Below are 60,948 nucleotides of genomic sequence, written 5' to 3' on the forward strand. Positions count from 1 at the left end.
AGAAGTTTGATAAGACACTAGGTGGAGTTGTTCTTGTGAATATTGAAATTTTTGAGAAAATTTATCAAAACCCAATTAAAGAAATGGAGTAAGTCTGAAAGCAAATTTTCTCTTAAATACCATATTTTCTATAAACAATTTGCTTTCTATGAAGAGTTCCTACCACAGGGCATGTAGTATTTATCAAAATAAAGTCATGAGGATGCAGAACAGCTTAATGGCTTTAATAAACTGAATGATGAAGAGAAAGATGGTCAAGAACAAGTTCAGGAAGAAGCAGGGGGAGAGGGAATAACCATTCAGTCTTTGCATCTTGAGATGTCTAACTATGGGCCTCAGGTAAAGTATGAGACAAAAGAATCAACACAGAGATCCTGGGGTTGGGGTGAAGGAAAATGAGTCATCTTACAACAAAGTCTCATAGTGTTCCTGGAAATTAGGAAATCTGCAAGGACTTGCCCTAGTTTGCAATAGTGGGAGAATTTTGGCATCATGAAGCTAAGAGATTCGATTCATAAGTCTATTCAATTGGTTCAATATGTCACAATGAGGCAGTAGCAAAACGAGACTGGAACCCAGGACTCTGGCTGGTAGACAGGCTCTGCCCACATCACTGTATTGACGGGCTCACTCTCAGTCTCTCTCACATGCTCTGTGTGTCTCTCTCTCCTCTCCTTCCCTCTCACATACCATCAATGACCCTTGTATGTGTCCTCCATAAATCACTCTATAATGGTGCCCCTTTGTTGTTTTCTTCTCTAAGTACCTAAAGAAAGATCATGGCAAGAGAACCAGGGCTCAACATTAAGGGAGATAGTTGAAGGTCATTCAGCTGAAAATAATTCATATTTATCCATAGCTTCCTTTACCAGAGCATCTGGATTCCATTAACCAGCATGGTGTCCTCTGATTCAGACTGTGGTGGCCTGCAGTAACCACATTTTTGCTCAAACAGAAGACTAGTACTTTCTTACATCTGTTCCCGAGATGTTGGAGACTCTTCCTTGTACCACGCTGTGCTCTGCACTTAGATCCATGCAGGCTAAAACTGCATGGTGTTAGGTACTGGCGACTTTGACACTCTCCCGGGTGGTGTTCTCCATCTGTTGAGATCAGTCATAGAGTCACAAGTTAGGAAGGCTGAAGTCAACTGCTTCATCTCACCCACTCCTGCCAGGATTCCACATGTCGGTGCAGGTTTAGATTCCTTCTATTTGTAGAGATATTTTCTGCTCTTGTCCCCAGGAGGGAGAATATATTAACTCCCTAAACCATTAGAGGCTGAAGCATGCCTGTCCGCTGTAGGCACGCTTTTTCATTTTGACTCTCGTGGATGTGTGGCGTTGTATTTTATTAGCAATGGGAACTCATGCCTGGGTTTTAAGCATAATCTCTCTGGGCCTGCTTTTAAATAAATGCTCCTCTAGTCTTACTTTCCAGTCATTTTTAAAGAAACTTATTGGTTATTTAAATGACAAGACATGAGTGAGAAAAGAATGAGCCTAATGTGGAAAAAGTTTGGCTTATGTAAGTGTTGGAAAAGCAGAATTCTGAAACATAATCAGCAGTGGGTGAATTTTGAACCCATTTTTAAATGAATGACATTGTTATTCATGACAATTGCAGGAGCTCATCAAGTGCTTTCTGTGCACTCTGCCTCTGGCTTTAGGTCCGTTATCTCGTTCAATCCTCACAGTGAATCTCTGAAGCAGATAATATTCTTATGTCTATTTTTTTAAAGCACTCTTTTTTTAACCTTTATTTTATTTTTTTTAATTTTTATGAGGATCAAACCCAGCGCCTCCCATGTGCTAGGCAAGCGCTCTACCAGTGAGCCACAACCCCAGCCCCTCTTATGCCTATTTTACAGAAAAGGAAACTGAGTCTTATAAAGATGCATTTGTGGGGTTCCAACAGGAAACAGATGGCTCACTCAAAATGGATTGCGTAGAGGAGGATTTACTAAAAGGACCATTTACCAAAGTGTGGGCAGGGTGTAAAAAACATCATAAGGAATGGAGCAATACCCTGATGCTGGAACATTCAGCCATGACCACCCCTGCACCTGGTATTAGGGGATGATTACCAGAATCCAGAAGAAGAGCTCAGTGAGGAGGACCATGCACCAGGATCCCCCTTTGCAACCAGATGTAGCCACCGAGACAAAGCCCAAGGGAGAAGCTGGGGAGCGGGCACTCCCCCTTCACTTTCTTTTCTTCCCATGCTTTGTTCCCTGCTGAAGTTCCCTATTAGTTAAAATCAGCCAGAAGCCCCCAGTCAAAGGAGCCTGTGGATGAAAATCCAGACAGGTCAGACAGAGAGCAAGATGGGAAGAACAGAGGGTGGATCTGGAGGGCAGAACCTTTTTCCAAGGTCGTGGTGATAGGGCAGGTTACTAAGTGATCAAAGCCACTCCTTGATGAGGTAGAAATTCAAATCTGCATTGCCCAACTTGAGGGCCAGGCTCTCACCAGCATGCCCTGTGGCCAGTGGCTTTGACTTGGCAGAGAGGAAGTTTATTCCAGAGAGCATCAGCAGTATGAGGAGAGGTGGGGCGGGGACGGGATGGGGGGACAGGCAATGACGTCTCCTAGATGTGCAGCCTCTGGCAGTACTGCCCTGAGTGTGCTCACTCCTCGAGGAGTGACCCTACCAAGAGATGTGGCCCTTTCTCTTGAGTCTCCTAATGATGTTGACTTTACAATTTTCCTGATTCCATCTTAATAGAAGCCGTCCAACCTTACATTCAGAGACACTGACCTCAGCTTCAGCAGTTTGCTACGTTGTGAAGAGCTGCCGGCTTCCTAAGCCACTCATTGCTAGCCCAGGGCAGAAAGATGCTGTGAAATTCTCTATGATAATTTTCTTACTGTTTTCAGGTCACCAAACAAGAGTCAAGGAAATCAGTTTTTATAACAAAACAAAAGTTAGGGAAGGTGTTTGATTTACAACAGAGTTCTTCACTCTGTAAAAGGAGTCACTTTAATACAAAAACCAATAGCCATAATATGACTGCTTTTGAAATTCTTCCATGCTGTGATCTGCTGAGAACAAATGTACATCATCTTACCAGTGGGTATGGAAGATCACACGGTGCCAAGTCCCCATGAGTCCAAAGAGATGTCTCACAGTAGCTTACAAAACAGTCAGGAATCTTCTGTGCAAAAAGCAAAGGTGATAAATGGAACTGTAAATTGGAGAGGAAGCCAAGAGAGCAGGAGCCAAGTAGAAAATGCAGAACTGAAGACATTAGGAAAGAAGTCAGGGTTATAAGAGGACGCTCGGCTTCACTGACATATAATGCAAGAGAGCATCAGACAGAGTTACAAATTAAATTTCAAAACGAAGTTTCAATAGACGGACAGGAAGACGTGATCTAGTTTGTTTCCTGGAAATTAGCAGGGGGAGGGAGGGAAAGGACAACTTGGGAAAAGACAAAATAAGAGATGAAGGCAGAAGATGCAATTTCCAACCAACAGTTTTAGGGAGAGAATTAGGAAAATCAAGAAATAATCAGAAAAAATAAAATTTTTAAAAAAATTGCCCAAACTGAGGGGCAAATTCAGAATGGATAATCCTGCCAAATGAAAAGTAATCAAGTAAGACCCGTATGGGAAAATCATTATAAACATTTATGACGTAAAAAATAAGAAGAATAGATCATAAAGGCCTCTAGGGAGAAAACCAACCTCTTCCAGGTTAAAAAAAAATCATGTGGCAGAAAACAATATCTTCAAGTTCAAGGATTCATTTATTTTAGTTGGAATTTTATAACTAGCCAAAGTATCAATATGAAGGCAGAATGCATACATTCTAAGACAGAATAAATGTATTTTAATACCCTAAAATTGTATCTCACTTTCACCTTTTCATAGATTGTCACATACTTAAGTAAACCAAGAAAGAAGAAGACCTGGGATTCAGATAATTATGGATCCAAAGCAGGAAGAAATATAAGGAATTCCTAGAAGATAGGGAGGTAACTACTGCAAGCATTTAAACAAAAATCTCTGGGGGAAGATTCTGTGGGGGGAATAAAAGAATAAATGGAATTTATTTATTGCTTATTTTAAAAGATACAGAAAATTAAATAAGATAGATATTAAAATGTAGCTATCAGAAAAACATAATAATATAAATATAAAACAAAAACATACAAAGAAAATAAGGAAGACAAATGTTTAAGGAAAAACTTTATAGGTAGAGCGTAGATACAAATAGGAACACGATTAAATATTGACATAATTTTCATCTAGAGGGAGGGGTCAGGGAAGACCTGGAGACAGGAAAAGCAGTTAGAAGTATTTCAGTTCCCCAATGAGAGAGAAGAATGGTTCAGTCCAAAATCATGGCAGTGGGACAGAGATACATGGTTAAATTTTAGAACTATTTAGACAGCTTGACAGTTCAATATCAGAGAAAAAAGTCCCAAAGAATACCCTGTAGTTTTGATTTAGAAATCTGGCCATGAAATATTATTATTCACTGAGACAGGGGCCATTAAAAGAAAAAAAAAACAGTTTTGGAAAGTATGATGGTGAGATAATTTGATTCCGAGATGCTGGAAGGACATTCAAAAGAAAATGGGCAGTTAGCTGGGTGTATTGTGTAGGGTGCTGCAGAACACTTTTTTAACATGAGACATTTTAAGCAATAGGAAAGGGTGAGTTAATACTTCAAGATTGAATGTCCCCGGGGCCAAGTGTCTGCGGAAAATAACTTAGAACGATAAGCAATAAACTGTATGGAATCTTCCTAAAACTACGTTCCATGTTGTTTTGATCCAGACCAGTACTTGATCTAAAAGAACACATTCCAGTACTTTCAGAATAATGAGTATTTTACTTGTGTTTCCAGTGATTTCAGTGTAGGAACTATTTTCTTGTGTTTCCTCAAACTCCACAAAGTTGATACATCGTCCTTCAAGCTACCTATTATTTATTCCCCAATCCTCACTGAGAGTCTCACAGGAGGGTGCTGTCTTTCAGTCTAATCAGACGGCTCCTTCCTCTACTTATCTTGGGAGAGGCTTCTCCCAGGGTCTAGAACCATCATGGTTCCCCATTCCAGGCACCACCTTCTCAGGAGACCAGTTCATAATGAAAATGATACTTATTAGCAGAGAATTAAATGCAAGGAAGTATGACCTTCAGTGAAGGAATTTCAAGTTCATGCCAGGAGGGATGTAGTGGGTGTGTTATTGCCCCATGTCACCCCAAAGAGCATGGCGCCTTTGTGTCCCCCTGTCCCTGTCTAGACTGCCCAGTCGCAGCTCCCTTTGCTAGTTACCCACACTCTCCTCCACTCCTCCATATAAAGTACAATGCAGTTGGGTTCCAATTACTAAATTAAAGTCACATTCTAGCACTGCCTACATGAAATTACACCCAGGCAACCTAACTGGAGTTGTGTGTGTTCCCAAAGACTTCAGGCACATATTTCCAGACGTCTCTGGGCTTACTCCCACAGATGGCAGACCTTATTTCCATCTCACAGCTGTCCCCACTGCATTGCTATTATTCAACAGAATAATAAAATTCTATCAGTGTCTCTCCGGCATGTTGACTCAATTCCCCCCACCCCCAACACACACTCTCTCTCTTTCCCTCTCTCTCTCCCTCCCTCCCCCTCTCCTCCTCTCTCTTCCTTCCTCCCACCCCCTCAAATCCACCTCCTCTAGTTGCCCCAATTCCATGGGAATGTGAAAACAAAGAAGGTCTCATTTTCAGGTGTCAGAGTCCCCAGACAAGGCAGATACTAGTTAAAATGTTTGGAGGTGGACAAAATCTGATTCAGGTTTTACTTGACAGTTTTCATAGATTTTACCCCCTTTATCCTTTCAAAATTTTCATCTTGTCAAATACCTTGCAAATTTTACTTTGATATATAGCACAAATAGAAGTTGTTTGCCAATTCACATAGCTGACTTGTTTCATGTTCCCTCATGATTCCAGCTGTTATTTTATCTTTCGTCCCCTCTATGGCAGTGTTAGACTATCCTTTGGGGGCACAGAGGAGGAGTGGAGCCATGTTAGAAGGCGGTGGTTGGCATGAAGCTGCCCTGGTGATTCAGTGGCCCCCTGCACTCTGTGGAGACGCGGGTCCTGCAGTCTTCTCCAGGTCTCTCTGCTCTTCCCCACATTTTTTAGAGGCAGAAACATGGAAATAATCATTCAATTTGGTGGCATGCAGGCAGAATGAAAGAAAATTGACCCGAACAGTGAAAGATGAGACAGAAATAAGGAAGAGAATTGTAAGACTGGGAGAGAAGAGGAAAAGCTATACACTGGGTTGTCTGTTCCATTTTCTTGCTCTTCCCTGCTTTCCAGTTAAGATGCAGCCTTCTGTCGTGATTTTCACTTAAGAATCTTGGGTCCTGGGTGGAAGTCTGGGGAAGCTATTTGGAACTTAGCTCTTCCTCCAGCACACCCACGTGAACACAGAGACCCATACACAGACTGGGCTGGCACACCCCGGAGAAGCCACATGTGCACCTAGGAACACAGGGACAGGCAGTGAAGACGCTCCATTGCCACAGAAGCACTCCAGCCCAGATTCCTTCTGCAGGCCGCACATGTGCCTGCATCTCACTCCCCCTGACACACCCACAGGCATGTCATAGCCACGGCATGGGAACACAGGTGGCCTCTAATTAGAGCTCCCCAGATCTGCCTTGGTCTGACTAATTGAACTTCCCTTTGTGCAGCCTCATGAAAACTCGACTTCTGAATTGCTCGAAATAATTGAGCAGAAGAGAAATAAGGCTCGGCTCGGTAGACACCTGAGGGAGCTGAAATTTGGGGAGAAGATGGAAAAGCTATAGTCCCCCTCAGACATCTGGGTGGCGGACTCCCGGGAAGATCTGGAAATAGCACAATGCTGTAGTCCTAAGAGGTGGCCGCTGACACTCAATGGAGCCCACCACAGAAAGAGAATGAATTAGGAACCAGACAGATTAGACCCACAGCTAGTAATGCCATTTACTAACCATTAACTTGGGCAAGTTGTTTAATCTCTGAGCATCAATTTGGTCAACAATAAAGTCTACTTTCCAATATTCTTGTAAGGATGGAGTGTAAATATATAGACATACATATTTGAAAGTGTTTCCCAAATTGTTTCCTGTGAGCTCTCTAGGCAACAGACAGTGGTATTCGTTTTCAGATTTTCTAAACCAAATTACAAAAGGCCACCAGCTCACTCTTTCCCCAGGAGAAGAGTATTATTAGTAGCTAATATTTGATGTAGGAACAATTGATTGAACAGATGGGTGAATAGGTAGTGTAACTTTGTCATACTCTGCTGTCCTTAAAGCCACCAACATGGAATGCTCAATTTAGCATATTGACCTAGTCCTAGAGTAATAACTTTAATAAAATAAGAGAAGTATTACAAGATTTTATTACAGCAGAGTAAAAACAAGTGACTTATGGGAAATAAGAGAGTGATGGGGAAAGTTCTTCAGAGCTGTGAGATGCGATGTAGGTATCCAAAGATAAGTTTGTGGGACGGCAAAAGGTGATAAGGGCATTTGAGAAAGAAGAAAGGGCATGGGATAGGTCTAGAAGCATGAAAGGTGCTCACCTTGCCTAGGTGTGTGGGCTGAAGTGGTGGAATGCAGAGGGCATGGGGTTCCCAGCCAAGTGACCAAGTGGGAAAGGTTGTCTAGGGAGCGAGTTCTGGAGTCCCTTGCATAAAGAGCATCTTTGCATAAGAAGACATTGAGTGCAGAGAGTGGCAGGCAGGGAGGGACACGTCCCCATCCTGTCAGTGCAAGGACGGGTTCCAGCAGGAAGAGACAGAGGCCTGCTCATCAGTCTTCTCATCGCCTTTCCTACGCATGATTGCGATGGTTTTCCACAAGGCAGGGAAATGTTATACGAAGAAGGGATACACGCAACAAAAATTTATGAGGTTCCATTGGCAAGAGTTGGAGGCTTGATTAAATTTGTGGGGGAGTTAGAAGGGAAGAACCACAGATGACTAAGAATTCAAACATATGTGACTTGATAAATGTTATTCCACTTACCAAAATGGAAAACAGTTCCAGTTATCTATTGTTGCATCATGATTTACACCAAAATTTAATGACTTCAAATGACACAATCATTCTTATCATCATCGTTTATGGTCTTGGCGGCCGAGATCGGGGGTGTTGCTCAAGTGTCTTCATGCGTTGCAGTCAGCTGCGGCTGAGGCTGGCATCCCGCAAGCCTTCCTCACTCACGTTCTTGAGAAGCTGTTGAGCAATTTCCAAATGTCACATTCTGAGCACCTACCTGGGACTTCCCCGGGTGGCCTACACTTTCTCAGAGAACAGTGGCTGGATTCCAATTTCTGGTGTGACAAGAGGGACCAGGGGAAGAGAATCGTTTTTATCATCGAGGTCTGGAGGTCACATTAGTCACTTCACTTCACTGGTCATGACAGTCTCAAAGGCCCACCCAGCTCCTCGGAGGGACACAGACCCCCGTCTCCATGGGAGAAGTCATGATGTCACATTTACAAAAGGATGAGATGTATCACGGCAGTCAGGAGACACGATCACTACAGAACATAGAAAGAGGAGCGAGTTGAGTTCGGCTGGGTACGTGGCGTTTCTGGCACCTGCAGGACCCCACGCTGAAGAAGAGAAGTGGGGAGCGATGAGTCTGGAGATCTGAGCGTGGTCGGGGAACTGTGGTAATGGCTGTCACCGAGTAGACTTTATAGTTCTCCAGAAAATAGACGGGGAAAGTGAAAATATTGGAGGGAAGGAATTAGAAAGCCAGGGGAGAAGAAAGGTGGGGAAGTTAACAGGAAGGAGAGGAAGAGGAGATGGGCGTAGAGAGGCGAGGGGCGTTAGCTTCTTAGGGGGAACAAAACTAAAGCTGGGGCTAAGGCAAGGAAACACGCTGTCTCCAGTTGTGTGGGCTGGACGCCTGGCATCCGGGCGTCCTTCTGTAGGGCCATGATTGCTCCAAAGCCTCTGGCAGGGGAAGCTTCCTTCTGCGATCCCAGCGCTCCTTGTCTCTCTTTCTCTGTCTTCATGTGGCCTCCCCTCTGGGTGTGTCTGTGTCCAAGTTCTCCCTGTCTTTTCAGGACACCAGTCACATTTGATGTCGGGCCCACCCCACTCCAGGATGACCCCGTTCTAACTTAGCTAATGATCTCTGCAACAACCCAATTTCCAAATGTCCCATTCTGAGGTACTCTGGCAGGGGAAGGACACAATTCAACTCATAATAGGAGGGAGGAGATGACAGGGCCAGAACCCAGGGACACCACAATGTTGGGATGAGACAAAAGAAGAGACCTGTGGGAAAAAATGAAAAGATACAGAGAGGAAGACATGGAACTAGGACATAGGGATGGAAAAAGAAAGATGTGGTTCAAAAGTATTCATTTAGCGAGAGGTTATAGCGGTGTCCACTTGAGCCATGAAACCTGTGGGACCGTACTTCAGAGAACGGCAGGGGTGGAAGAAAATTTGCGGAACACTTACCAGTGCCAGGGAGGCGACGAATGAGACGATAAGCAGGCCACTTCACAGATGGGAGGGATTGCACAGTAGATCCTTTAAGGATGTGGCCCCAAAGTTAGCTCCAGGAACCTGGTCTTCCTGTTAGCCAAATTCTATATACAAGACCAGAAGGAAATTTTGAATGGGAGAGAAAAAGAACACAATTGTGGAGAGCGAGTTGGGGCTGCCATTTTAGGGGCTCTCTTGGGGTTTCTCTCAAACTGGAGAAGCGGCTTCCCGGGAAAGCTGCTTGCAGGAGTGAGAGCTGTCTGCAGATGCCGGGTGGGAGCTGCAAAGGAAAAGGAGGAGGGACCTAAGGAACTATATCAAAGGTTTGCAGGATGCAGAGAGGGTGCCGATGCCAGGAGAAGAAGCATGAGGCCAGGGTGAGGCTGAGTTCAGTGCCCTGGTGCTGGAGGAGCACCAACCCGAGGAGCTCAGCACAGCTTCTCCCAACCCTGCAGTTTCCACAAGTGGGTGAAGCCCTTCCTTGTGTGAGGTCAGATCTCATTGTCGTTTTTGATTTGCATTTCCCTGGTGTTTAGAGAACCTCATCACTTTGTCATATGCTTTGGGGGCATTTGTATGTCTTCTTTGTTGGGGAAATGTAAATTCAGGACCTTTGCCCCCTTTTTAATTGGGTTGTTTTCTGTTATTGTTCCTTATATAGTTTGCATATTTGCTCCTTATCAGATGCATTGTTTGCAAGTAGTTTCTCCCCCTTGGTGGTCTTTCCTGCACTCTGTTGACACTTTGCTCCTCCGAGTTTGAGTTTGGTGTGTGCATTCTATTTGTCTAGTTTCACTTTTGTTGCTTTTGCTTTTGGGATCATACCCACCAAAAATATCATTGCCCAAACCAAAGTCATGGAGTGTTTCCTGTTTTCTTTTAGTAGGTTCACGTTTGGGGTCTCGAATTTAACTTTTAAATCCATTCCAAGTTGATTTTTGTGTATGAGGTGAGATGGGTCTGATTTCCTCTTCTGCGTGTGGATACGCAATTTATAAAACAACATTTTCTGAAGAGACTCTTCTTCCCATTGTGTATTCTCAGCACCTTAGTCAAAAATCACTTGGCTGTGAATGTGTACGTCTATCTCTGGGCTCTGTATTCTGTTGTATTGGTCTGTGTGTCTGCTTTCAAGCGAGCACAGTGCTGTTTGGGGTATCAGGGCTTGGTAGTATGTTTTAAAGATAGGGAATATGATCTTTCTGCTCAAGACTGGTTGGGCAATTGGGGTTTGTGTGTGTGTGTGGTTCCATTTGAATTTTTTTAAAAAATACTCTTTAGTTTAACACTATTATTTTAAAATTTTATGGCCTTTAAGAATATATTTCATATAGCATAACATATTTTATATAGTACATAGTACAATAAAATATTTTAATAGAAGTATCAGTTTTTTAATCTTTCTTATATACACTTTAAAATTTCAAGATTTAAAATGTGCTTTTTAAATGTAACTCTTTGTAAATGCTATTTAGTTTTTACTCAAATATTCAAAAATATAAACAGAACATGTTTGGTTTTTATAAAAGGAAATAAAATGAGGTTAACATTCAAAATGAAAAGCAGATTTATTTTCAAACTTGGCTTTTGATAAATACACATGCTATTCTTTTCCACAATAAAATTTAGCCAGTATTTTGGAAGGACTGGTATCCTAAGCATCAGATTTAATTGATGAAATTAAAAACCCAGGTCCCTAACCTTTACCACGCTTACAGTGTGACCTTACATAAATTGGCAATCCATCCCTGCTTTTACTTGGTAAATATCCAGGTAATGTTGAACTAGCTAAGTTTGGGCAGAAGTAATATATAGCTTGCGGCCATCATCTTTAAGTGTTCTGTTGGCTAAGCTCACGCACACTCTCTCTCTCTCTCTCTCTCTCTCTCTCTCTCTCTCTCTCTCACACACACACACACACACACACACTCACAAGCACAATACACACACACTCACACACACAATGCATGTGCACATACACAAACACACACACACACTCTCTGTCTCACTCTCTCTCTCTCTCTCTCTCTCTCACACACACACACACACACACACACACACAGTGTACTTCCCATCAGTTTCATCATCTAGATTAGATCATAAGACCACCTGTAGTTGCAAAGAAAGCTGGGACAATGGGAAACAGGTTCTCACAATTGTCTTAGGTCAAGCATGACCTGTCATGAGACCTATGCGTTACCACCTGAACAAAACCAGGGCTCTGAGGTCAAGGGAAAAGTGTAGCTGCAGCGTGGGAAATAAACAGTGTCTACCACCTAAACCGAGCCCTTGCTGTACACCAGTTATGTGGAAAGGAGCAGGTCTAGTCATTCACATCACTTGGTCTTTATAATACTGTAAAGTAGTTGTTTGTAAATGTTGTCTGTCCCCTATTCCTTAGAAATAAGGAAGTAAACCTCACTAAAGTTGTGAGTACCTCCCCCAAGGTCACAGAGCTAATGAGTGGCAGATTAGAATTTGCACTAATTCTTGATTTCAAGTTCACACTCTTCCTACAATGTCATCCTGCCCACAGTCTTACCACTGTCCCTGAGTCATCCCTCAGCCTATCTGGCTAGCTCTGACTTCATGGGGTTTGAATCACAAGGCTCTCTCTCTCTAAAATCTAAGTCATATGAAATCTTGATTTAGATGTGTCAAATACCAATCACAGTGCCTAAATCATAATAAGTATTGAAGATACCAATTTAACTCATCACTTCCCAATTCCCTAACCCCACCTACCTCTAAAATGAGATTCCATGGAACCCTACCCAGAGGTTTTAAAAACAAAGATTTTAGCCAGGTGCAGTGGTGCACTCCTGTAATTCCAGTCATTTGGGAGGCTGAGGCAAGAAGATCAAAAGTTGAGGCCAACCTGGCCATCTAAGCGAGATCCTATCTCAAAATAAATAAAAATCAGAACAGGGGCTTCTTGGGACTCAGCTCAGTGGTAGAGCATCCCTGGGTTTAATCCCCAGTCCCACATACAAAAAAAGCTCTCATTATGATTTTGTTTCACCTATAAAGCATAGACCCAAGGACCGCACCTCCAGAGAACACTGTCAGCATTTGGTTCTGTGAGAGACATCAAAGCCTCAATCTGCAAGAACAGATGGAGAACAGAGCACTCGTTTCTTTCACATGGATTTATTGACCACTTAATATATGAAAGACATTGTTCAAAATCCCAGCAGTTTAACCGCAAACAGGATAGAACAGTTTCCTGATACTTGAATTTCCATTCTAGAAAAGCATTAAACATACAAAGGTAATTTCGAGAGTGCAAGTGTTTCAAGGAAAATGAAACAACATAATGTGGTAAGAAAATAATCTACGTGCTAACTCTGATGAGCTGCCTAGAAAGGACTGGGCCCGTGGCTCGTTCTCAGGGCCTCGGGTCTGGAGGCAGGATATTCTACAGGACCAGAAAGAAGGGCCATGGTGCTGGAGGAAAATGACTGAGAAAAACATAGTAGGAAAGAAGATCTGGAAAAAAAAAAAAAAAATGAAATAATATCCGAGAGGAATCTTGTGTTTTATTCAATATGCAATGGGAATTTTAATGAATTTTAAATAAGCAGGGAAACATGATCCAACTCTTTTAATCGCTCTGGCAGCTGTGTGGAGGACGACTTGTGGGTTGCAGTAGTGGAAGTGGAGATGCGGTGAGGCAAGTTGGCCAGAGCGGTGCTGGCAGAAGCTGGGTCAAGATGGATGGGTTCAAGATGGATAAACATTGTGATACAATCTACCTCTGGGAAAATTTACTTTCTCGCTCATTCCATTTTATTTTGAGTTTTCAGCACCCCGGTGTTTTATCACATTCAAATGCGTGTTCTCTGATGAATGGTGGCCATGGTTTCCTTCTTACATCCTTCGCTAATTAACTCCTTATTGTGCTGACAAAATTCAGTCAGATACTCAGCATTTTCTCTTGCTTGAACAGACGGTATCTATAAGGCAGTACTGAAGCAGTCAGGTTATGCAAATAGCTTTTAAATTCAGAGCTCCCACATTCTTCCGGGGTGGGGGGGGGGGGAAGCCAGTCTATATCTTTTAGTAAATATAGCCTGTCAGCCTGCATAATTTGCCATCATGAGTTATAAGCATCTCCCTTTTTCTCTGGGTTCATGAAATTAATAGAAATAAGATTCTCCCATAAATTGTGTCCTGGGGTTAATCAGTGGGTTCCTAATTGAAATTAGGAGGGGAGCAAGTGAGGAGAAACACATGTCCCTTTGGGAAGCCTCCCTTGTAAACTTCCTACGTCGGAACGCGCACTCCTTCTGGAAAACCCATGGCAGTATAACTGCAGCTGAGAAGCAGGCATCCTCCAAGTGACGTTCCGATGAGGACCGTCGCCTGGCCTGGTCAGCTCTTCTGCTGTCCAAGCCCCTCAGCTACCATTGCTTGGTTGTCCTCAGAACAAGCTTTGTGTATCATGGCTAAGTGTCTTCAGTGGAAAGGAGCTATGTGAGACCAGAATGCATCTCAGCATAAAGAACTTGAATTTTTGTTTGTGTCAATTTGGATAAAGATGACTATCCACGAAGCACAAGAGAAAACCAGACTCCAGCTGTTCTCAGAGAAATTGAACAATGGGGAGAGCTAAACTGGACAACTTAGCCCAAAGAACTTCAAGCAGGGGACTCAGGGGCCCACAGATCTAGGCTTAAAGCTCTGGCTTTAAGGATGTTTGAGGGAAAGGCTGTGTTGAGGAATATTCAGAAGGATGAAAACAGATCCCCACAGGTAATCAATGCAAATGGAGCCTTCAGTCACAATACCCAATTAAAACATTCCTGTACCATTGAAGGAAAAGAAAGAAATCAGAAAATACGTAATGCTTTTTAAGTCCAGATACATTTCACCATAATAAAAACACATGCCAACTGCCTGACTTCCCAATCTAATAAGCCCCAGGTATGAAATCTGATTCTAACTGCAACAGGGAACCAGAAAGTCCTGGTGCAATTGGAGGACCTCTGAGATTGTCCCAGCAGCCAAAACAATGATTTATAAAATCTTGGGGAAATTGGTTTTTTGCTTCCAGACTCTAAACTTCCAGTAAATTTTAAGCATCTCCTAGTTATTAAGGATTGCTAATTAGCATTTTAATATTCTCCTGTTAAACAAACATAAAAATATGGGTGAGTTGCTATTAATTACCATGCTATGTTTTCCATAGCACCATACTATTAACTACTGTCTATTTTCATGGTATGGCTTTTGGATCTTCTGATGGGTTTGATAAATATTTTTGGAGCCCTCAGGAACTGGAGTGAGTATTAGGAAGTTAGGATGTCTTTCTGTACCCCACCAAGCTATTGCTCATCTCTCACAGCTCCCCCTCGCTCTCCATGCTGCTTACGCAATTTGTCAACCTGGAAGACAGAGTCTTGGAACCAGCCACACATCTCTGGTGCTGCAAACCACTCCCATTGTGTCTCTGTTCATCAGTGCTTCGGGGATCATAATCCTGGTCGCATACTCTGTTTCCAGGAGTTTAGAGGCCACTGACATTCAGGGAACACTGTGAACCATGAAGAAAGCTGCTCGTAAGTGCCTCCAATTGCTATTTTCTTATGCCTTAACTGCCCTAACAAGGAGGAAAATCTTCACCATTTGGAAGGCTTTCTGGACATCAGCCCCAGTGCACCAAACCTTTGATCTCTTGGTCAAACTGTTGATCTCTTGAGAACTCAGTTCTCTTGTGAAGTTTCCAGGCTGCTCCCAAAACAATTGGTTGCATAAGCTCTCAGAGCCAGACCCACAAAGCTTCTCTGTGTTTTGGAAAGTTCCCTAAATAGAGTTAGGTAACGATGGCGCCCGCACGAAGACCCAGGCAGACCCAGGCAGAGTGGTGCCTGCTGCTGGCCCAGCACGCACAGCCCTGTTTGTCTTTCTCTTGACACGTCTTCCCACCCCCCGCCCTGCCCCCCGCCCTGCCCCCCGCCCTTTCTTCCTTCCTCCTTTCCTCTCCTGCGATTCCTTCTCCTTTGCTTTTCCCACAAACACTTCTGAGGTCTGGACCAGGCTCTGGCTCCACCAGCTTTGCTTAGGCTACTAAAGCTGTGTCCAGCTTTCCTTAAAACCCAGGGGGGGGCGCTGTGGAACACACTGGGGTAGACCTCCAATTGCTGGGGTGCTCCGGGGACCATTTATCTTACAATGTCCAGAGCTTCTGCTGCAAGGTATTCTGAGAGTTAAGACTGAGTTTAAAATCTGTGAGACTTCATGCCAAATAATTGAAAACAAATCGTTGGTTTATACTGAGATCTTGCTATTTTCCACTTTTCTGAAATGCAGATAAAAGGCCTGATTTCTTTGGCTTCAATAGCAAGGTTTACTTACTAAATAACCTGAATTATTGGACACTCTAACATGTTTAGGACTTTTGAAGTAAATCTTCAACTGATTCTAGGAGTAATCTGAAGCCTGTGACATTCATCAATGTAAATTAACCCAGTGCATTTTGTTTAAGAGTTTTGGTCCTATTTTCTCCTCTTATTTGTAAAGTGAAAGAGTCTTGTGATGTTTCATAATGAGTAGGGCCTCCTGTGCGAACCTAAACTAGGAGAAGTCACTGGAGCTAAGATGAATGACTTCTGTTATCTTCACTCAATTTAAGTAATTCATTTAAAAGTCACTTTTCAGAAAGAAAAAAACATTTGGCAATGGTAGTCACATGAAGTTTACACTGCAGTGAAATTACTATTGGAACAGAATTCCTGATGATTGACACATATCTACACAGAACCTCTCCCACTGTGTGCCTACCCAGTGCCAAGTCTCAGTGGCCTTGGCCCTCACGTCCACTCTTGCCTCTGGCTGCACTTTTGTTTTACCACTTGGGGTAAAATGTTTGTTAAAATTTTAAGAAACTATATTGAATATATATATATATATATATATATATATATATATATATATATATATCTTCAAACTGGTATGCTTACTCCCAAGGGTACACAAAACATTTCAAAAGATGTGCGAACACAAATAGTTTTCAGGAAATTAATTTCTAGATACTCAGCTTCCATATCTGCTCTTTCCTAAAAGCAGTCTGCCTGGGTGGGTGCACCACGCAGGGAATCTTCCCTTCCCTCCCCTTCTCTCTTCCCTCTTTACAAAGCCTGCCTTCCCCTAGATCAAAGACACACCCTGGCCCCGTCCCAGTGGGAGCTGTGCATTGTCCTGAGGTGTGACATTCTTTGGCATGTTTAGACAAAGGAACAATTCAAAATATTTCGGTCATCCTGTTTAATGGAAACACCATAAACCTTCATCATATATCACACTAAAATATGCATCCCTGGCAATTCTATTTTTATACTTCATAATCATAAAAATTAAAATGTACGTTTATGGTTTTCATCACTTACACTTGAAAATGACTGCATTGATGAATGGAGGAAAACTGTGTGTCTTCACACTCAAGGACGACAGAAAACTTGAATGCAGCTGTGAGGCTGAGCCACCATTGTAGGAAAAGGCATTTTAATGTAGACATGAATTTTGAGTTGGCTATACTGACCTCTGCCTATGCGCCCACAGGAGCTTAGGGCATCCCCAAGGCCTCTCATTCTGCCAATTCTCCCCTTGGAATTCACTAGGCTTCGAGCCTCAGGTTGGTGATCACTTCAGGCCCTACAAGACAGCTGAGGCCCTAAGCAGCCTGACCTCCTCTATCCAGCCTCCTGCCAGGTTGCCACTGGCCCAAACCAACCAGAGGTCAGATGGCAAGGACCCCCCTGTGCTCCATACAAGTGGACACGGTAGAAACACTTCTAACTTTCAATGTGATTGTCTTGTTTTTACTTGGGGCCCATTCATGTTTCTAGAAGAACTTTTCCCTGGGACTGGTTTACCTTTGTTTCAGTGATTCCTGTTTTACTTTTGTTAATGGAGAGCAAATGCAGGCCTCCCAAGGAACAGCTGCAGGAATGAAGCCGTCTCTCTCTTCCTTGCACTGGCTGATGGGCCCCTCGGCCAGCAGGCCCTGCCTGGAGTCCTGGCTCCACAACTTGCTAGATGGATGAAACTGGCACATTTGCCAAGCGAATTTGCTCTCGTGTGAAAGTTGGAGCCAGGAAGTTCGTCATGCTACGTGTGGTGTGACCTCTCCCCTAAACCTCTCAGATGGTCAGTACGACCACCACACCAAGCTCATGTTGGGGGATGATACAGGATGAATCCAAGACAAGGCAGAGAAACCCACAAGGAAGGAAGTCACTGAGAAATCTAGAGATAGCTCCGACCTTGAACCCATACAGATTGGCTTAGGTCTCCAAAGGATGATAGGACCCCAACTGACACCTGGGATATGCTTTGAAGTCTCTAAGGATTTTCATATTTTAAAATTTTCCATCCTACTTTTTGGTATAATCTCTATAGTTAAGAACTTTATGTCTAAACTTAAATTCTTATTGCTGCAATTTCAGCCCAGCCTAGTAGTTGTTGTAATGACCATAATAGCTCCCAGGCATGAGCAATGGAGTCAGACTGTCTGGGTTTGAATCTCAGCCACACGGCTCCAGGCTCAAGCAAGTTACTTAAAACTCTGTGAACTGGTTTCTTTACCCATAAACTGAGATTGACCCATAAACTGAGATTGAGATGACTGAGAGTTGTTGTGAGCATCCGACAAATTGATACATAAAACAATTAAAGAGTACCTAGCATATAGTAGGTGCTCAATGCATTTGCCCTAAGGATCCTGACTTTGTGCTAAGCACTATGCTGCTTCATGGGATCATTACCCAACACGCACCTTTGGAATTAGCTGCATTTATCTACATTTTAAGGATGAGGAAGTTTAAAAGCAAGCTTAATAATAGAGAGTTGCTGTTTTCCATATCTTCCTGTTGTGTTTATTATGGGATCGGTATGATTATGGAGAGATAAATGTTTGCCTGAATAAATGAATAAATAAATTCTCTCCTTCTGGCTTCTCATAGAATCCAGTGAAAGATGAGAAATAACCTCATCTCTTAATACTGCCATCTTCTAGTATTCCCAAACTAAGCATTTAAATGCCAACTTCATTAATGTTCCACTTCATTTTTCTGTCAGAAAGCAATAAAAATATTTATAAGAAAGAGATAGAAACAGTCCTGCCTCCCGGCCTGCAGCCCTGAACTTGTCTCTCCCTTGGTTGTCTCACAAGCAGCCTCTGTAACATATTATAATTTATGCCAATTGAAACAAACTCTCAAAATAACTTAAAAAACACAATTTTGCAATTTTTGAACCAAATAGTCTGTAAAACTCTAACAAATAACATCGATTCTACTTTATTTTCTCCTAAATATTATGAAGTTTTTCTCTAAGGAGTATAATTTTCCTGGCACGGTTTGTCCTGCAGAAACGCATACTTCCAGCTCATGATTTCCTTATCTTTTAGACGTTTCCAGTATTTTCCTCAGAAGGCATCTTTCTAGTCCTCAAAACAGACACAAATTCTCTGAATGGTGCTGCTTAGACCACTTTCTTTCCTGAGGTTGGGGCTGAGTCTCTAATCTGAGGGTGGTCTTCCACCCATCCTCACGGGTTGGTTTAAGCCAGTTTTCCTTCTAGATGCAGAATGCTCAGCTGAGGTGACCATTTGGATGTAATGATCAGGTCCACATTTTCCATTTCTCACCTTCTACTGGCCCTAATCTTCTGCACCCCCTCCCCGCTCCCCAGTAATTCTTTTCTATTAAGTAACTCAAGCTGTCAAGGATCTTATGGGAAGAAAGGCTGTGCTTGAGTGTTTCTGAACCTACTCTCTGCTCATTCCTAGACCATTCTGTCCCTTTGTACTAATTAGTCCATCTCACATTAGTAAGAAGTATGCAAGACAGTCTACAGCAAGCTCTGAAAGGTAGGTCATAGATTTAACACGTCTTCTGTTGCTATGTAATATTTGGTTAAAGATTGACTTTCTCACTATTCTGCTTATTACACAATTAACAATGGTTTAAATTTCTGATCGTTTACTTTAAATTTGATAATAAATTGGATATTAAATCTCACACACACACACACACACACACACACACACTGGTTACCATGGGTGGTCATGGATTTGATGGTGGTAATCGTGACTCTGTGCATCTGCATATCAAATGATCGTGTTGAACATCTTGAAAATACATGAATTTTACTTGTCAATGACATTGTTTAAAAAGATTGAGTTAAGAGAGGTGGATGGCTCCTAATTGACCTCGAGGGATTTTACAGCATTTTGAAAGCAAAACAGCAAGATACAGGAAGCAAGTTGTATATAGTATTCCAGTTTTTTAAAAAGTGGGAAAAGAGAGGCCTCTGCTTGTGTGTTTATAAGAGGTGTGGGAGGTGGGGGCATGACAGTGAGCAGCCACTCTCCTCTCCTGGGGCTGCTGATCGGCCTGCCCTTACTGTGGCCCCTGCACCTCCCTAGTGCTCTTCTGCTTGATCCCTGCCTCCTTCTGTCTCTTCCTCTCGCTCTTCCGAGTGTCACCGAGGCTCCTCCCGTCTCCCCACATTCAACAAGCAGTCGCAGAGGAGAGGACACAGAGATGAGAGAGAGGCACAGTCCTTGTGCCCAGGTGGCTTTCTGGCTGGCAGCAGAGATGAACAGAGCCCTGGATCACACTGCCTGTGTTGCCAGTGACCCTGAAGCGCCGTTGTTGGTCCTTCTCCCGCCGCTAGGGACTTTGGGAGACTGGGTTCTGTATGCTGCAGTGTTTGCACCTCCCACCCTGCCCTCCTCAGCTCGCCCCCACAGAACTGGGGGTCTCATCACCAGCCCTCCGTACAGCTTGTGGCCTGAACCTAGGGCGAGCAGGCGACTTGCCCAGCCACGCGGCTTGTCAATGGCAAAGCCAGAGCAGAACCCAGCCTCAGGCTCCCGCCCCTGCTGTCAGACACGGCTCTGAGTGGGCTGGGTTTTTCCACATTCAACCATAGTAATTCTATACTCTCTAATGGCTTGGTGTTTCCCTCCAGTTCCACGGAGGGGGACAGCATGCCCCAGAGATCTGAAGGCAAGATCCATACCTCTCTTGACAGAGCAGACAACTTCTCCAGGGTCCATGTCAGTTTGTGGAAGATTTGCTCTGAGAGCCAGTGACCTCAGGCGGGAGAAGGGGTTCTGAGTCCATTAAAATTCATGCCCAGAGTCTGATGGATCACGTGGGAGCTGCTGTAACTGAAATCACTCCTGGGGTCACACTGTGTGTTGACCCCGTATTCCCCGTCACAGTGGGGACGGCTCAGATAAACAGTGGCGGATTCGGGGAATCCTGAGCCAGAGAGAAAAGAGTGTGTCTGGGCAGAGGAAGAACAGTCTACCCCCAAGGTGCAGAAGACAGTCAAGAGAAGCAGAGACGGACAGAGACCTTGTGGTATCGGCCTTTCCAGGGGTGAAAACGACACCCAGATATTCTGTGGCCAAGAAGAGGACGGGAAGTAAATGAAAGAGGGGAAAAGAGAGAGAGCGGGAGAGAGGGAGGGAGGAAAGAAGGACGGAAGGAAGGAGAGGAGGGGAGCGGGAGACAGAGAGAGGTAGAAAAGGTAAGAAGGAAACTGCTTCACCCAACGGATGCCTGTCCGGTAGAAGAGCCTGGAGCCGTGAATTCCGCCAGCATTTCTAGGGGGTTTAATGCAGCACCGCCATCATCTTTTCTTCATTCTTTTAATGACATACATGCCCGAAGTGTAGCCGTGGAGCCTCTGAACTCTGTATATTTCTGTAATACACAAAGAAAACAGCCGTCACATCCATTTTAAGGAACTTTTAAATACATTACAGTGAGGTCTATAGGCCCCGAATCTAAAGGGACCAGCACAAAGCCTGTCTGTACATCATCTGTGAGGGGCCTGAATTCCAGCCAAGGCAGATTTTTTAAAAAATAATAAAATAAAATACTGTGTTTTTCTAAAGGAACATTATATTTTTAAACTGGAAATAATTGTATTTTGTATCTTATGTGGCATCTGAAAGTGATTTAGTTGAACAATGTGGTTTCTGATTGGTATTTGAATTGGTTCCAGAACATTTTTCATAATAACCATCTTAAAGATCCCAATTATCTGATCCTCTTTCCCCCTTCACATGGTTTCATAGGAGGTTTCCAGAGAAAAAGAGCGATCTGCAGGGGCTGGCCGGCCGGCGGGCGCGCAGTTAGCTGAGCAGGGCTGGCGGGCGGGCCTCAAATGAAGGGCCTGCTCGTTAGCCTGAGCTGTCCAGGACGCATTTATGGCTCCATAAAGGAGGCCTTGGCATTACCAGGATAATTACTTACTAAAACAAGCCCATAAAACCAAAGGGTCGCCTTGACTCAAAGGCAAACAGGGAACCTTTTTTTTCCCTTTTAGTGTTAACATGTAAAACTAGTAAAGTGTATTTAGATTTCTATAAAATCAGCTCTGGGTGCAAAAGGGATGGTTGACTTACCAGCTGGGCAGCAAAATCAACTCCCCAGGCTTACAGAGGGGCTAAGGAAAGTCGTCCGGTTGAGTACGAAAGAACGCTCACCGGTGAAGGCCTGGACTCACTTGCCAGGTACAGATGTCCTGGTGTTCTGGGTGAGACAGCATACTCAGGAGTCCGACAGCAGGCTGCCACCGCTCGGCTCCATGGTGCGAACCTCGGCAGTGACCCAGACTCTGTGTGTTACGTCCATCCAGGGGAAATTATGTCATACCTCTTTGACGGGCTCACTGGAAGAAATGGATAAAACCACACACATGAAGGGCTTAGCACGTACCTGGTACGTGGCACACAAAGGATGTGGCTCTTATCACAGTAATGGAATATTTTATAACAGTAGTTTTTATTATCACGAATATGAATCATAGGATTAAACTTTTAAAACATTGATAATCATATCTTTTTTTTCCATTGGAATCTCTTCTTTCCATTTCACGTTTTAGCTGACGTTGAGTGTCTGTGTTTAGGAGGTGCGATGGACATTTTGACACACACTTTGCGGAATGACTAAATCTAGTGACTTAACTTCCCATACTTACCATTCTTGTGTGTGGAGAACACTGAGAATCGACTCTGCTTGCAATTTTGAAATGCACAATGCTTTGCACTTTGACCCATGGCTACCCTTTCTCCCTGGCCCCAGCCTCACCACTGTTCTGCTCTCTGTTTGTGTGAGTTCAACCGATGTGGATGTAACTGGAGGACCTGATGGTGAGTCCTATGTCCTGCAATAGGCCAGGCCCAGAAGGACGAGAAAGGGCAGGCTTGTATGTGAACTCTCCTAAGGAGGAAGCATTCTGGGGTCACTAAGTGTAGCGCTGACACTGTGCTAGGCATCCGAAATAGTAGAGCTTCCTTAATTCTCTCCAGTAAAGTTCTTACCTAAGGTGAAGAATCTGGTAAGTGGCTGAACTCAACGTAGGGCTGCCAGGTTTACCAAATAAGACTGCAGGACACCCAGTTAAATTTGAATTTCAGATACACAATAAGTAATTCTCACCCCCCTCTGCGGTCTTGAACACGTGGCCCTCAACGTCATGGTATTACCATCCACGCATCTGGTAGGATCGTTCGTCACACTCCCTGGAGGCCTCAACATGGCACAGTGTCACACTCCAGTCACATGGTCACCCCTAATAGTAAGGGTGTCTGGAAGTGTAGACATCTGTGTCACAAGAGCAAGAGGAACAGGCATAACTGAACAGCTCGCAACCTCAAACATACACAGGGGCAGTCCCATGATGCAGCCCTGGTGAAGGAATCTTAGTTGATCCCAAGACCAGTGGGAATCCACTGAGGGGATTTAGGTAAAGAGCAGAGATGTGACTGGATTTGCAGTTTGTAAAGACTCCTCTGGCACCCAATTGGAGTAGAGGTTAGAAGTATATAGGAGAGGTTGGTTGTAGGGAGATCGGTTTCAAGGACATGAGAACAACCCAGGCTGGACATCCTGTTGGCATGAAGCGGAGTGGCGGGCGGTGCTGGAGCCAGGGAGGAGGAGGAGGTCAGCCCCATGCACCAAACCGACACCAAGGAGGAAGAGCGAGTGCAGAACAGGCCCGTTTCCTCTGCTGAGCTGGTTTCTGCTTGCCGTTACCAGAATCGCTTTAGCTGCTTTTGCATCACTAGGCTTCTTGAGCAGCAGCAGGAAAAACCAAGAATCAGAATCATCCTAAAGAAGTCACTGGATTTGGAAAACGTCACCAGAAGGGCTTTTGTGGCCCCTAGGCAAAATCGCCAGGGTCTGAATGGGTTCAGCACAGCCTGACATTAAGAAAAAAGTTAAGTAAAATAAAGTTAGAAACCACCCACTGGAATGTGATAGGACAGGGAGTCAGCAGACACAGAACGAGTGTGTTGCCTTTTTATTGTTTTCTTATACCTAAACTGAGGGCAGTAATGCCCAGTCCTCCTTCCTCCTGGGACTTCACTGTTGTGAGAAGCAAAGGCCAGAGAGATCACAAACTCAGAGGAGCACAGTGGCTCCTGTTAACAGGGCTCCCTGGTGTTTGAAGTCTCTATAATTGCTTGACCCAGCTATTTAAGAAGAAGTCCATCAAAGTATTTGCACACAAAGTAAAGAATCGTGTGTTCGAAAAGCCCGTTCGTTCTTTTCTTGTTTTTACTGCTGCCTAATATAACAGTAAGTGAAAGCGATTTTCCTAGTGTAAAGGGCTAACCTAAACAAACACAAGATGCAGGAGCTTGTTATTCAGTGCACAATTTAATTGGAGAGTTGAGAGTTTGGTGGTTGGTTTTATTGGTGTAAAAGAGGGGAAACTATTCAACTCTAGTTGGAAATGATCTTTCTAGTGGTACTGAACCTTGGTTTTTTTCCTTTAGTCATCGAACAAGCTGAAAATAGTAACAGGTAACACTCCCTCAAGGCTGGGCACTGTTCTAAAGATGTGTGTTTGTGTGTGCATCACGCACATGTTTCTATGCACACACACGAATATACCCCTCACCATGATCTCATCCGGAAGATACCACTATTACCGTCTCCATTGCAAAGACAAGGAAACTGAGGCGCTGACAGGTTCAGAAATTTGCCCACAGTTACAAACCTAAAAGGTAGCTGTGCCAGAATTCAAGTTCAGGAATTGACAGACCACACCCTCCAACCCCACTGTGCCGCCTCCTCTAAACGTAGGAAATGCTCTGCCGTGTGCTGTGTTCTGCTCCCAATAAGACCTCACTCAGCTTCTGACGATTGCATTGTTTTCTCTAGAAGACTTTCCCTAACAGCACTCTGATAAATTACTCCAAGAAGTACCACTCACTTGGCCCACAGTTACTAAAGTCAGGCTAGTAAGATAATCCCAGATGGGTGGGAGGACTGGAAAATTCCACAACCAACTGCGGTCAGCTAGAGCCCTATCCAAGGGGAGGGGTCGCTGCCAAAGTTGCTCCTTCAAGATGGTGACTTCAGGGGACACGCGTGTGCAGCGGAGGGGAAGAAGCATCCTGTCCTTCTTTTCCTGCTGCCCGTGTCTTATCATGGAGAAGGCAGCTGCTTGACCTGAATCCTGGAAGCCAATCATATTCTCATTGATCTAAGGGGGAGTGACGATGAGTAGGACAAAGGAACAGAAAAATAGGAAGGAGGAGGCAAGAAATCGCAGAGGTGGGGAAGTCCAAGAGGAGGCTGCTGTGACCAGCTCACAGAAGGCTCTGTGCAAGTCAGGACCTTCATTCCTCAAAGATCCAGGGAGCCGCCGAAGGAAGCCTAGCAGCCTAGCAGGAGGTTTCAGGGTTAGGGGAAGCACTGCATTTCAGCTCAGGACATTCTGAGCTTGAGATATGAGGCACATTGAATAGGAGCGTTCTATAGGTAAAGGGAACTAAAGTCTATGGTTCAGAAGAGAGTTGTGGACTCATCTCAGTCAGTTAGTAGTTGAAGTCACCACCACCAGTGAGATTTCCCAAGTGGATGTACAGAAGAAGGAGAGACAGGAGAGATGGGAACCCTGCGGGATGGTGACATTCGAGGGTGGGGGACAGAGGAAAGATGAGCTGAGGACAAGCAGGGGGAGTTGCATGAGCAGGGCCCTGGAGAAGCCAAGGGAGGAGGCAGCCATGTTTCAAAGGGTGTGGGCTGACGGGCCAGGCGTCTCCGAGGGTGAGGTGAGGTGAGGATTGCGAGTTCCTCCCGGTCTCAGCGGAGATGCAGGGCCAGCTCCTCCTCCCAGAAGTGGAAGCTGGTTGGGAAATCAAATGAAAGAGCCAACGAAGAGTCTTCTGAGCCACGAGAGGCACAGGTAGAGCGTGGCTACTGTTCTGTTCTGCCCCAGTGTTTCTCCAGGAGACTGGAAAGCGGCATGGAGTCGTGCAGCCCTGGTTTCTCTGACAGCCTCTTCAAGCAGATCAGGGTGACAGATGTCCCCTGAGGCAGAATTTCATTTAAGATTTAAGCTATCAATTTCTAGGTTATTTTCTAAATCCCCAAACTAAGCAAAGTGGTATACCGGATCCTCTTTGGGGGCTTAGTTACCTAGTGTAAAAACATACAAGTGTCCCCAAATGCAGGTCTTATGTGTATTTGAGCACAGAGCCACTATTTGAACTGGGTCTTTTCCATTGTTACAAAACCCAGATGATTCCGCAGGTTGAAGGGAATTTTCATTCATTACTTTAGTTTTCCTCTGGGGTTTATTAGTACATTTAATTCCTAATACCCATGCAGGCTGGAGGGTGTTGTTTGAGAGGAGGATGTTCAAAAGTACTCTGCTCTGTAAAGATTCACCCACTTGCCTTTTTACCAGTTTTATGGTCCCATGGTTTGCGGTCTCAACCCCTCCTCTTACTTTCTGTGGGGTCTCAGATGTGTCACCTGGCTTTTCAGAACCTCAGTGGCCTCACCTGTCTAAAGAGGACAGTGAGCAAGATGCTCAGTAAAGCCCCATGTTCAACACCTGGCGCTGGCAATCATTTCCTACAAAGAGCCCCATGACAGACACTCTGGGCCTTGCAGCTCCATGGTCTTGAATGCAGCCACTCCACTCTGCTATCACCACACTGAGGCAGCCACAGGCAACATGTGAACAAACGATCATGGTCGTGTTCCAATAAAACTTTATTTATAAGAACAGACACTGGGCCAAGATTTGGCCCACAGGCCATCATTTACCAACCTGTGTCTCAGACTTGAAAATGAAGTGCTTCGATTTACAATTTTAAACTGCTTAGAAGAAGCTATTATTATGTTCATATCCCAGGAAAGGCAAATGATTCAACTACGGCGAGTCTCCAAGTGTCAAGAGTCATAAAATTTATCTCACACAACGAGGTTCAGTAGTTCATCAGTAAACGCTCTGGTCCCTCAAAAGATAGATGAGAAAGACTAATGCAAACCTAGTTGAACTTAAAAATCTATCTCGATCCAATAAAGTTAACAGTCTACTCAAGAAATATTTAATCCAGGTGTGGTGGGGCACACCTATAATCCCACCAACTCAGGAGGCGGAGACAGGAGAATCACAAATTCAAGACCAGCCTCAGCAACTTAGCGGGGCCCTAAGCAACCCAGCGAGATCCTGTCTCAGAATAAAAAAATGAAAAGGGCTGGGGATGTAGCTCTATGTAAATTGTCTCTGGTTTAAATCCCCAATACCTCCTCCCCAAATGAATGTTTTATATCATTTTGTTTAAAATTCCCAGTATCTGAAAGCCCCCCTCCCCTGCTCAGTGACAGTGATGTATGTGTGAATGAGGAGGAGTGGGTAGGACGTATGGCACCTCAAGGGTCATACACATTTTAGGAGCAAGTCCCCTTCCCTGTCCTGAGGGCCCCCTCCTGCCCACACAGGTGCCGCTTGCCCTGCTGGCACCAACAGCTCAGGTCTGTGGTCAGAGCCATTTCCATGTTCTTGGCTGGGGCTAGGGCTGTGCAGGGCTGGGGAATGACCCTTGGCTGACTGCCTCACCTCAGCTGCTGTTGGGGTTAGAGACCCCCCTGAGGCCTGGCTGTGACTGCCATCAGGCCTGGCTGGAGGTCTGATGTGCACTTGTGCTGCAGAGCCATCTGACCCCAGCACGGTGACACTCTTTTGCCAAGTTTCCTAACTGTGCTCTCAGCTCTTTCCAGAACCTCTCTACATAGGATCCAAGCTTGGCTCGGGGATGACAGGCCTCACAGCTACCTCTGCCCGAGCTTGTTGTGTTATCTGGTAGGCACAACCCTGACCCAGCTTGGCTCCGAAGGCCTTTGAGCCTCCTGCCCAGTCCCAATCTGTGTCTTGGAATTTACTGCCCCTCGCAGTAAGTACCTGGGAAGGGGGACATCTGTGCTGCTCTCTCCCTCCCTCTTCTCCATCGCACAACCTCTGCAGCTAGAAGGAGTCAGCTTTTCTTGCAGGGCCCCTCCATCCTCCTCTTCAGCCGACCTGGAGAACACAGCATGAAGGTCATCTTCTCCACGCCAGAGGGGTTCTCCCAGCACCCTTCATGCTAAATTGGTCATTTGCTAAAGGGAACAAAGAAGGTATTAGAGGACACCTTTTTCAACAATGTCTGGCTGGCTCTCAAACCTACTCCTTTGTTCAAAATCTATCTTATATGTCAGCAGCTATTCTTTTCATGTTGATTTCCTTATGCAAAAATATATAATCTTCCCTCAAACTAATGGATGGATAGATGGATACATCTGGAGCATCAGGATGAAGAACTTATATTCCAAGAGAAAAAAAAAGAGGAAGGTATATTTCCAAAATATAGCATTTCTAGTTAATTGGCAATTCATTCTGAAGTCATTTGGTAGACCACGAAGACCACTAAATAGAGGGAGGCTCTTGAGAGTGCCAAGCCCAGGTGGGTGGGTTGCTAAGGATGCATAAGGGGAGAAGAGCAGGCAGAGGCCAGCATATGCAAGGTGGGCATGCTGCATTCAGCCACAGGCAGAGGGAAGAGGAGGAGAGCTCCCAAATGCATTTCCCAAGTGTATAGTCCAAGGTTACCATGGGAGAAAAGCAGCTATGTATAATCAGACTGCAGTCCAGCAAGAGGCCTGGAGGAGAAGACTGAAGAATGAGCTAAAGCTATGATTGTGCAAGATCTAAGCACTGGACCTGAGAGTCAGCAGTACTGGGGAACAATACCAGAGGACAGAGAACCTTGTTCCAAAAGGGGGTCCCTGGGAAACTCCCTGGACTATGGGAGCAGATTCAAAATCCAGGAGATGATGGTGAGGGGCCCAACAGAATGCTCTAGGGAGAATTAAAAAGCATCTAGCAAGAGAAACATACTTTAAAATATTTAAGAACTAGCTAGAAAATTTATATTTGATTATAAGATGGATAATTGCTCATAATCAGAAATTTAGACCCTCAATTTAAATGCCATCTCACTACCTACAAAGCCATGGAAAATCCATAAGTAGTGTACTCTTGACTTTGAAGTGTATTAGACATTTTCAGAAGTATATTTCATTCCTAATTGTACCATCCCGTGGCTGACATCAGCATTTTTTGACATGCACTGGCTGATAAAGAGATGGAAGCAGGATTAGTAAAACACGCCAACCCAGCATTGAAGTGCCCCTCAGAGAGTGGACGATCCCTTCATCTACTGGCTACGCACAGGTATCACAGGACAATCCCAGGCACTCGGGGATGCAGAACAAAGATTACACTGATTCCTGTCCTCGAGGAGATTAAGGCCTAATGGGAAGGAAATAAATACATAAAATCAACATAAATACATACAGATGTGCACAGCAATTACAAGCGGGAGATGGTCTATGGAACCAAGAATCAAGCTGATTAGTTGAAGAATGGTTAGGTAAACCTCAAAAAGATGTGTAAAGGAAATAGGGATTCCAGGTGGTTATCAATGTGCTTTCAGAGAGAATGTTGGTTCCATGACACTTCTTAATGTCTAAACTTGTAACATGCAATCTCCAGTATCCAAGAAACTTTGTTTCTAAAATACACTTACCATCCAGTAACCAAAATGATGACTAGGTTTAAGAATGGATTAACAACTCTTGTGCATGGCTACATCTCTAATTAAAAAATAATAATGATAATTCAGTATGAGGAAGTTTACTACAGTGGGACAGCAAAAATATGTATGATGAAAGTGTACAGCAACTTGAACTTGTCACCCACCAGTGGTGGGCAGTGTAGGCTCTCCCTCTGTAGCCCATAAACCCCATCACACGGTGGGCATTCTGTGAGTACGTTTCTGTGCACTGGGACAGCTACAGAACACACTGTGACCTGTTCTGAGGCCTGATATGAGCAGGTCCTCAGCTGTGGGCTCTCTTGGACCTTCCGTTGTGGCTTTTCCAGGCCAAAGGAACCCTCAGGAGGCTCAAGGCACAACTTCCATGAAGGGGAGGGATTAAGACTAGAGGAAAGTAAGGAATCAAATCCTTTGTCCAAAGAGGGAACCAGAAGACACATCTCACTTAAGGGGGGATGTCCAGAAGTGAAAAGCTTTAGTGCAGAAGAGCCTAGAAAGAGCTTGGAAGGGCTCTGGAATTCCACAGGCTGCGGCAGTCATTCTCCTTGCCAAAAACCCACCCAGAAATTCTTAAAAAAAAGAAAGAAAGAAAAAGAGAGAAAAGAAAAAAAAAGAAACAGAAATAAAAGCCCATTGGGACCAAAAACATTGACTAATAATTCTTGAATCCATCTCCACAATATTATTCATCCCCGCCAAGGTCAGCTTTGGTCACGCGTGGCCGGAGGTCTGGGCACGCAGTTCCCAGCTTTGTTTTTACAGTAGTTATGGGGCCCTTTACCTTTCCAAGGGCCCCCTGTCACTTGTTTCCCACCCGTCCAGACCACCCACCCACGTTCCCACACACACTCCCAGACACACCCACCCAGACCGGGATTCTTTCAACCTCAGGGTCCAGGAACACTGCTGCTCCAGACGACTTGACGCACTTGGACTACCCCAAAATAAGCTTCCCTCTCTGGGGACCAATCTAAGGCTCTTACCACTGGGCAAACATTAATAGAGCACCTACTGTGTGTGAGGCACAGATGGATGTAGGGGCTGTAGGAAGCTCTCCAGGAGGCCGAGAAACGCGAGCGCTCCACTCTGCTGAGCAGGCCCCTTGCTTTCTTGTGGGAGACATGTACGTGTGGGAGTGGGGACGGGGTGCCCAAGTCCAGAGGCCATTTCCCCTGCTGCCCGTGTGCCCTTCCTGACTTTGCTCCTCCTCCCCCTGGGCCACTCTTCTCCCTGGCTCTTCATCTCCTTTCCTTCCTTCCTTCCTCTCTTTTCCACTCCAAAACCTCCTTGGGAGGTGCCCGAGGTGGAACTCTGGCTGTGCGTTCCCTGCTCCCTGACAAGCCCTTCACGGGAGTGGGCCCTGTGGCCACGACAGAAGAGGGACGGTGCTTGTGCTGATTCAGAAAGACTGACTGTGAGGAAACCGCCCCCGCCCCACGCTGCCCGAGGGAGAGGAGGAGGCCTGGCCACCAGCAGCCACTGCGTGGACCTCCGCCTTCCCACAGCCGCAGCCAAGCCCTGCAGATAATTTATGAGGTGTCAGGATATTCTGACCACAAGGTCGGGATAGAAGGGTTTTCACACTTCAGCTGCCATAAAAGAGAAACAATTTAATCCTGTCTTTCGCTGGCACTGTCTGTTTTCACAGGGAACAGGGGATGGGGTCACCTGGAGATTATTTGTCTAAGCACAACGACCAAGACTGCTGCGAGACGCTGATTTCCACCCTGGCTTCCTTCTCCTCCCTTCCCAGATGGGCCGGGCACTGGTCTTTCTTACTGGACCAAAATGGGACGGGACCTTCCACCCAGGCAGTCGCCCTGTGCCAGAGAATAAACTAGATGCCTGGTGGCTCCGTCCTCCACTCACTTTTAGTGGGAAAAGGGGTTCAAGTCAGAAAGGGGCAGGAGGAGCCCTGTTCTTGTCCTGCCCGTGGTCCCGCCAAGCTGCCATCTTGAGTCTGCAGCAGTGTGTTCCTTGGCGGGAATCACGGCCTCCTGGCTCTTCCCGAAGCTGCAGCACCCTGGAGGTTCTGCTGAGTGGCTTGAAGCTCTGCTGCCAGGAAAACCCAGCGTCCGCTCAGAGAAACAGCAAGGCAGCAGCAGCTCAACGCTCCTCCCTCCACCCGCAGGTCGCAAGGCCAGCCCTCTCCCCAGCACCATGTCCCCCAGGCTCTCAGCCGGCCCAGAGGTCATCTCTGAACCTGAGTTGGACTAAGAGTTTCACTGTGGGGTGCTCACGGAAGCTCCCAGAAGGAGAGGGCTCCCTGGTGCTTGGGCCTAGAAACAGCAGGCCTTCCCAGGCTGATTCCTGTGAACTTCTGGAGAAACACTCCTTCTGGGTTTGGCCACCTGACAGGAAGACAGGATGAAGCACAACCTATTTCATCAACCTTGGAAGAAGTAAAGCTAGTTAAATAGAATGAAGTGAATCTCTGTATACTAACAGGAAATGACCTTTAAGAAACATTAAGATCAGTCTGGTAGAATATTATGCTGCCATGTGTAGGAAAAGAAGCATCTACATAGAAGTTTATACTCAAAAAGACTCAAAAGAATGCAGAGGCTGTCTAAGGGGTTTCCTTTAAAGAAGAGGACTGGACACCTGGGTCAAAGTTCAAGTGGAGATCTTCCCACCATGTTTTTTAGGGTTTTCTTTTTTCTTTTTTTTTTTTTTTTTTAACTTTTTAAACCAAGAACTCATATTGCCTTCATGGGACAGTTTTTAATTTAAGTAAAATCCCACAGAACTGTAATGAGAAAGGGGAGTGAAAGGGGAGTGAAAAGGGAAGCCAGAGAGTAAAGCTGAGGACGTAGCTCACTGTTGGGACAGTCCCATCTCCAAAAGCCACTCCCATCCTGCTAAGTGAAATGAGCTCCGGGAGGAAAGGGGGAAAAATTCCTTACTCTCCTGTGGGTGAGAAGATTACCTCCAACAAGGACTTGAGTCAAGGAGACGGAGCCTCCCGCATTTTAACATCCAAGAAGCCTCAGTTTCAAGTAAAGTGCTGAGTCAAACCGGCTTGCTCCCTGCTCTGAACAAGCCGAGGCTTCTGCAGCTCTGATGTGCTGCTCGCCCAGTGATCATTACCTATCTCACCTCCAGCCCAGTAGGTGGGAGAAAGTGCACCTAGCCTCGGCCAGACGGCATGTGACAGTGCCAGCGTTCTCTGTGTTCACCGTGTGAATGATTTTCTCTCTTGACCGCAGTGTTCTCATCTGTAAGGGGGAAAGATCTGAATGAGTTGCACTATCTGAAACTGCCTTAAATTGGGGCTGAGGCCCTGCGTTCAATCACCAGCATCCCCTACCCCAAGCCTTAAAATCTACAGATCTCTGACAAACATGGTCACCATCTCCTCTGTGCGGGTGGCACTAGGACCTGCTGCAGGCATCTCAGAGATTCCCCCATGCCTCCACTGGACCTTCAGGTGAATGCAAATACCGAACTACCTTCTGTCTGACTTCTTCCGTAGTGTGGATACTTGGACTTCTTAACAAACCTCAAAAACAAGCAGGCTTCCTGAAGTGTGTTCTGTCCAGCCAGACCTTTGTGCAGAAGGAACTACTGCATTGTGAGCCCAGCCTTGGAGACTGGCATGGCCCCAAGACTGGGATGGAGGGGCAGTGCCATGCCCATTATCTCAGGGCAGAGGTTGGCACTGAGGGCTCGTCCCTGGATAGACAGCCAACACCACCAAAACAAAGGCCCCCTCCCGTGCTCCATCCCGCCACAGCTATCTGGGACTCCGAAAGAACTGTGTCCCTGTCAGGGAGAACAGCGCACTCTGCTAGAGCAGCAGAGTGGTGCCCTCAGGGTCCTCGTGAACAGAGATGGAGAGAGAGAAGGGCAAGCGAGCTCCGAGGAGGTCAGCCCGTCAACCACTGTCCTCACAGGTGGGGAAACAGGAACTTGGTGGGTGGGCAGCCAACCTGAAGATGGGGACATCTGAGCTCATTTCCCCTGGGTGGGTTATAGGAAAATGGCCCAGAAGCTGTGACCACGCTCGGAGATTGAGGAGGAACCCACCTCCCGCTCCCAGGAAGCCACACCATTCTACACCAACAGACGAAGCAGTCGCACAGCCCTGCAGACGGTGGGCCTAAAAGGACCCACGAGGGGAAAGGTGGAGGAGACAGCAGCCAGTGGGTGAACCCCATGGGTCACCTAGTGCTCGGGAATCGCCTCGGGCGTTAAACAGCTCCTGTGGCGTGACTCAGGAGTTATGGGATGTGGAAACTAATTTTCTATTCAAATTGTTGCTCTAAAATAAGTGAGAGATGTGGACAAATGCTCAGACCCCTTGTATTTATTTTAACCTACTTCTTCACTCACTTTAAGGTGATTCCATATGATATGATTATGGCCGAGACCACTCCTTGAGGAAGTCAGCCATGATTTCCAAGGAGTTCTTATACTTAAGAGTGAGGAACACACATAGCCACGTATTCCTGAATCTGTTTTTAAGGAAAGAGATGTTATTAGACTTCTTGATGGGATTATTTGAAAGGTGCATCAAATCATTATATATGAAATATATGTGCACAGATAACATATTAGAAGAATGGAAGAAACCAACAAAAGAAAGAAATCCCAGACCTGCCTTTGACTAGCTGCAAGTGTCACCTTGGGAAAGTTCTCAGCCTGAGCCACAGCTCTATGGGAGAGACACGATGATGAGAGATCCCACGGTGTTGTGCACGCATGGCAGCTGAACGGCTTGCTGCAGGTGGGAGGCCAGAGCAGTGGCGGACAGGCAGCGAGCACCAGGTGTGGACATCATCCATGGGGTCTGGACATGAGGCTACCCTAAGGCCACCAGCACACTGTGTGGGGTGCATGAAGAGCGTCAGGATGCTCCTCCTGAGCCCCTTGGCCTCCCAGAGGTCCTCTTGGTGTCTCTGCTGGGCCGGTAGCTGTTTCTTCATGTGCTGCAGGGCCACACGCACAGGAGGCGCCATCTGTCTCGAGTGACACGTGTTTACCCACTTGCATACCTCTCCCTCACTTGTCCACCTCTTCTCCCAGAAAAAAAATAAAGGGCCTGTCTCGGTCTTTCATTTGTATCAGCCTCCTCTAATTTCCTGTCCAAAATGCCCTGATATTTAGATAGAATACTAACAGAATATCTGCAGGTGGAGGGGAGAGAGAAACCAACTGCAGTCTTCTGTGGGACCCTCACCACCTGTTTCCTGGAGGCCAGGTGACCCATTCGGGTCTGCTGTCACTGAGGGACCCCAGGACCATGCCTTGTCCTGTGGAATAAGTGAGGTGGCACAGCAGACACTGTTGCTGTGGCCCAACATGTGCTTTCCCCTCGGACTTGCTAATTAAACCCCAAGTATTCAATGTAGTTAGGTAACAGAGATTGCATACTTTTAAGAAGTTCAGCCTCTTCTCTGGCCTCACTTGCCATGTCATTCTTTTCGCCAGTGATCAGAGGTAAGTGTGCGACTCAGACCTGTCTAATGAAGCTTGAAAGAACATTGGTTAGGGAGCAAGGTAGGAGGAACTTCTAGAAATGATTTTCTTTCTTGAAACACACATACACATGCAAACTTGCAAGAGGGAGGGGAATATTTCCTCCTGTCTCTAAATTTAGTTAGATGACAATGTGTTGCCATGAGCTCTGGCAGCCATGCTATCATAATAAGGTACCTCTCTAAAGAACCAAAGCCAATATGCTGAAAATGGTGGCGTAGAAAGAGAGAATGGGAAAATTGATGGCATCATTGAGTCACTGTGATTGCCCTGGGATCATCTCTCTTGTAAAGCATAAGCTAATGTCATTTGATCTTCGGGGTACTTAATAGTTAATCCTAGCTAATACAAACATGCATTTTGAAAGAAAAACAGAGTGCTTTATAACAGCACATTCATTAATCCTGGACCACCCCCTGGAATATCTAACACATATGCCCAAAAAATAATTAATTATAAAAACTTTTCTATATTTCAAAGTATTTTCACACTCCTCTTACTTCTTCTTGTAGACTTTTCCATTAAAAAATTCACATGATTTTTCTATTAAAAACTTTATCCTAGAAATGTCATAATTATCTTGCCTCCATTAATCCCAAATTTTCACAAAGTTCTGTTTTATTCTCTCAAATTACAAATTTATAGTTTAATTATATTTATTGCGTTTTTCATGCCCCCACCCACATTCATTATCCCTTCCCAGAGAGGCTTTGGCTAAAAGCACCAATTCAGGGCCACGGAGACCCAGAGTCATACTTGCTGTCCGTGTGAGCCACCCAACCATTTATTTTCTCTGACACTTCACTTCCTCATCTCAAAATAATATCTAGGTCTATTACCAAGATGAAACCTTGGCACAAATAAAATCTCAAAAAAATATACAGGAAGAAAAGAAGCAGGGGGAGAAGAAGAAGAAAACAGTAAAAGGAAGAAAAGGAAGAGAAACACCTCAGGAGAAGAGGGGTCAAGGGTGCAGAAGAAAGAGACAAAGAAGGAGGAGGAGGGACTACGTGAGAGGACGGAGGTGACCATGGGGGGGGGTGGTCACTGTGATCCAAGAAGAACGTGAGAGGCAGAGAGGCTGACACACTTGAGAGCGCGGCAAGGCTGACCGTCCGCTCCTCAGTGCCCCGCCATGCCCCCCGGGGCTTCGGTACACAGCTGACGCTGTCTCCTAGAGTTTGAATCTAGTTACTCCAAATATCACTACAGAGTAAATTACTATTTAGTAAAAGGATCGCAATCCTCGTATTTCAAAGAAGTGATTGATTCATTAAGATTCCGGTGCAATCAAAGAACCTGGAGAAGTCCCTGGGGTTTGTTTAGTCAAATATGAGGTTCAGCTCAATTAAATGAGTTTAAAAAAAAAGTGATTCCTTGGATTTCTTCTCTAATGGCCAGGTGTCCTCCTCTTCAGTGACGACAGGACGAAGGAAAGAGCCTGTTTTTGCCCCCGATGCAAGAGGGGAGTCTTCACCAGGAGGACTAAAACAAGCCTCAGGTGACCATCCCACTGGTCACATGTCACTTAGTGCAGAGAGTCTAAAAAGCTCATTTTGTGCAGTCTGACGCAGGCACACGGCAAGTCGCAGAGAACTGGGAAGAGTTCTCCGAGGATGCTCTAGGCCCCAGTTCCCTCTGCAGCCTGGTCTCCGCCACGCGGTTTCCCGCTCTCTAGGGGGCACGAAGCCTCGGCGTTTCTGACTTCCCAAGGGGCTGCCTGCCCAGAGGCCTCCCTCCCCTGCAGACTAGTTCACATCGGCGGCCATGCCTCAGGCACAACGGTGGACATTGTGGCTGGTTCTCATCTTCCCTCCATAAAGTCAGTTGGGCCAAATGCTACCTCCATCACGTCACCCGAACCCTGATGCCATCACCTTGCAGGGTTGGGCTTTCAGCTCCGAATCCTGTTACTTGCCGCCCAATCCCAGGAGAGTGACTTCACCCAAGAAAGCAAAGGAAGGAAACTCTTGCCTTGGCCTGAATTAATAATGGAGAACGGGGAGAAGTCTCATCTTTCCAGTCCAGAAGATGTGTGCATTGTTTGTTGTGAAGAGCCCTCGGGGAGGCAGAGATTTCAAGTTCAGCATTTATGTGGCACATTTTTCAATTAGACGATACACAGTATGGCATTTCCCCCTCCCTTCACCCCTTCTCTTTTATTACCACATGACTTCATCTCCCCATGTGACTGACAGAGCCCATTGGGCTCAAGACTGATAAAAAACATCTGTGGGAGAAAAATGGCAATTTAGAAAACAATTAACTACATCAATTTCAATTCATTTGGTTGGCCAGAGAAAGAAAAGTTGTTTCAAAGAGGAAACTCGATCTGCAGTGCTGATGGATTAAAGGGCACGCAGACTTGTTCCTGGGTCCTGGTGCAGAGGAAGACACCCAGCTCAGAGTCGGGGTGCAGACCGAAGCCTGCGCGAGGGGCGCTGCAGATGCTGATGGAGAGGAACCAGCGAGCATTTCTCTACTTTTCCAAGGTCTTCTTGTTCTTCCTAAGACATTTTTCTTCCATTCTCTTGAATTCCAAAGAACTGGAGGACTTACTTGAAGGACATTTCCCTCCTTCAAACATTCACCAGATGCTCCAAGGGAAACTGGGTTTGCTGTTGAGGGTCCTAAGGTCTGAGGGGTGTGTGTGTGTGTGTGTGTGTGTGTGTGTTCCGTTCTGCTTTTCTTCACTAGCTCGGTGAGCACCCATAGGTCCGTCACTCTGAGGTGCTCAGAATCTTTGTGTATTACGGCCTGAAAACCTTAAGGAAAGAATTTTAATACCAAGCAGGTCAACTCTGAGTGCTTCCTCTTTTGCCAGAAGCACCTACCTAGAAAAAAATTATTGCTCTCACTTGCTGAGTTCTGTCCGGAGAGCAGGTCACCGCGACTCACACCTTCATTCACTTGCAGCATAATTCCCAGTGAGCTGCCTTAACATTTCCATATTTTTCAGGTGAGAAATTGATGTTTCTCACTTAATGTCACTCATGGGGTCTGAAGACCTATAATCAAGATCCAGAAGCAGGAATTTTATGTTATTTGATTAAGAAACAGTAACAATCCCGAAGCTCCTTTGAAGAAGGAGCCAGTTGGGGGAAGGTCCTCCTGGAGACCCCACTCCTTTTCTTTGAGCCAATGGGAAGCACACCACTTGGACAGCACATGTTTTGTTTTGCCTACTGTAGACAAGGAGTCCACTTAGAATGACATCAAGGGGCCCAGTGGGTTAGGGCCCTCTCCACTCCTAATGAGCCGGTATGAGTGACGGGATCACTCAACGCATGGGCGTGGTCCACTTGGCACAAGGAGGGCTGGAGGCTACAGAACAGGAGCAGGGTAGCCTGGATACAAAGTAAAGAGGAAAAGGAGGTGCAGATAAGGGCCTTGGAAAGGAAGAGGGAGCCAGCCGAGGAGCCTCTGGTGGGCAGTGGTGGAACCCAGGACCTGAGGGTCTACTAGGATCCAAGGATTTGGGCTTGTGAGTGGGGAGCTGGGAGTGGTCTCACAGCTCAGTAAAGTCAGATGCTGCTGGGAAGAGCTCGACTAACTGGGGACATGGATGGAACAATGCCTGGATTTAGGCGGTAGGTACTGGGGCCCTGGAAATCTCCCTGCATCGTTAAGAGATGGTTGTGGACAGGAACCTCAACACCTGCTAGAGGAGGTCGCTGGTGGGGAGTGGGTGAGAGCAGAAGAAACCAGGAGAAAGGTAAGCAGGGAACATTGAGAAGGCAGATGTGGGCATGGTGACATCAAGAAAGACACGGGACTGAAAATACTAAGGACGCCTGTCCCCTTCCCCACCCTGCGCCCAGTAGGTGAGTGGTGAGGAAGGTCTTGTGTGGCTCTTCTGAAGGTGACAGGAACAGAAAAGTACCTGGTCCTGGTCAAACACTGAGGAAAGGGCAACGTGTGCGTGGTAAGGTCTTCCGTTTTTGTGTTTACTCTTCGTTTGTTGCGGTTTGGCTTGATCTGCCGTCTCCAGGCGGTACAGGACAGCAGGGCAGTGCAGTCAAACGTGTTGCTGAACCTACCAGCACCCGTTGTCTCCTCTGACTTTAAAACCCAGGCACAAAACGGGACCAAATAAGGTTTCCAGTCTTTCTGCTTCTGTGCTTGACAGGAATGCCCCCAAAACTGCCCCAGAGAAGCTGAAGCTCTACAGGTCATCAGGAGACGGACCCTGGAGCTGGCTAATAAAAAGAAAATGATTTTCCATGGGAAATAAACAGATTCCTCCTACATCTGAAAGGTCCTGGTCTTCTCTCATGACTCCTTTTTTTCATTTTTCCAAAATGTTATCTTTCTAACACTAAAATGAAGTACTTGATTATATTTATTGCATCTCAGTCTCTCCTGGGAGAGATCCTAGAGCTTCACAGCCAGCAGGCCTTCCAGCAAACTGTGCTGGACGTACAGAACGAAACTGTGGAGCCTCCCAACCCAGGGTCAGGGTGGAGAAAGCAGCGGCTCATTCTGAGCTTGAATTTCCATGTGAGTCTTCAAAGCCCAGGAGAAACCCTTGTCGTGAGATATATCTGGCAACTACATTCTGGGGACAGCTCTGAATGAGGCTGTTTCCTTTTCATCTTGAACTTGAGGTTCCTCTGAGGGCCCGAAGAGGAGCCCTCCAGGAACCAGGAATGAAATCGAGAGGCTCCAACTCTTAGTTATAAGGATCTTTTCTGAAGATTCTAGTTTTCCCTCAAACCAAAGCCACCTACAACTAAAAAAATAAATATTAAAAAAAAAGTGCAGGGGCTGGGGTTGTGGCTCAGTGGTCAAGTGCTCACCTAGCATGTGCGAGGCCCTGGGTTCGATCCTCAGCACCACACACAAATAAGTAAAATAGAGGTATTGTGTCTAACTACAACTAAAAAATAAATATTTTTAAAAAGTTCTAATTTTTTTAAAAAGTGCAAAAAAAAAAAAAAAAGACCCTCCATGATCTGGCCCTAAGAGCATCCTTAACTCGTATGCCTTAGTACACCTCTCCCTGGCCTCCTCTGCTGCATCTGTACCACTCGCCTTGCCGGTGCTCAGACAAGCCATTTGCACTGGCTGCCGCCTCCCCCCATGGTATCCACACATTGTAAGCCCTTACCCACTTTTCTTCTTTGTTCAAATGGCTCCTCTACAATGAAGCCATTACCACTGCTATTCGAAATTACAATCTTCTCTCATGACTACTTTTTTCATTTTTTCCAAAATGTTACCTTTCTAACACTAAAATGATGTACTTATTTATATTTATTGCATTTCAATCTCTCCAAGGAGAGATCCTAGAGCTTCACACACAGAAGGCCTTCAAACAAACTGTGTTGAAATGTATAGAATGAAACTGCATAGCCTTCCTCAAATCCCAGAGATGGAGTGAGTTTCTTTTTTCTCTATATTAACTCTTTGATTATTCTTTTAGTCTTTTTATTATGAATTATTATCATTTATGTACCTGTCTTTTGCATTACCGAGCCATGATCTTTTGAACATTCTCACTACCTTTATTTGCAGAAACCAGTACAGTGTCTGTCATAAACCAAAAACATGCCAACTTAATGAATGTGCAAAGATGCTACACACACAGTTCCTTGACTCCAAATCTCTAGCTCTGCAAGTCAGTTATTGTTTCAAAGTCTCTTCCCAACCCCCACTGTAAATACATGTGCATACACACTCCACTAATTGAGATAATTTAAAACTATTTTTCACATATTTGCTTAATTAACTTGCAGTGACCTCTGCAGAAACACTGGCCTCTGATGATTGTAGGAGGTAGTCTTTTGGCATGGACACCAAAGCATCAGAGTCAGCTGGAACTAAGGAAAGCAATAACACAAACGGTTTTAATTACTCATGACAGGCAGCTGAATCTATGTGACACAGGCCTTCTCCCCAGTCCATCATTCAGAAAAGGCCAGTTACAGGAAATGGTGGAGAGGGAAAAAAAGAAGGGGCCACACTGTGTCCATAACACAAAGCAGATCGTCTTTCATATGCGCGACCTTATTCTTTCTGTTTAAGGTTTTTATGCTGGTCCCAAATCTATACAATGTCTGACCCACCAAGACTCATCATGCTTTTATGCTGGCTTTCAGGAGGTATAACTCCGATTTTTAAAAAAGGAGGCAGGTGAATACTGCAAGCATCCGTGAATCACTATGCAAACCCAGGGGTCCTGCAAAGTTCATGGAGAATCTCAGGCATGCTTGCAGTAAATCTGTGAAGTATACAGGTGAGCCTCTTCCACTTCTGTTCAACATTCACAGAAGGATTGACTTTATCTATAACCGAGTTTCTCTGGACCTGTTGCTCTATGGGAAATGGGTGAGGATTAGGATTCACTCTGTTATAATCTGCACCTAATTTTAACATGTCTTTCTTACCCAGTGTATGGCTCTGGGATGGCCATATCCTTGGGTTGGATGCTGATAAAAAAAGAGCAAGCAAGCTTCCCTACCTGAGCAGGATTTGACCTCAGGACCTGATCATGCTTTGGTTTCTCCCCACACTCTTGCCTGGTCGCTGAGCTCACCGGCCTTGTGTTTCTGGACATTTCCTCCTGGCTCTCACTGCTTGCTGTGTTTGGCCAGTGTTCTGCTCGTGGAACTTCAGAAGCCCTTGATTTTTCCCGCTGTGTTGCTGATTCCTATTCGATGCCTCTAGAAATCAAGACAGCCTGGGTGTATCTGCTTTTGACATCACCTTGCCTTCTTCCCGCAACAGTCTTGAGTTCCTGCAGTGTGATAAGGCCTGTGATAGAGACGGAGACTCTCATCACAGATACTCCTGCAAGGAGCTCAGGGTTTAATCGAGGAAATGGCACTAAGCAGATGATTATGATGCCGAGAGACATGTGCTATGACAGGATAAGCAGAGGATGGCACAGAACTGGGCACTTCCCCACCAGCTGGGCGCTGGGTGAAGGAAATTTCCAGAAGTCTGCAACATGGAGGGAATCTGGGCCAGAAAAAATAATGCAATATATTCTATGCTGAGGAAGTGATGTCTATTAATGTCCTGGGCCATATATCATGCTCCTTCAGGAACACAGTCAGGTATAGCTGCAGGGGTACAGTAGTACAGGCTGGAGAGGGAAACCAGGGCCAGATCATGAGGCTTTCTAAGGTATTCTAAAGGCATGGGAGTCATGATACAGGTGATGGGGAATCACTGGCAGGTTCCATAATGAGCAGCAGTGTGCAGGATGGTTCCACCACCCAGCTATTCCCTTCCTGCCTTATCCTTCTCGGTTCTAAAGAGCCCAGCTCCACACCTCCTCCCCACCAGTGTCCTCAAGCAAAAATAATCCCAGCATCAATCTGAGGGCTTATTTAAAAAACACGAATTATCCCACTTCACAGAACCAAACCCTCCTGGGGATGAAGGCTGGGAATCTCTATTAATGAATCTCCCCAAATGATTCTGAGACAGCTGGACATGGACAGGTATTTGGGAACTAGTGAAGGCTACCACTTATGCCACTGGCTTGCAGATGTCCTGATAAACACAAGGAGAATTTGTCTTCCTAAATTAGACTGAAGACAGCTGGAGTAGGTCACCTAAATGTCTTCCTTCCACAGTATCTATCTACCTTCAAGGCCAGAAAAACCACTCTCCCGCCTGCACCCTTCCAGAACTTGTGTGTGTCCTTTGAGTAGCATGTCCACACTTCCACATGCTCAATGAGGCCGCGTGATCTGGCTCTGGTTCCTCTCAAACCCCTGCTCTCTGTACCTTGTACCTATTCCTAAAAATATAGAGGGTGATGTTACACAATTTACTTCCAATCTCCACTTTCTCCATTAAATTAAGGATAGATGTGGAGTTGGGGGATTTGTGCAGAGCAATAAAGATCTAAGTGGAACAACTTAGGGAGGGAAACAGAGAAGGCCTCTGGCTTGCTCACCACCCACAGATGTCACCACCCACAGATGTCACCCTGCAGCCATACCTGCAGCTTCTAGGTGCTGTTATGGGCCAGGCTATATGGGCAAGGACCAAACAGACTCCATTTTACCCTGAGACTCCATAACATGGAAGAAATGCTTCTCCTGTGGGAAAGCGCCGCCTCTGTGCCCATTAATAGTTACCTAACATAACATACTTGGCAACACAAAATAGCAATCTTACACAATGTAAAATTGTTCTCTTTGCTTTCCCTTTTTCTTGGGCAATGTACCTTGTCAGAGATTGTCTAGACGTTAGTCACCATTCTCTAACTTGTACTCAACTAGGGTCATTTTGACCTACTTCCCTTCTGCTGGCTTGCTGCTATGCCAACCTGGAAAGTCCCATGGGAAATACCAATGTACCCATTGCATGGTCTCGTTAACTGCCCAATTCAGCTTCTGTACTGGCTTGCCTACATTGGCTAATCCCCCAAACATCCCTATGGTGGTTTTTTGGCTCAAATATGAGGCCAAATAAAAGTGGGCACACCACACTACTCCTTCTTTGGAGACCAGAGTGTCTGCCGCTGGCCAGCACTTAAGGCTTAATTGGAATGGCAATGTGTGGTCTGAGAGTTATTTAAGGGTCTCGGTATAGGTATAACAGTGCTACAAAAGGAGAAAGTTGAAAGACGAGAGAATTAAGTGTGCTGGTGTAAAAGAAATAGAAAATTCCCAGGACAGGCCGAAAAGCTCCAAAACTCATAGTGGGCTAAAGCACGGGCACCCAGTTTTATCCCACATAGGCTGACTGGTAATGGTTCACCATCTGACTCGGTCTGGCCTCTGGCTTGCTCACCACCCACAGATGCCAACTCATCTTGCGTGTATGTGACTCCAGGCTACAGTGAGTAACGGCCATACCTGGAGGTGCCCAGGTCAGAGGCGGTGACACCAATTTCCAACACACTAGAGGAAATTACCCAGGTAGCTGTAAAGGTTCTGTAGGGACAGTCTTCCTCTTACGTTAGCACCATGCCTTGGAATGTGATGTTTATGGTAGCTTAGCTGTACAGGAGTAGGCCTTCTTGACTTTAATTGGTTATCAGAATTTCATGGAAGACTCAACATATATCCAAACACATGAACTTCTACATGAAAATATTGGAATGTTTTAAAGACAAGAGTGGGAACATGTAAACATTCTGCTTATAAATATTAGAATTTTTCTTTTCGAAAGATTTTGGGTTATTTTTAAATTAACCCTCTGCCTTATGATAATCCAGCTAGTTCAATTTTAGGCTTTAGGCCATTTCTTTGTCCACTTCTTTTGATGCCTCTTTTCCCAGTGCGCCTTCATTTCAATCAAGGAACCAGGAGCAGCCGCAAGGGAACAGGCAGTGTTGGAAGTCAGTGGCTAAAATTAGATTTTCAATGACATTTACTTGTATGTTCTAGGCTGAAACTTCAGAGTACAGCACTTTCTCCTGAAAGGAGACACTTCCCCATCACTGCAATGCAGACTTCTGTTATCAAATTACATCCATATTACATCATTGGGTAACTGAGACCCCAAATAGAAAGTGAAACCATATACGTTTTCAGCCAAGAGAAGGGCTAAAGACAAAATTAATTGACATGTTTTCACAAGATTATTTACTCAGTGCCTTGTTAATTAGGGGGAGGTGTTTGTTCAAGAGAAGTAGTAGTATCAAGGAGGGAAGAAGAATAAAGTAACTGACCCCAGGGCAAGGAAGCGGGTGTCAGCTTTCTCTCACCCATGCTGGACAACTCTATTACACAAATAATCAGTGAGGAAGAGAGTTGAGAATTCATAAGTACTGTTTCCTTTTCTATTTTCATTCACACTTGTACAGGTGAGGTGTCTATAAGCTGTTTCTTATAGGGCTTTTCAGGATGTTCCCACTCCATCTTTCAGAAAGCCCATGGAGAGTCCGCTCATGTACATTACAGCGTCTGCCCATCATTGTGTGCACATTAGAGTGTGCAATTATCCCACCAGTGAGTCCTGTACATATGACATCATCAACCATCACAGAGTGTGCCCACCGTCCTGTGCACACCAGAGTGTGCATTATTGCATTAGTGAAACCTGTACATACAGCATCATCAGTCATTTCCAGATGTGCATTGCATCCCTTCTCTCCATCTCTGTCTGCATTTCGGGGACACCCTGGAGGAGCTCCCCAGACCCAAAGCACCTCTACCCAGTGCAGGCGCTCATCCCCACTGACGCTCAGGAGTTTCTGTGGTTGTGCAGTGCAAACATCCACACTGGCACGCATTGCTCCGGAAAGCCCTCTTGCTTCTCCTGGCCCAGCACGGCCAGCCCACTCTTCCTAATGAGGCTCCGGAGGATGTCCATGTCCCGAGTCACACTGCTGTCGGACAGATCGAAGGTACAGCCCTCCCGGGCCACATTGTCCTTCAGTATGATGACACCATTTTCTTTCAGGCCATCTCGGCATCGGGAAAGAAATGCAAGAAGGTCCTTGTCAGTCAGGTAGCCTACAGGTGGGGCCCAGTTGATGGGAAATAGGATGAAACAGTGGGGAGGGAGGAGAGCAAGGAAGAACGCAAGGCTCAGTCACAGATTACTTAATAACCCAAGTTGTTGTAGTTGCAGGAGTCTTTGAAAATCTAGATGAAGAACACACACATCCTCTTTGCTCAAGTCCCTGTCTTTAAAGTACATATTATACTACCTGGCTTAACGACCTCACAAGCATGAGAGAGACACTGGCGTCTATTCCCTGAGTCCCTCCAATTTCCTTGGCCAACCCAACTCCACTGCCACTCCTTAGTGAATCCTGTGAGCATGCGCGCATGCACAGACACCCCTAATTCCCTGTTGTCTTGTTTACTAGGAATTTAAGTCTAAGAATGACTATTCTGCCCATATATGGGGATTAACCCTTTGGGCCCCACCTGTTAAATCTCTTCAAGTATTTATGTTTCTTCAAGGATTTAGGTTGTTGGTGTGAGGACACCTGCTCCATCCTCGTGGGTAGGGCGGAACCGTCCAGCTTGTACAGAGAACAGGGGAGAAATCTGGGAGCCGGGACTGTGGGGTTCTCCTGACACCCAGGGCTAGCTAACTGCTCTCGACACAAATACAGGGAAGACGCCCCTCGTGTGCTTGTGAGCCCCACGTCTGTCCTGTGCAGCTGAGAAGCGGGGAGGGCAGAGGCCAGGCCACACGAGACTAACCTGAGACCCACTGGATCCAGATGACGTCGTATCTGCCGCAGGGGGGCGTGAACTCCTGCAGGCCGTGGCAGTGGTAGCTCTCTACCTTGTCCGCTTTGACCTGCAGGTAGCTCTGGGCCTCAAGGAGGAAAGGCTCCATCATGTCCACCAGCTCCACGCTGTTGAAAACCGGCAGCAAGACGTGCTTGCTCACCCTTCCTATCCCAGAGCCACAGTCCAGGGCGCAGCCGGTTCCAGCTCTGCCGGGCCCCTGCGGGAAGATGCCTTGTGGGACACTCAAGTAGGGGATTCACCCCGAGCCTCAGACACTCCAATCGCCACTTTAGGTCAGCTGCATTTGTGTCAATTTTATTGGGTAAAATGTGCAACTTAATGTGTACAATTCAACACGTTCGGACAAATGGGAATAGCCAAGCACCCACTGCCACAGTCAAGATACAGAATATTTCATGGTTTCCCCCCCAAATCCAGACATTTCTAGTTCTACTTTATTTTACTCAAATATGGGTATTTAAAAGAATTGCAAACTTATTTTATTTTAAAATAATATCTAAGGTTTAAGCAATTGGTAATTCTCCCCAAGAAATGAGCCAACCCTGGCTCTATAAAGATAGAATTTTCATATCTACAATTTAGGTTAAACCGACAGCTAATGGGACCAGCACTGTAGGTGATTACTTTGTAAAATAGGGCGGAGGGGGGGAGCCAAACAGTGAGAGTCTCTCTTGAGTTTTAAAATTACTTTAAAAATTCATTCCATGAAAACATTCCAGTTCATATTGGGATAATTGAAATTTTATTTTTTCTAAACTGGATTTAGGGGGTAAATCTGGGGACCTTAGCTGGGAAATGCAATTGTCCCATTCTCTGGCCAGGATTTTATTTCAAATCCAGCCCCGATGGCACCCAGCATGTTGCTGTGAATGAAGGGTAATTTCAGCAGTCCCCTTTGATGCTAAAAATTGTGTTCTGCTTTTTGCACCAGAAGCATCAGGTTTACTGGGAACTTTTTTTAAAAGTAAGTCTGAATTAAATTAACTGAAGGTGAGTGGCCTAGGAGGTGGTGGGAGCAGGAAGTTAGCCAATGCAAACTTTCTCCAACTTGCTTCTATACAAATTTTTTTTTTAAGTTTTCTGATTTTTGAAGAGTCAGCTGGTCTAAATTATTTGGACATAACTGGGATGGATGCTAAATAGGTTTTGTGCTAGAAATCACAGTAACAAGATATGTGAAGTTACCTATCAAGGTCTTAAAAAGAAAGCCAATTCTTGATTTCTCAGGAACTAAGGATAAAACAAAAACCTTTGGCTCTGGATCACAGATGTGGTACAGAGGAAATATCAAAAAATATGCCTTCCATTCCATCCAGAATGTTCCCCTTGTGCTAGAAAGGTTCAATGAAGAACAAAAAGTACAGCAATCATAGCTTCTTTTCAAATGGGATAGTGACCATCATAAGTTGATGTTTATATGTAGCAAACTGTATCTATAATCATTATAACTCCATAATACTCACTCCATTAGACGATTATTGTTGTGATGTTATTCTCTGGATATGAGGTGTTCCCCAAAAGCTCTTGTGAGTGTAGGAATATTCAGAGGTGAAATACTGGATTATAAAACCTGTAACCTAGTCCGCCCTAGTTTGAAGGGACTGACTGGATGGTAGCTGCAGGCAGGTGGGATTGGCTGGAGGATGTGGGTGGTTGGGGGCTGCCCTGGAAGGGCCATCTTCCCTGCTCTCTGTGATTCCTGGCCACCATGAGCAGCTTTCCTCCCCCAAGCCCTTTGGCTACGATGCTGCGCCTCACCTTGGGCCCAGGGCCATGGACTTGGGTGACCGTGGACCTCCCTCCTCTAAGTTTTTCTTGTTGGGTATTTTGGTCAGAGTAATAAAAAGCTGATTAACACACTGTAGATGAGAAAACTCAGGTTCCCAATATATGGCAGAACTGAATTTGAACAGGAACTGCCTGAATCCAAAGTCAGTTTTAGGAACATGAGGACATCACCTCAACTGGCAAGCTTTCTTCCCTTGGTAGTGTCTATGCAATGCTATATTCAGAATAACTGAGGCTTCTGCAAAACTCAGCAGGAAAGGGATCTACAATGATGAGTGGTGTCTGCCTTGAGGACAGGAAGGGGAGGTGGTGGTGCTCAGCCACGTGTTGTTGGTCATTTCTGCTGTGCTCCGCTGCCTTCCTCATTCAGAAGTGATGATTTAAACTAAATGAATTCAGGAAAAGGCCCAGACTAAAGGTCTGTGCTGTACATACCCAGCATGGTAAAGGCAGCATTTCTGAGTAACTTCCTAAGATGGGATAAAGTATAAGGAAATTACTTTAAGCTACCAGAAATGACTTTACTAGAAATGTATGTGCTCAATCAGCAATCCTCGTTACAAATTTATCTCCTAGCTACTTGGCTGTATGAGTCTACTGGTCATGTTGCTGTCATTAGTGGGGCAGGTGGTTTCAGAAGGAGAACTACGGAGCAATAAAGCCAAGAGACCTTAGAGATCCATGTCAGAGGATTTGACTAGAACAAGTGAACATCTGTTTTTCCATGAACAGAGAGACAGGAGGCTGCTCTGGTTCACGGGAGGTGGAGCCCTGCCACTCCACCTTCCCATAGCTCTCCAAGGAGCCCTTCAGAATCTCACTAAAATCCCGGGGCTTTAAAATCACGTGTTTCCTTCCTTTATTTCACACAAAGAAACTGAGGCAAAATGTTTGAAATAAACCTTCCTTGGAGATGGTCATCCTCTAAGTAGTGAAATCCATTTAGTACGTGAAATCTGAGCAGAGATTCTTGAAACTGTGGTCGTTTACAAACTCACAGGCTGTCCTTTCTCCCAGATGCTGTGCACCAGGCCTCCGGTGCAGTCGCCTGACTCTTTACTCTGCTTCCTGTGATACGGTTGGCACAATGTCTCATTCACAGGTAGCTCCTCTGAGAAGGAATGTTTAGAGCCTGAGCTCAGAGACTGTACCTCTGCTGTTGGACACGGTGGCTGCAGACGCTGTGATGGCGTTGGAATCTGATGCCCTTGGTGAATGCGGCCAGAGCTTTGCACAACACATGACCTCAGAAGGAGGTATTTTGGCATTTTCATTTTCATTTAATAGACTCTCTTTCACTTATGGATTCATAGAGAACAGTAAAATATGACTAGCGCTCTCATGTTACTTCTGATTCTGCCTCTGTATGTCGTTTCAAAGAACATTACTTTAAGCTCATCCAGTAGAATCTAGAACTCAAGTCAAAGCACTCCCTGGCACTGCTTAAAATCCATGAAATAACGGGGCAAAGAGGTGCACACCTGGAATGCCAGCAACTGGGGCTGCAGCGGAAGGATCCCAGGTTCAAGGCCAGCCTGGGCCACCGAGTGAGGCCTTGTCTCAAAAATATTTTTTTTTTTTTAAAAAAAGGGCTGGGGTATAGCTCAGTGGTAGAGCATTTACCTAGTATGTGTGAGGTCCTGGGTTCAATTCCTAGCACTACATACACACACACACACACACACACACACACACACACACAAAAGAAATGAATTGTGATTTTTTAGTCATCCGATCTCTGTGAAATGTTTTTTTTTAAAAAAGTCATCAAATACTGATTTTTTAAAAATGAATTCCCCCTCCATAGACATCTAAACCTGAGGAAAGTTATCAGTTATGCCACTGATGTCATCTTGATACCCTGTGTCTATTTGCTAAAGTAAATACGTTTGAGAGTAGATTAAACACCTTTTCCCACCGTCCCATGTCACTGGGTGTTGAAAGGAAAGCAAGACTCTGAATTAAACAATCTGCCTTTTCTCGGTTGACACAAGAATAAATCATGTCAGATACTCCTATTCCTAAGTCCTTGTTTCTTGACCTGGATACTAATTTAGCAGATTATTAAGGTCAAAGTACTAAAAATATCATTCCTTAAAAAAGACTGTGTTTGTGCTTAGTGAGAGGTCACAGCTTTGCAATGAGCCTTGTCTGCTAAGAAGAGCTCCTTCTTATTTGAGAGGAGCAGTCTGTTCCTTTTCCAACATAAACATGCAAGCACAAGACACTTTCTTTTCCCAGGTCCTGGACGTGCTCAAGGGCTCTGTAGGACCAGCATCCCTGCGGTCAGCTTGGCATTCCACACAGAGTGACAAGACAGCTGGATTACTAACTAAGCTTCTGAAATGCTTCAGGATCAAAGTCGGCCTCACCACCAGGCGAGCAGGAGCAATTGCTTTGGGCCAGACTGGAGAGGTGAGGTTTCTCTGGTCCATGGAAAAAAAGCAAGGATTTTTCTACTTTGCAAGACAAATGGAAAAAATATGTCAGAGTTAAGAGCAGACAGTTTGGTGTCAGACAGATCTGGCTGGGCTTAGTGTCAGCTCTGTCTCTTACCAGTGTGTAACCTTGACAACTTATTTAACCTTCTCAGCCTCAGTTTCCACAACCATAAAAATGAGCTAGGACAGTCCTTACTTTAAGAACTGCTGTGGAGAGTAAAGAGGACAGAGCTTCTACAGTGCTTGGCAGAGTGACTGACCATCTTAGAACAGACTTCTGTGAAGTGGGTCAGAAACACTGACGTGGTGGGCCTGACCTTCATCTCTGCACATCCTAGTCCTTTCTGATTGTAGCTACGGTCCAGACAGACACTTTGGCCCCAGGAAATGTTCCACCCTCATCACATTTTCTCTACCACCAGGCTTGGGACCTGGGTGTTCCAGGAGCTAGAGGTGACACAAACCTAGTGACAACACCATGCTTCCAAGTAGGTCAACAGCCTAACTCCAAAACTGAATATCCACGGTGTTTCCTCTATGGGAACAAAATGGGGTCAGAATTGCAAACCTATGACTTTGTAGTGAATTGGAACAAGCATCATTTGCAAATGGTCTTATCCTCAGTAGGACCAAAAGCAGCTTTACTGGGTGGGTGAAGTCTACCCTCACAACTACACAAAGTTCCTTATTAAACACATTCCATAACGTCTTGTTAGTAGTTGCAGCAGTAAGTTAGATGGAGTGGGTACTCATTTTGTGAACTAAAGCAGGAACTTTACAGGTATGAGCTCATTTGATCTTCACATTCTTCTATGAAGCAGATTCTGTGGTCATGCCTGAGTCACAAATTTAAGTAACAAGCCCAGGATTGCTTCTGCATTAAGTAGGAGAACTTCAATGACTGTAGAGCCCAAGGTTTGATCCTTATACTCTACAATTTCCATAGGACCTGGACATAGGGCAGTGGAGGCTCACCCCAAACCAGACTACAAAGGGATCATGTTCTTTCAAGGAGAAATCTGTACTATGTAAAAAAAAAATCATACAAAGGGATTCTGCCATCCTTACTATTAAACTGAACATAAGCGTACATTTCTTTTCTACAACCAATTTGTTATTATGGGAAATTCAATAAATCAACCCAAGCTCCCAAAGGTATATCTCATTATTTATCTGGATGTCAACTTTTTATTGCTGAGATGTTTAAGAAATGTCTTCTTAATCCTCAAATGCAGTATCAGCACTGCAGGTTCACCTTCCCTTGAAGCATGTAAGATTAGCTAATGCTAGGAGGGCAAAATGTCCAGTGGGACAAGCCAGGAGTCTGATGAAGTCCATCCTTTGTGAACGTCTTAAGACAGGCTGAACTCAGCTGAGCCCACGGCTTTAACCTGACTAAATTTACCACACAGAAGCACTTGAGCTCAGTATTGGCAGGGACTTTGCCCTCTCATCAAGCTGCAGTTAGATAACTCACCCCAACAAATTTCCTAAGAAATTCCCGAGAGGCCTGGATATCTGGGCTGGAGAGTTCAATGAAGTTCCCCATCATGCCTTCTTCTGTGGCTGGCACTTCTTGATAGAAAAGTTTAGCTCTAGCATAGAACTGCATCTCGCCATTGATGACTTGGCTTGTTAAGGCATACAACTTTACTGCAAGTGAAACATTATTAATAGTCATTATATCATAGAACAACTCCGTCTTATTGTGCACTGAAATTCCTCTTTAAAGACTGTGAATTTGTGTGTGGAAGAAGGAGCACTGGAGTGAAGTCAGAGGATCTGGGTTTGAGCTCTGTCTGGTTCAATGATTTACATGCTATATAATACGGGGAGATTTCTAAAACTCTGTGACCTCAGGAGATTTCATCTGTCAATCACAGGTGACATTTTCATTAATGAGTAACTCTGTCATTTAATAAACACAGTTACCATTGTGTTTTTGAAGTTTAACAGTTTTTTGGCTGCAGTAAAAATTTCATCAGTTTCATGGTGAGTTTTATCTCTAAGTTCAAATGTTTTATGATAATTTTCCTCACTAGTTCTTGCTTCTAATCACAAAGCAGAGGTAAATCATTTTCGTTTCTTTTTAAAGCAACACATATCCCAATATGTCTTTGTACCCACCTTACAGAAATGTAGTTGAGCTCTACCTTCTGAAAATAAAATGCAGAAAGAAACAATATCTATTGAGCAGCTATTCTGTACCCTAGGCACACTGTCATTTCATTATTTCAAAACACACAAGGTATTATTTTAAGACATTTATTTTTGGAAAAACATGTGCTCTAACTTCCAAGCCATGAATGAGAATGCATTTATGTGTGTTTTATCAACCAAAATTCACCCATACAGATATAAAATATTTTCATTAGAGGATATTCAAAAAGAAATGATTGAAAATGGATGAAAGGGAAGAACTTTCAATTCAAGATTGCAGACCAAGTATACATATTTGTCTTCTGTGCCTCCAATACTCCCCGAGAAGTTTTGAACTACAGTAATTCCACTTAGTGAAGACAATGAGAGGGGATCACTGATGGATTCATAATTTCAATGAATTTATGAAAGGAAAAAAATCAGATAGAATAAAGCTCAATAATTTGCACATCAAAATAGTTGCAAGAGGAAATTACATTCCAGATTTACAGCCAATCAGAGGGAAGTGTAAGAATAGGAGTGAAAGTTGAAAAAATAATAATTAATCAAAAGCCTATCTACAGAACAACTAGGTGAGGGGACAAATGCACCGCTTAAACACAACAGGCAATACATCTGCCTTCACCATGGAAAAATATGTCTCTTCTCTAAAAATACAAAAATAAATAAATTGCTTAGGAAAAACGAAACTAGCTTTTAGCATCAGAATCCTAGAACTCTACTTGCTTTGGTATGTAGAAGACTCCACATGCCTCACACTCAGCAGAGTTTGATAAGGGCTACCTGCACATGTGGAGTTTCATGTCACCTTTCTATTTTTGAGATGATTACACAGCAGAGGAAACCTTATTCATTACCTTGTCATGTATTCCTACATGTAGATAAACAATGATCTCCAAACTCATGAGAGTAAAATGTCAGCCTGAAAGAAAAAGATTCAGATAAATCATCAGAATTGACCCAAAAGGAAATAGAAGTGATTCAAGAAGTGGATAAGAATTTAAGTCAAAACACAACCAAAATCTCATATGTCTTTGAAGAAACATAAGAACCGGTGCATACATCATTCCAAGATAAGATCCAAAAAAGAAAATGACAATGATAATTCAAAGAATAAAAAGGAATTCTTAGAAATTAAAGTTTTGGAATATTGGATACATTTCCAGAACATAAAACAGAAGGACAGATATGAAAACAGAAGTAAAAAGACAAATGTATAAACCTACAAAGACTTAATTCAAGCTAAGTAAGATAAAATTGTTTTAAAAGGAAATTAATAAAATAGAGGAACAAGAGCAACTAAAGACAAATACTAGAAGAAAACTTTCCAGACTGAAAAAGATTATAAGATCCAACAAGTGTTGAGCAGCATAGCTTTTTGAAAAAGCAACGTTTACATTTGTCCTGAAGAAATTTCAAAACAGAAAGAATAATAATAAGATCCTAAAGCCATTTTGAGGGGTAAAATTGGTTGATCTTCAATTTTTCCCAGATATAGCAAATAAAAATATAGTACTCACAGTTCTATTTGATTTTTTGATAAACAATAAGTAATTAGTATCTTAGAGAACACGATCCTATGTTCAAAAAATTGAGACCAGGCTTATACCACAAATCTTATCAGAAATGCTAGATAACAATGATAAAATGCCATCAATACTCTGAAGAAAAATTATTTTGAAAAAAACTTTAATACCCAGTTAAACTATCAAAAGAATATTTACCTCCCATGGATTCATCCTTCCAAAGTTTCTTGAAGTTATATTCTAGACCAATTAGGGTTAAAATCAAGAGAAGACACATGATGAAAGATGATGTAATTAACCCAGGAATACCCAAATGACAGCTGTTTATCAAATCTGGAAAGAAATCAGTTTACATTATAAGAGAAAGACTGGATTCTAGGCAATAGAGAGAGTAGGCAAAAAGCAAGGAGACATCAGTATTATTCTAAGGAAGATGTGTTTTTATATCAGTCACCAAAAATTTTAAAAAAGCAGTTGAAAACTCTAAGCAAAACACTTAGATTCAAAAATATTATGATCATGGTATGAAGCAAAGCAAAATATGAGATAATTTTGAGAAGAGGAAATCAAAGAAAAAATCTATTAAACCTTAACTAACAATATTTTTTCTTTAGATAACCCCAAAATTGTGATATTCAACTAGTGTATTAATTGCTTCTAAACTGAACAACTTAAATTCAAGAGTCAATTGAAAATTGATTTTAAAGGTTAAAAATCCAATAAACACCACTTATATCACTGTGACTATGTTCCACCTTTGGATTTACACCAGCATTTTCCAACTTAAGTACACTGGAGCCATATTTGAACCCTTAGTGACCTTGAATTTGCTGGAAGAGTTGCAAGAATCCGAATCCAGGTATGCCATTTTCTGGAGACTAACAATATTACTTGCTATCTCCCCCACACATGTTGGCTACTGTGCATAAAAAGTCATTTTAAAAATACAAATCTTTAAGAAGTTTTAACAAATATAGAAGGCTTCTGCCACTTTATATACAAATTAGCTACTGATTGAGAGAACACATTAGAAGTAGGATCCTCCAGTTCAAAAACAGAGAGAACTACTGACCAATACCAATCCCCCTTCCTAGCAATTGGTAGTGTGTAAATAGCAGGTAGCTCAATAAATGCTTATAAACCCCAAAGGATGTCAAAAACAGGCAGGCATTGCCATCCTAATAATATGACTGTTACAAATTCCTGATATCTCACAAAAATCATGCTGGAAAAGTACAGCTCCCAGATTCTGCCCAAGGTTGAATGCTGCTGCTCTGGGGCCCCTGACAAGCCACAGTCCAGGGCTCTCCTTTATCCAAGCAAAGCTCCAAGCAGCCACACTCATCATCACCTGTGAAGTCCACTAGTTGGTGCAGTCTATTAAAAACTTTTATCTGGAAATGGGAATGGTCCATTATGCCAGCAACCTTTAGACCACAAGTGACTGCCAAGCTCAGCAGGTGTCAGCCTCAATAGGTGGGCTTTTATGGTTCTCATTTTCACCTAATTGACAGGTGCATTTCACTAAAAAAGATATATGAGGTGTCACAGGGAGTCCCAAGTTCTCCCCTTCTGATATCTGTGCATGTTGACTCAGATAAGGCAATTGGTCAATAGGCCTGCCTTTAAATATGGAAATGCATGTAATGGCTTGTTCTCGCAGCATTGTAATGCTTTTGTGAAATGTGGGGTACTCTAAGACAGAGACTAGACACTATTATTCCTTGGTATAACATGATACTTATTTCTTGACTTACATTACAAACCGAACTCCCAAGGACAAAAACAGAGAACACATTCATTTGCTCTGAAAGAGAAAAAGGATTTTGTGAAATTTCTAGCAAAGGTGACTATCCAAGAGGATGTTCAGCAAGAGTCAGTTCATCTATGACTTAGTTGTAAAGCACCAATACAACCCTCAAGAAACAGGAGACAAAGCCCAATCCCTCTCTCATGGAGATTACAAACTAGAAAGGGGCAGTTGAGTTACACATCACTACGTGCCCAGTGAATGGTACAAGCACTAGTAGTCTTGGGGGATCAGAGATGCCTGCAAGTAGGAGCAGTTAGGGAAAGATTCCAAAAGACCTCAGCCACCAAGGATGATTTTATTTGGGCTAGCAAAAAGTTACAAGGAAAGGCATTTCACCCAGTGTGGATATGTGGATAAAATATAGAATCTTCTATTCTTGTCAAATAAAAGCCTATGGAAACACTTTCACTGCTGCCCACATTTGTCACATTTCCACTTACACTGGGAGGTGGTGTGAGTAGGGAGTGGTTAACAACGAGTCTGCGGTGGCCACCTGGGTTCTAGACCTGCTCTGCTCTCACCACCGTGATTCTCTTGCACATGACCTCACTCCCCTGTGCATCAGCTCCTCAAACAGAGATGTGGGAAATAACAGCACACCGACAGGGATGTTGTGAAGGTGAACTGAGACAGTAGATGCAAAACACCGGAAATAGTGATAAGTGTGTGTCCCTCTTCCTGAATTCTGTTTTGGTCACAGGCAATGCAGAATCATCCATTGGAGACTTTCAGTACCAATGTCTTTGCTGTTCCATGAGTCTCTGAAGCCAGCCAGGGATGGTCAGCAAATTCCCCCGTGACTGAACATGGCCACAGGGCGGGCTAAAGTGAGACTGGCTGCCTGGCCCAGGCGGGGGTGTGGGGAGGAAGGAAAGCAGGAGTCAAAGGGTCTGGTTAGCCGCAGTTCTTTCCATAATTACCGCAAACAACAAACTCTCTGTGCAGACTCTCCAGGAGGAGTTCCCCAACCTTTTTGAAAGAAGGGCTTTATTTTCATTTCTAAGAAGTCTTGAAATCATCAAGAGTAGGGGAAGCCAACTCTAAAACACCTCAGCAGAGCAGGGGAGGGAGCATCTCGGCCGGCTAAGTTTTATTTCCAACCTGAAAAGCATAATATCCGCTCCAGCCTGCAAACTCTCATATATTGAATTAAGTTTATTGTCTTTGGTAATGTCTGTTCCAGAAAAGGCTACATGGTGACTTTAAAAAAGGCCTGGCTCAGGGGAAGAAAGGGGCAAAACTAATAGTTACTGAAGATTGATGACTTTCACATATATATGGCATTTAATCCTTCTTCCGACACTTTTGAGGAAAATGATGCTCATAGACTTTAGAAAATGACAGAGCTTACTTCTCCACTAGTAACAGTGCAAGAATGTGAATTCAGGACTTCAGTATCTGCAATTAATTGTTATATGAGGCCATTTAATTCATATAACAGATATATACTGAGTTATTTCTATGTTCTAGGAACTATGGTAAATGCTAAATACACAGACCTGGAAGAGAAACAAACAGATGATCCTCCACTCTCATGAGATCTAGAGTCCAATAGAGGAACCAGTATATGCAAACACATCCCATAAGTATCAGTTATAACCTCCTAAAACCAAACACAAGGATTAAGAGAGTTAATTGGGTAGGGCAGACTCCTAATTGCCTATAAGTTGACACTGGCAGATGGGACTTGCAAGATGATTCCTTTCTGAACATTCAGGCTCTGCCATGAGAAGAAAAAACTGAAAAAGTCTATTCATCTATTCTGAGAGCTGATAGTTTGCCTTCCTTGCACCCTTAATTTAAAAATTTTGAGAATAAACTTAAGAATAAATAAATAAAATAAATTTGTAGGATTGCTTCCATTATTAGATTATAAAACCATAAAAAAGAGAAATTACATATCTTATTAATATTTGAATCTTGCCCAGTACACAGTAAATTTTACAATAATAAGAATTCCATAAAATATCTCTTACATTAAATGTACCTGAATTGATTATGAAGAAGCATCTGATGTTTCCATCTCTAAAGAGCCAAGTTTCTTCCTTGTAGCGGAAACATGGAATGACAAAATAGACAGAGTCCCATGGAACTGAGCAGTGGACTCCAAACAGATGTGATATACCTCCTTTGGGGTCAAAGTATTGAAAGTGAGTAGAGAAGCTTTCAGCTGCTCTTTCCCTTTGCCTCATTAACTACGACGATGTAGCTGATGGAGACTCCATCATCCTGGATTCCTGCATGCCTAAGTGGAATACAGCCTGCCCACCACAATGATGCATATTGAAGTGACGAAGCAAGAGTGGATGTGTTTGGCCATTGAGATGTCAGGGTTCCTTTGTTATCGCAGTGTAGCCTAGTCCTTACCAACTAATAGACTCCTCCATGTCTATCATCAGAGATATTGTGGGTAGGGCTCACTCAGTGGCTCTCAGGGAAACTAATGCCTAGGCCGAACTATCAGTTAGAGAAAATAAGCAGTGTTCATTCATGGAAAATGGAAACTAAGGCATATGAAATCAACTTTGGCTTGGAATAGACTAATGGTATTCAAACTGTCATGGAACACTATAATTACCCTCAGAGTGTCTCAGAAGCCAATGGTGTGACAAAGAGGATAGGACAAGAAGAGGACCCTGCATCTAATCCTAAGCAGAAAATTTTAACTTTTTCCTTTGTTATTCTTTCCAAGGAATATTTTATCAAAATATTGATTTTTTTAAAAAAAGATTAGAAATTATTGGCAAAACATCAGCACTTTCACAAGGAGAAAAACAGACAAAATCAAAATGACCATAAAACCAAAAGGATTATATTGGGTAAAAAGGATGAGAGCCAAATACAAATTACAATCTACTTGTCCCAAATTAATCATCATCCAATTTTTCCTAGAGATTGTTCTGTTCTTAAGTCACCTTCCATTACTTGCAAAGACAGGTTCTTTTTCTCTCTAGTAATTATTTTTAAAGTGTGGCCATCACCTGCCCTCTAGTGAGTCTCTTCTTGGTTATAATTGATGCTTTATCCATTCTAACACAACCACAGCTGCCAAACTGCTTTTACAGAGGTACAGCCCCAGGAAAGCCATGCTGTCAATATATAGAGGGGCCAGGACATAATCACCTTCTCGTCTTCCCATTTGGATACAGATGAGATGTACTATATGTGTAAAATAATTACTTGTGGCAGTGTGATCTAGCAGAAAGAGCCCTGGGCTTCAGTTTTTGCTTTGGTATTGCTCTCTCCAGATTAGAACTTATCATCTCTGAACTTTCTTTCCCTTGCTGGAAAAAATAAAATAAAATTGGAGAAGGAGATGGGAAAATGAGAAGAAAAAATAGTAATATTTACCCTATCTATGTACACTATGATAATCAAATGAAGTCAGATGAGTAAATACTTTGAAGAGAAAGCTCTATAAATACGAGATGAAGGTATTTATATGTCTAGAATTAATGATTCCTCAGAAACGGGGGTATAAAAGGAGACTTTGGTCGACTACTAACATGTTGTTTATTGAATGTAATACAAAGAATTATGTAGCCCTTTCCATAGCTGGAAACCCTGACCACATCCCGTGCACAATGGGGCTTTCACACAACCTTAAGAAAACAGACTGGGGCTGAGACACAGTGGTCCTGCTTTCTTTGGGAGAAAATATAAACCAAGGAAGGGGCGTGGGTGGGGGGTGGCCCTTCTCTCTAATTGTAAGCTGTTTCCTCCTCCAGGCAGTTTGGAGTGCCCTGCAGTAACCACCTGCATAGAGGCTGCCCAACAGGAGCCTCGATGAAGCAGATAAGCTCTCTACTGCTCCACTCTCAGATTCCCCGAAACCTGGAGGAAATCACGAAAATGGAATCAGATGACTGCCCAGGTTTTCTTCTTAATATTCAAAGACCAATCTAAAATGTTCTCCTGTTAGGCTCTCCAATGAGACTCAGGAAGGCCAGAGTGGATTACACACACACACTCACACCCACACGCACACACACATGCACACACACCAAGCACATTTTCATCTATTATTGTTTGCCTCTTTTTAACTCTTACTGTATATACTCTTGAATATATGTGTGTGTGTGTGTATATATATATATATATACACTCTCATCTTTGAGTTACCAAATTTGTCTACCTCAAAACTTTTGCAAATATTAAAATGATCTGTCAAAACTCAAGAAGTGAGTTTCTATGAGCCTGGAGTACAGTCAGCTGACACCAACAGAAGCAAATCACTGTGCCTGAAGGTGCATGGAAAGCCCAAAATAGAGTCCTGCTTATCAGGCGGCACTTGATCTTTGCCTCTCTGTACAAGAATGTCATTGAAACGTGTCATCCCTTGGACACTGGCTGCAATTCTTTCCTCCTTCTAGTGTCTCTTCCAGGTGTCCCACAACCTCACATTGTCCCTTCAGTCATTCCTTGTCCCTTATCTGGCAGCTCTGACTCACTTACCCAGGGGAATTTTCTCCAGCAGGTAGAGGTAGCTCTGAAAGAAGTCATTGCGAATGGCTCGGTGAAGGATGAAGGACATGCTGTGCCGGCAGAGTTCACCATCGGTCTTCTGCCAGCGGGATCTAAAGGCAAAATGGGCTCCCAGATGGGCCATGGAGGAGCAGGGCAATGACGACTTCTGAAGAGAAAGAAAGCTTGTCTGGCTGTTTCTTTGAATTAGCCTTCTCTTCCTAAAAGAACTTGAGACTGTCATTTTAAACCAGTCCCCTGTCCATCTATATCAGGACAGTCTGTCATGGGGTGTGGGGGAAGGGCAGCAAACACGGGGAGGGCAGGCTCCTGGCTCAGACTCCCTCTGATTGCTTGGGCGACACCACTCCAAGCCAGCAGGTGCTAAGATGAAAACAGGCTGCGTGAGATCCTGCTCCATCCGGGGAAAAGCACGCTTCCCTTCGTTAGCTGCTGCTTCAAACAGGCTCCAGGACAGCCTGCCAACACCCCGAATATTTGCTTTAATTTGATTCCTAAATTGAAATAGCCTAATTTCCATTTCAAAGAGTTGTGAATATTTTGCAGGAGATCCTATTCCCTGATTTCCATTGCTCCTCCTGGAACACTGCGTCCTCAAGTTACAAGGTCCCTTTCAAAGTCATCTTAGCCACTCAG

General features: G+C 44.3%; 1 protein-coding gene across 5 annotated transcripts; it reads right to left on the bottom strand.

The window, feature by feature from the left end:
- Positions 1-20,443: 20,443 nt before the first annotated feature.
- Positions 20,444-60,552, bottom strand: Ntmt2 (N-terminal Xaa-Pro-Lys N-methyltransferase 2). Of its 5 annotated transcripts, none has more exons than XR_013344269.1 (7): positions 60,283-60,552; positions 51,806-51,981; positions 46,046-46,295; positions 32,538-32,656; positions 27,743-27,859; positions 21,939-22,204; positions 20,444-21,231 (listed from the first exon to the last, which is right to left on the bottom strand). XR_013344269.1 is itself a non-coding variant. In XM_026405221.2 (4 exons), the coding sequence occupies exons 1-4, from the start codon at positions 60,533-60,535 to the stop codon at positions 41,572-41,574; spliced, it is 783 nt and encodes a 260-aa protein (XP_026261006.1). In that variant the 5' UTR covers positions 60,536-60,552; the 3' UTR covers positions 41,419-41,571. The 5 variants fall into 5 exon arrangements, 2 of the variants coding, with proteins under 2 accessions (XP_026261006.1, XP_026261005.2); XR_013344268.1 differs by having other exon boundaries at positions 27,743-27,939; XR_003302251.2 differs by lacking the exons at positions 20,444-21,231; positions 21,939-22,204; positions 27,743-27,859; positions 32,538-32,656 and adding exons at positions 34,051-34,264; positions 41,458-41,675.
- Between the last annotated feature and the right edge of the window lie 396 nt (positions 60,553-60,948).

This window comes from Urocitellus parryii, chromosome 9 (genome assembly GCF_045843805.1).
Source record: "Urocitellus parryii isolate mUroPar1 chromosome 9, mUroPar1.hap1, whole genome shotgun sequence".
NCBI lineage: Eukaryota > Metazoa > Chordata > Mammalia > Rodentia > Sciuridae > Urocitellus > Urocitellus parryii.

Excerpts from the sequence above, each read along its gene's own strand:
- Ntmt2 (XM_026405220.2), bottom strand. The coding sequence starts at position 60,535 with ATGACAGTCTCAAGTTCTTTTAGGAAGAGAAGGCTAATTCAAAGAAAC. Across the intron at positions 46,296-51,805 it reads TTCTTAGGAAATTTGTTGGG|GGGCCCGGCAGAGCTGGAAC; the intron begins GTGAGTTATCTA and ends ATCTTCCCGCAG. Across the intron at positions 45,344-46,045 it reads CTGGATCCAGTGGGTCTCAG|GCTACCTGACTGACAAGGAC; the intron begins GTTAGTCTCGTG and ends CCCCACCTGTAG.